Below are 72,089 nucleotides of genomic sequence, written 5' to 3'. Positions count from 1 at the left end.
TTTCGTAGAAGCTCTTGTATTTCGTCATATAATTCCTTAGTATTATTTCTTAGTGTGGTTAACGCGCAGAGCCTATAGCATTTGTTTAGCTGTCTAACCTGATCATACGTTCTATCTAGTATTTCTATTTTTTCTAACAGCTTTTGCATATTTATGCAGCTTCATCCGTAAAAATTGCATGTGTACGGTACCTTTTTAAATACATTTGTTGTTGTTGCTGCTCACGGTGCTACGTTGTTCCCGGTGCTCGGTGAACTGCTGTCCCTTGGCCCAGGGATCTCTTCTTTCACCTGTCTGTCCGACAGTGAGCAACCGTCCATTCTTGCCTTATTCTTCTCGTCTTCCGCGTTGGGAACGGCTGTTCCAAACCATACCGCTGGTCACAGTGTTTTTACACGTTGAGGTAGGTTCTCATACGCGCATAATTGTTTTTCATAATCGCGGTCAATAGCTGCATTGGTGAACTTACGGTACTTTCCCACAGCCTTTACCTATTTTTGTGGGTCAAATAGCATATCACCTTTTTCGTATATCATTCATTCACTGTTATCGATTCAATGTTTACGTTGCTACTTTGGTAGCGTAAGCACTTTTAAAGCGTGTTTTTGCGCTTGGTTACGAAGGTGTTTGTAACAAGTTTTCGCTATTTTAACAATGCACAGGGTGATTAGCAGCCCTAAAATAATGTTTAGTTTTAAATCCTGAGTCAGATGATATTCTGTATGAATATTCTGAGTTTGAACTATTGTGAGATCATGGTCTCCTTTTATATTTGTTTCAGGTTTTGCAGCCTTGCCTCCCATTTTGAAAATGATTGGTTTTCACTCGTAGTTCACTATTGTTGGTAATTAATCACTTTCCAAGTCATTTCAGAAGCACTTGCGATTTTTATAAAACGTTTCCACTTTGCACTTTTTGTCCGTGTTTGAAGTTTCATTCCTCACTTTTTTTTGCACATCCGAAGATTACAGTCCTGTCACGGTCGCCATGTACTATTCGGAACAGTTTGCAATTGTTAGAGCAGCGGTGCAGAAGGATTAAACATCACTCGCGAGGTCAATTCGTCAAAAACAAAGCATTAGTTTCGGATGATCACTGGGAGCCATCAGGGCTCCAGGTAACGAGTGGACACAATGAATTAATTTAACATATTTGTGTTGTTTGTGCAAATTACGATAAGACTTAAACGGCTCCACTGATCCGTGTCACTGTGCGTACTGTGTGTAACTGAGCAGTGCTCGGTCTCATCTTACATCTTTATTTATACGATTCATTTCCTTTTAGTTAGATTTGGTTTTACTTTACTTTCTATTTTGTGTCAATTATGCTGAATGTCAAGTTTTGAGTTTACATATGGTTGTGCTTATTATGTAAGGTCAGTTCTGGGTTCTGACGCTTACGCGGTGTTTTGTTTCCTACGCTTACGGTTCTGTTTGTACACACGAGGTACGGTGTCTCCTATTTCATTATTTATTAACTGTTGGTTGCTATTATGCAATGCTGTGTATTTACGCTTTACCCACTTGAAGCGTTTTGTGCTGGGTAAGGTTTTTTTCGCACCTCCGGGGTTGTGTGTCGCTTGTGTGTTTTAAGTGTTTTTGGATAAGGGTTTTTCTGCTGACTTACAATTCCTGACGTAAGGTTATTTATGTGGTTTGGGTTGTGTTGGTATCTTGAGTGGTTGGAATTTGGTCTTTTTGTGTGTTGTGTTGTGTTGACAATTTTGTGTTTATTAAGTGTAATAAGAAATGTGTGTGAACTGATTGAAAACAGTATAGCATGTGCATGTGCATGCTACACCATCTTTGGCGGCCTCACTTAGTGTAAGTGCAATCAAACCGACATCCTACATCAACAAAACACCACTTAACAACCTGCAAACACCACTACTAAGAGGATCGGGATCACCGCTTGCTTCAGATACACTGGATAGCATTCCACACACTAATACGCGTATGTGGCTTTTCTTTACACGTTTCGCCCCATCAGTTACCACTGAGCAAATTTCTCATATGGTGCAGGTACGTTTAGCGCTTGACAAGCGGGATGTGTTTGTTCACCGCCTGACGAAATTCGGCGCTAACACAAGTACACTCTCATTCATCTCATTCAAAGTGGGCATACCGGCCACTTTGCGCAGTAAGGCTCTATCACCTGAGACATGGCCCTCCGCTCTAACATACCGAGAGTTTCGTGACTACCGGAACAACAACAATAACAATCCCAATACACGCGCCGTCACCGATACTAACTCGATACATCAACTCACACACGATCACCCTGCCACTCTCGCTGCAGACAGCTATCACAATCCACTCTCACGGTCCGGAATAAGCGCTCCGATATCAAACACCACTACAGATATGCACTCGCAGCCTAGTCCGATTTCTTCTCCTGCTATGACCACTACAGATGCAGGTTTGTTTACAACTGAACCACAGCAGGATCTCAACGAGCGAATGCTTGTCACCACTACACCTATCAGATCTCCTCCTGAATGCTTAGCCGCTCCTAAAAAAAGACCGCGACGAGTTAACACTAAACGGACTGATGATTCTGCGGAAGCCGGTCCGTCAGATGAATAGCAATTGAATATCAACAACACAACAACAACATACCTACCAATGTATTACCAAAATGTTCGAGGCTTGCGTAAAAAACTGAATGATCTTAGACTAGTACTTTCAGAAACTGAATACAAAATCGTAATATTGTAGCATATCTGCTATACAGAACTTATTATAATACGCGCTATCAGCTATAGACACATTATAACACACTTTAGAAAGCCAAACCACACCATTGTTACACATTCATTATAACACATTCAGCAAATCAGATCATACCATAGCACCGCAACCGGAAGAGTTCAGGCCGTCCATTCAAACAAATAACAGACGTGACACACTTATCAAAAACAACCGAAACGGGCAACATAAGCAATTCAAGCGTTACTGCAGCAAAGTGGACAAACAGAGAACGCATAGCAACTTATTGCTAAAAGCGCAGTGTAGGCAAAGATCGACGAACGCACCCGTTCTTTAGCTAGAACAGTTTATACTTTCCAGAACCTTCGTAAAAACATAGACACCTCACTCCAATATAATGTATAAATTGCACCTCATATCAATAACCTTTAATTAGGACAAAAACACATTCCAAAACCAAATGTACGAAACTTATTGAGTATAAATAAAACCAAATCCGACCGTGGCAAGTCAGATTCGTTCGGACTGCCAAGATAGGACGTTACGTTTCCTAATACTTCGCCTTCCAACTTATTTCAAGAGTTTAGTTATGTCCCCCTACCCAAGGTAAAGCTTCTAAACTCCAACGTTTCTAGTAAGGGAAACCTCCTAAAGGTTTCTATGATCGCCTGGACGATCAAGTGTTGAAAAGTCCGCTTCGAACAAAGTCTTATTCCACTTCGGCTCATGTCAGTAAAAACTGACCTATCGCGACGGTTACTTGAGGTACAGTTGTACGCTCATCATATGGCGACCGTAGCTATCGCCTAACCCATTACATGGCGACCGTGACCATAATCTGCAATCGACGGGCAGATTTGTTAACAAAGTGAATTCAAGCAAAATGTGATACGTACAACGGTAACGTACAGCGTAAGTGTCGTATGACGAATCAAAAGTATTGTGACCATAACCGGCATTCGACGGAAAGTGCAAAAAGTGTCAAATGTGCTAATTTATATGGAACATTCTACAACGCAGCTGGCACAAGTGACTCATATATATATAAAAAAACAATAACGATAATTGAACGGCCAGAAACAAGTAGAGTGTGGTGTATAAAATGACAATTCATCGAAAATATAAGTGATGAACCGTTTGAAAAAAATAATGTATACGGTGAACAACAACTATGCGTTATTATGCAAAAAAGGTTAGTGACAACCTACCCCAACGTGCAGAAATGCAACAAGTTATAAATAAACACTTAAGTGATCGGTTTGCAAAGTAGAGCAGACTTGAAGTGAGACGGAACGCATAAAGTCCAACGTAAGCGGAAATAACAAATAACGATGTCACCATCATACAGACACAGTGCAGTTACCATTAGCGATACGTATGTAAAAATGATGTTCATCTAAAAGCAGTGGCGGATTTAGGGTATCGGGGGCCCTAAGCGGTAAAAGAAGTTGAGGCCCCCTGTTGGTGTCGAGCGAGGGTGAGGGAGGGTATTACACTTGGCTTTGTTTTAAACTCAGCGTGATGGTTTGCTGCCGGGGGGTTTTTCCCTGAACTACTCGGATAGGTTATTAATTTATTTATTAATCAATAATTTAATTTATTAATTTATTATTACTAATTATTTAACACCTAATCCCTGACTTATTCCCCTAACATCTGCCTTAATCTGGTGTCGCCAAAATTGCAAATTAGTAAAATATTCTCTTTAAATGTTGGTCTTTGAATTAAATCAAAGTGATAGGACCGTGTATTGAATTGCCTTGACATAGCTAGTAACGGCTCATTGTATCCATATAAGGTATGTCTGCTCTCACCAACAAGCAAGTTATGAGAGCGAAGAGGTCTCGATGGTACGTAGATGTTGCTATTCTAGAATAAAAAAAGGTCTAATTCGTTTTTAGACGAATACTTTAGCAACAAATACACTGTTTTACCTTAAAACGGTGTTTGAGCTTCTATAGGCCAAGCAGAAGGCAACGTGAGCGATAATTTGGTATGGTTCTAAGTCCTCCGAATTGGTCACCTTTTAAGGCAAGTCTTGTAAACTTCCGTTTTATTGCCTCTATTGTGTTAATCATCGTAGTAAAATTCGGAAACCAAAGAATTGAGCAATATTCCATGCACGAGCACACCAGTAAACAACGACTTAAGACATAAGACATCATTACATTCACGGAATTGTCTAGCATCTTGTATGCCTTGTTAACAGTGTTGTCAACGTGTAAATGGAAATTTAAACTAGAGTACAGTGTAAACTAGATCACAAACTTTTTGATGACGATCTAACACACTGCCTAACAACGAATAATTATACTTGATGTCTTTTTCAAGTCTAGGAAACGATATAATAAAAAAATATCAAGCGATAGCTCTAGATCATTTTTAAACACCAAGTATGAGTCTCTTCGTCCATGAGGCCCCTATTGGGCACAGAAGTTTTCGATGAGGCTACTGTACACATTTTTGCATATGCTGGAATTACCATTCACGGGGCCCCTAAATTGACGGGGCCCCCCGCGGCCGCTCAGTCCGCGTACCGTTAAATCCGCCACTGTCTAAAAGGTGATAGAGTGAACGGCGAGACTACGGCCCACGAGATGTAACCAGGGTGATTGAATGGAACAACCGTTCCCAACGTGGAAGACGAAAAGACGAGACGAGCTCACTGCCCAATATGGATTGGCAGACACGAATGGACAAAGGGTCCCAATCCCGACAAGACATCGAACGACGACTGATGACATCATAGAAATTCATATCAAACACCAAGCACGGATTAAAACACCAAGCACCGGTAACGAGCGTAGCATCATCATGAGCAGCAACAACAAAAATACATGCTATGTATTTAAAAAAAGGTACCGTAAATTTAAAATTTTACTGATGAGACTGCATAAATGTGCAAAAATAGCAACAAAAAAAACAGGTCAGGAATTTACTTTAATTATCTATAGACTATAACAATACTAACAATAACGAAACTGAATGATGCAAAAACTATTAGAAAATATATTAAAAAAATCAGATATAATTTATGATCAGGCGAAACAGCTGAACAACTACAGGCTCTGTGCATTAACAACATTAAGGGCAAATACTTAGGAAATTTACGACATTATCAGAGAACCAATTTGAAATGGCTCAAATTATGGAATTGATTAAAATCACCACTTCTCTCATATCAAAATATGACGGTAATGAGAAAGATTTGAAAGAGGTGGTGTCAAATTTAAACGTACTAAAGAAAATAGTAAATCCAGAAAATAAAGAAACAATAATAGAACTGGTATTAGGACGTCTTACAGGAAAAGCGCGAAGTGTCGTAGGGAAAACCCCAACCTCAATTGAAGAAATAGTTAGCAAATTACAAAACAGGTGCAGCATAAAGGTAACACCAGAGATCATAGTATTGAAAATGGATAGTACTAAACAGACGGGAACCATAGAAGATTTTGGAAGCGTTATTGAAAAACTAACCCAACAACTAGAAGAAGCATACATTGCAGAAGAGATAGCACCAGAAGTAGCCAGAAAAAAAGCAACTAAATCAGGAATCAGTGCATTGAGTTATGGACTCAAAGATTTTGAGACCAAAATTATAATGAGATCGAGTAAATTCGAAACCTTGCATGAAGCAATAGAGCGAGCAGTAGAGTTGGAGCTAGAAGACAGAATGAAAAAGGGAAAGAATGATCATATAAAGATCCTATATTCAAACGCTACCAGGAACAATAGAGGGTATGGAAACAACTACCAGGGAAGTAACAATTTCAACGAATTCCCAAATAATAACAGATTTCATACACAAAACCCACCCAGGTTCCCACCCGTTAAATATGGACAGAACAACAATAGAAGCAACAATAGGCATTTTCAACATAAAGATACCCTAATTAATTATCAAATTTACCCAAATTTTAATCAATCAATAACAACTCAAACGCCATCCGACAACTACAGTTATAGAAATAATAACAATTACAGTTTCTATAAACGCCACTCTCAGTTAAACAATTGTAGCAGTAACAATCAAGTTAACCAAGGATATAATAATCGCGAATACAACTATAACAACAGTAGTCAAAACAATTCCAAAAAAATCAAATGCTTTTATATAAAAACAGAACAAACCAATCATACACAGTTGAATAATAATATTAAACAACATAAAAGTCGTACTTACAATCTAAAATACGAAAACTATATAAATACGAATCAAATGAACGATCAAACTCATAAAGATTATAAAAATATTAAAAGCAAAACGAACTATAGTAACAGAAAATTTGAAGATAAATTAAAAAGAAGAAATGCATTAAATAATGAAACAATTAATGGTATGATAGGGTCAAGAGACTCTGAAAGAATATTTAAGGAGAATAATTACTTAACAAAAGAATGTGAAAATGATACTAACCATGATTATAAACATGAAAACAAACAACATATGCAAATGATTACAACAAGTAATGACAACGAGAAAAATATTGTTCAAGAACAAGTAACAGATAGTTTATCACTGCTAGATAAAACGGAAATAAATAATGAGATTCCTTGTAACGAAAATCATGCAACCGAGCTAAAACATATTATGAGAAGAAAACGTAGCATCAAATCAAAGAAGAAGTATATAAAAGAACTAAACAATGAATTATATTGCCAGGATAAAACGGCTAGAAAAATGAATTATTCCACATTATGTGATGTAAATGTGAAAGAACCAAGAAGAACTATTACTTACCAAAAATATCTAAAAGAGCTCCTGGTAAAATTTCATAATGTTATCTACAGGCTAAAAGTAATAACATCTATAAAATCAGAAAACTCTATAAACGAGCTAAAAAAACTATTTATAGAAAAATCAAAATATTTCATAAGAAAATTAAATATTCTCAATCCATTACCTCTAGATATTAGATCTATTTACATAAAATATTACCCACCTTAAGAAATAAGAAATGATTTTATAAGTAAATCAAAAAAAAAATATAGCAACAACTCAGTTAAATTAAATGAAAAAGAATAACTTCAAACAATTTCATTATTTTCGTTATTCTCCTAAAGGGAGGAGGTGTAGCATATCTGCTATACATAACTTATTATAATACACACTATCAGCTATAGACACATTATAACACACTTTAGAAAGCCAAACCACACCATTGTTACACATTCATTATAACACATTCAGCAAATCAGATCATACCATAGCACCGCAACCGGAAGAGTTCAGGCCGTCCATTCAAACAAATAACAGACGTGACACACTTATCAAAAACAACCGAAACGGGCAACATAAGCAATTCAAGCGTTACTGCAGCAAAGTGGACAAACAGAGAACGCATAGCAACTTATTGCTAAAAGCGCAGTGTAGGCAAAGATCGACGAACGCACCCGTTCTTTAGCTAGAACAGTTTATACTTTCCAGAACCTTCGTAAAAACATAGACACCTCACTCCAATATAATGTATAAATTGCACCTCATATCAATAACCTTTAATTAGGACAAAAACACATTCCAAAACCAAATGTACGAAACTTATTGAGTTTAAATAAAACCAAATCCGACCGTGGCAAGTCAGATTCGTTCGGACTGCCAAGATAGGACGTTACGCTTCCTAATACTTCGCCTTCCAACTTATTTCAAGAGTTTAGTTATGTCCCCCTACCCAAGGTAAGGCTTCTAAACTCCAACGTTTCCAGTAAGGGAAACCTCCTAAAGGTTTCTATGATCGTCTGGACGATCAAGTGTTGAAAAGTCCGCTTCGAACAAAGTCTTATTCCACTTCGGCTCATGTCAGTAAAAACTGACCTATCGCGACGGTTACTTGAGGTACAGTTGTACGCTCATCATATGGCGACCGTAGCTATCGCCTAACCCATTACAATATTAACTGAAACCTGGTTGAACAATAACATAAACAATGAGTTATTCAACGACGATCGCTATTCTATTTACCGATGCGATAGAACCACCACTAACAGCACTTTCTCCATCGGTGGTGGTGTTCTAATTGAGCCGGTCTCATGGTACAGTCGTCAACTCGTACGACTTAACAACATGCCCATCATGGGTTCAAGCCCCAAATAGACCGTGACGCCATATGTAGGACTGACTATCCTGCTATGGGGGGAAATCAATAAGTCACTGAAAGCCAACCCCACAAGTGTGTTGGCAGGCCTTTGACCGGTATCGGTTGTTGAGCCAAAGAAGAGAAGGTGGTGTTCTAATAGCCTGCTCTCGCTCTCTCTCATCTTGCGAAATTACACCGACGGATCGAACTATGGAACAGTTGTGGGTCAAAATTCGATTGGGCAATATTTTTGTTTATATCGGTGCCATGTATATTCCACCGTACAACGCATATAACGACATAATTGTTAACAAACATCTGGAAAGTATACGCGAAATTTCATCACGCATGAGAGATAACGATCTTCTGCTTGTCGCTGGAGATTCTAACAAATGGGACATTACGTGGTCCAAACTCAATCCAGCCGATGTCGAGGATGTACCATTGCTCTCCACTTTCATGCACTATAAACCGTCATCTAAGTCTCGAAATAATCATATTTTCATCGATGGTATGGCAGCAAACGGCCTTTATGAGTTAAGCAACGTTAGAAACTCCATGGACCGACATCTCGACCTAATTTTTGCTAACTCCAACGCCGCTGAGATCTGTTCTGCCGTGTCTAAATCCGAACCGGCCCTGCTCAAGCTCGATAATTATCATCCTGCACTCGAATGGTCAATACGTCACTATGATCATCATGCGTCTAGCTCCCATCCAAGCAACACATATCAGCAACGATTAAATTACTCAAAGGCTAATATCGTCGAACTGTAGGAAAGAATATTTCTATTCGGTTCTACTTTTAACTGCTCCAACTTTCCATCTGTTGACGACGCTGTTCATGCTTTCACGATTTACATGAAAGATGCTCTACAATCCTGTACGCCAATTATGCACCAGAAACGCTCTCCAGCATGGAGTAATAACAGGCTTATCATCCTCAAACGAGCCAAAAACAAAGCCATTAGACGACACCGTTTTTTGAGAAATAATATCACTAGGGAAAATCGTAACAACGCTATACATGCATACCGTCAGTATAACCGATCAAGATATAAGCAATATATATCTTCAATCGAAAGGTACCTTCTCCGATATCCCCGAAAATTTTGGCGCTTCATCGACAGCAGACGACGCTCAAACGTAGTTCCAAGCACAATCAAATATAATGATTCCGTGGGCACGTCACCCGAAGATATTTGCAACATTTTTGCTGAACGATTTTCCGATGCCTTCTCCACCCCAATTGTAGATCAAACGGTGATCTCAAGGGCCACATCTTACACACCTCTAAACATGATTGATTACACCATTCCTACGTTTGATATACGCACAGTAGAAAAGTGCCTCAAAAGCCTTAAACCATCTACAGCTCCTGGTCCCGATGGCATTCCGAGTTTCATCATCAGTAAATGCTATCAATCCCTAGCACCTATATTAACAAACATATACAACACGTCATTCAGTTCCGGTATTTTCCCACGCTTATGGAAGACCTCGTGGATGGTACCAATATTTAAAAAAGGGGATCGCTCATGTGCTTCAAACTATCGCGGTATCACATCACTATGTGCGGTGTCAAAAGCTTTTGAGCTTCTGCTTTACAGCCCTATGCTCTCCGCTACATCGAATTATATTATGGATAACCAACACGGGTTCGTACCCAAACGTTCAACATTAACGAACCTCACTGAATTCGTTAGTTTCTGCAAACGTAATCTCGACTCCGGAGGTCAAGTGGATGCTATTTACACTGATCTCAAAGCTGCTTTCGACCTCATCTCACACGACATTTTAATCGCCAAATTGCACAAATTAGGGTTTTCGGAACAAATAGTTAAGTGGTTGCATTCCTACCTCACAGAACGCTCATACAAGATCAAGGTAAACGATCATACATCTAGAGATGTGCTTGGCACCTCAGGGGTGCCTCAAGGCAGCAATTTGGGCCCGCTGCTCTTCATTCTTTATATAAACGATGTAGGGCAATTGCTAGCTAAACACCGTTTTCTTCTGTTTGCCGATGACGTTAAGCTGTTCGCTACTATCAACGATACCAATGACTGCATCAATCTTCAACATGCCATCAACCTGTTTAGCATATGGTGCCGTGATAATGCAATGGTGCTATGTATCGAAAAATGTCGTGTTTTGTCTTTTTACCGTTCTCGGTCTTGCACACGATTTAACTACCAGATCGATAACATATCCGTTGAACGCACCGATACATTCCGCGACCTTGGGATCATTCTCGACACACGTTTAACATTTAACGATCACCTAGAGAATATAGTGTCTAGAGGGAACCAATATTTGATTTCAACATGCCACAGAATGTTTTTAAAGATAGACTCAGGACACAACTTACGTAATATTTTTTTTTTTTTTTCAAAATACATTTTCTATTCTTGTGCACCTCTTCTCCCTGATCCCTGACCTCCTCCTACACCTGATCGATTTATGTACCTTACATAGTCTATAAGCACTAATTTAAGTACATTCATGTAGGATCTTCAAGATCCCGATGGATTAATACATAAACATATAAACATATAAACATATAAACATATATATATATATATATATATATATATATATATATATATATATATATATATATATATATATATATATATATATATATATATATATATATATGTATAATTACAAGTTGAAATTTAAGGACTGTATTTATCGAGCACCAGATATCAAAAGAGGACCTTTCTAGAGTTGCAAGGTCGCACGTAACCTTCTAACGTCTTGTTAACCATCTTAGATGCTGACGTCTGTTGATCCCGTATCGTTGTGACACAGGTTTGACGTGCATAACGTAATTCCTCCGGGGCAAAAAAGACGAACGCCCTCGTTCGTCACTTCACTTCCTCACTTCCTCCTTCAAAGAGAGGTTACTTAGATCTCACATGAGGAGAGCCGCGTCTGCTATGAAGTAGGTTACTTTTGGGTAATCGATTAAAGTCCGCACCTATCTAATTGTAATATCCGCAGACCCTACTACTTAACCTATAACCTTAATATCTACCCTATTAACGCCCTTCGTATGAAATTCACTAAATTTTATCTTTTCTACCTAAGTTTGCGATTTGAGCTAAATGGAAATAGTTTGTTTAGCTCGCTTTAGTTTATTTTTATTTCTCTTCACACCCTTTCCTATCGTTATAGTTCGTTCATTTTCCTGCATGCAACTTGTTTCTTGGAATCTAGAGTCTAGTTTTTTTCGTATCCCTTTTTTTACGAGAATTTCTTCGCCAATTTCGATTTTCGGGGGACTTTCCTTTGTATCATTATACTTTTGCATTTTTATTTTGCTATTGTTTAGGCTATCTATTACTTTATCGTAAATTTTACTAGATTGTTCTTGGATAGTTCTCGGATTGGTATTGTCGGATTTGTTGAAGATTATTTCGTTAGGTGTAAATTTTGTGGCGGAGTGGATAATGTTATTGTAAAGTGATACTGTTATTTTCATGATTTCTTGTGTAGTGAGCTGGGGGAACTTGTGTTTGTTGGTATTAAATATTTCCATCACTGTACTGTGAGTCTTTTCCACTTGTCCATTTGATTCTGAACTCGATGCAAATTCAAGTTCAAGTTCGATACCTAAGTTATCCAAAAACCCTCGTAGTTGCAGGCTCCTAAAGGAACATTCATGATCACACACAATTTTTTTAGGGATTTCGAATGTAGAGATGTAATGAGTGAGACCTGGTTGGATGTCGATTGTATTCCTAGAATCTATTTTCACCAGTTGAAGGTGTTTAGAGAACGAACAAACAGGTGATAAGAAATAATGCTTATCCATTCCGAAGATATCCATATGAACGCGTTCGAACGGCTTTTGTGTAATAGGTCTTGGAGAAATTTTGATGTTGTAAGGCTTCCTATCGTATTTATGTTTGGTGCAAATTTTACATGCGTTTATAAATTTCCGTATTTTAGTGTTCATATTTGGGAAGTAATATGCTCTTTTGAGTTGGTTTCCTATTTCTTGTATTCCTCTATGTGCACGTTCGTGTTCTTGTTGGATGAGTGTATATTGCTTTTCATCTATCGTTACGTCTTCAACTATAGTGGGCGTAATTACGAAATGGGAGGGTGTACCGAACGAACATGTCCTACATGCATTTTGTATAGTTTGAAATAGGGTTTCTTTAGCATGGATTGCGCTCTGTTTTCCGTTGTGATACTCTTCTAGAAATGCCAAGATTTCGGCAGTACTAAAGGATTCTTTAGCAATAATAGTTCTACTATGATTGTGAAAAGGGGTTTCTCTAATAATTTCTTCGTTTTGCGCTTCTCGGAAAATAATTTGGTTTCTATAGTAATTTATGGGACGTTCTGTGAAGTGTACGAAAAAGTCTTGCGAACTTTCAGCTGAATAAACTGTGCTGGTATCGGATGCATTATTTACTACTGAGTCTTCATTTGAACAGATCTCGTTGTTATTATCTTCTATTTTTCTGCTTAGAGCATCGGCAACAACATTAGTTTTTCCTGTTCTATATTGCGAAATCTTTTATAAATTTTCTATAGTACCCTAATAATCCTAAGTATTGTTTTATTTGTTTTTCGTTGATCGACAAAGTCCAATTTAATATTTCCTTTATTTTGTCAGGATTTGGTTTAATGCCATCTTTCGTTACGATGTGACCAAGGAACTCACATTCGCGTTTTAGAAACTCGCATTTATTAATTTGAACTTTTAAATTTGCCTTTTCTAATCGTTCAAGTACCTCGTTAATGTCCGGACTCGGTACTGAATGCAGTTTTTCCCTGGATTCGGAATCCATCTCAATTTGGTGGAAATCGCTCTTCAAGTCCAATGTGGAAAAGTATTCGGCTCTATCCAAATTTTCTAAAATATCCTCGATTTGCGGGATAGGGTACCTATCTTCGACAGTGACTTCGTTAAGTTTCCTGTAGTCGATAACTATTCGAAAACTTTCTTTTCCAGATGCGTCTTTCTTTTTTGGGACTACCCACATGGGGGCATTCCATGGGGATTTTGAATGAATAACTATACCATGTTGCAACATTTCTTCGATTTGATCTTTTACTATTTTTTTGTGCGCAATCGGGTATCTGTATGTTTTTGTGTATATAGGCCTGTCACATTTCGTGTTTATTTTATGTTTCACTTCTGTTGCAGCGGATAGCTTTTCGCTGTCCCTAGGAATTATTCTTGCATATTTCATTATAGTGCTTATTAGCATTTCTGTTTCTTGTATGCTCAAATGATCAATTCTAAGTAGATCTTTAATAGATGAAATAGTTTCGATTTTTGATGCATTTAAGATGTTAAACTCTGTTGGTTTCTGGATGTTTCAGTGCCAATAAGGCCATCGAAAAATTTATGAAAATTGGCTTCATAAAGTTCAATTTGTGGCAAGTGTGGACCTAACAGTTTTGATTTGCCTTTCGACATCACTCTTATATTGCCATACATGTTTTTTATACAAGTATTATCGCATTGCTGGATTTGTTGCAATATTCAAGGTCGCAAAAGGTTTTTATTAGCCCCTGAATCTATTAGTATATTTAGAATATTGTTTCGACAATTATCCTTAATTCTCAAAAAGGGTAGAAAATTGTGTTTATTTTTTTCTAATCCGGAAACTTCGGCTCCGAAGTGAAACAAAAATTTTCGCTATTTTCGGTATCGAGCACTTCTTGATTATTGATTGAGTTATTAAGTGTTAATTTGCTTCTAGTAGTGGAAGCACCCATGGGTTCGGACGTTTCTGCTTGGTGGTATTTACTATTCCTCGTTTGGCTACCTGTGTATGAGTGTTCGTTGTGTCGCTGATCGAATCTTTTTGTGTAGCTGTTTGGTTTTTGGCTTGTATCACGATTTGTAGTGTAGTCTTTTTTTGTTTGCAGTTTGCACACAAATCTGTAGACATCCTCAACGTCTTTTAGGCTTGCGGCTTGTACGTGGCCGTAATAATCTTGGCTAAGCCCTGCTATGAAAGCGGCCAAAGCATCTTCCATGATGAAGCAATTTATAGTTTCCCAATTATTTTGGTAAAATGGGTTTTGCTTTGCAATATTTTTTATTTTATACACTATTTCTTTGTGAATATTGAAATATTTGTGGATTGACATCGTTGTAGTTAGTTTCAACTGCCACAATTGGCATTTATACGTTGACTTTCCTGCCTATCACCGAAAGCACTCAACAAAATTTCCTTTATTGCTTCAAATTTATGAGGGTTACCTTCTTGGCACAAAACGTCGTTGGCCTTTCCTATTAATTTGCTGCTAACGGACACTTCATAGAGATTAAATATTTCGCCGGTTACTATTGGTCGAAAAATGTTCAAAGTGGTTTCAACTTTCGATATCCATCCTAAACGTTGTTTCTTATTACCATCGTAGGATGGTAGCTCTTTGATTGGGTCGGGAATGAAAAAAAAATCATTTGCTCGATTGGTGTGTGACGTGTCAACAGAAGACAATGGGCCTTTTGTGTCTTCCACGTGGTTTTGGCTTAGCACTTTTTCAATCGCATTTTGACGATCAGAAAGATTTTGCAAAGTAGTTTGCATTGAAACCAGCTGCTGAACAATCTCTTCCATTGTATTGTCTTGCAGCGTCAAGGAGGTTAATGACAATTCTTTCGTCAAATCTGTTTCAATGTGTGAAAGCTCGTGGTTTGACTCCGATGATAATGAATTTACATCTGTATCTGAATCCGAATTGGTAGCTCTAGCTTGCCACATGGACCACGCACACACGCACAATAAGGTCAATTTCACTTGTTTCTCTTATTTTTTATTATTGAAATATGGTTTGCAGTAAGTGAGGTTACTTACGTACGTCGTGCAGGGAAGCGTATGCCAGGATACGCGTTGTACTGAAACAGGCGAGGCAGGGGGAACCACAACTCACACGACGGAAATACCTAAATGCCGTGGATGCCGGAGGCGGGTTCCTTTCGTGACTTTTATTAACTTTTTGTGACTTTTATCACCAAACCATGTAACCACTTCGCTGGACTGTTCCGAACGGCTGCGCCAATTACAAGTTGAAATTTAAGGACTTTATTTATCGAGCCCCAGATATCAAAAGAGGACCTTTCTAGAGTTGCCTTCTAACGTCTTGTTAATCGCCTTAGATGCTGACGTCTGTTGATCCCGTATCGTTGTGACACGTTTAGACGTCAGGCTTGACGTGCATAACGTAATTATATATATACTTATAATACTTAAGTTTATAATTAAAATAATAATTCTAATAATAATCAAATAATGATGATCGATACAATGTGTAGGGTTAGCCCACGTTCATGTTACACACGGTGGTAAGGGTTAAGTTTATCATCAGTAAATCGGTTCATATTAGCGGTTTCCACCGTTTCTGAACGGAGATCACACTTGATGGTGTGAGTAATGTCAAGCGACGCGGTAAAATGGCGAAAACGTGAATCAACGTGTTAACTGAACAAAGGTTTTTGATTACACTAAAGTCGCGTTGTTAATCTACTTGCATATTGTTTAATTACGGCTTGTCAATTAAACTACGGAGATAACATTTAAAAAGTTGCAATTATGCCAAGAAACTTGCGGGATTCCGGTTGGTTGGTGGAGGATGACGACGAGCATAGCGTGTGTTCGTCCAAACCAGGAATAGAGGAAGCTTCAGCATTTCCCTCGCTTTCATTTACTTCGCTACAATTTGGGGAATGTAAAGCCTTAGACGGAGAGTAGGAAATTGACAAAATTTCCTTCAAAAGATGGCGTGAGATCCACGAATCAATAGTATGGCATAAGCAGGAATAAAGGAAGAGTCGACGAAGGCAAACATATTTAAAATGAAAACGGGCTCAAAATTGCTTGACATCTTGGACAACACATCTAATAAAGGCGTGCCTGATGCACTTACCCAGCCATATTCCAATGCAATTTATCGCCTTGAGGAGTATTTTGGTTCAAGGGATTATTTGCTATACCAGCAGCAGAAACTTCGATCGTTGCCGCAGAATAAGGGCGAATCTGACCTAAAATATGTGCGTCGTGTGCCAACTATTGCCAAACTATGCGATTATGTTCATGACAACCTGTCGAGACTGTAGCAAATGTTTTACAGAACCATGCCCGAAACCGTAAAGTCCGCGAAATAGCCCGAAAAGCTGCCCGTAAAGGAAACTCTTTAAAAGAGTTATTGGACCGTGTGCGTACGGTCGAAATTGAACAAGAAGCAGAGGAAAATTTTAGCAAGAAGTATCCTGCGCAGTGCTGCAAAATGTCATGAGTATCACGAGATTTTCACCAACGAAAACAATGAACATATCCGTGGTAGCTTGATGCTCATTGTTGATAGTCAATAAAAGTGCGTCATGACATGCTGAACATGACATGTGAATTCTTGAGTCCAACGCGATACTCTGACTGACAAGCTTAGCATAATGCCCGCATAAGCATAATAATGACTATTGCTGGCTGTAGACAGTGCTACCAAATATCACTGTTTCAGTCACCAACGCTCATGACTGAAACGAAGCTCAAGTCGACTCACGTACACAAGTGCGATGATCAGACGCAAGATGAACATAGTCGTTGTGACGTGTGACCAGATTGGTGACATTGGAGCAACCACCTCTTGGTCGGTCCATTGACATGACTTTGTTTGTCGGTGATCAATTTCGAAATGTCACTGGTGCTATCACCAGCACTCGTGATTGAAATGAAATTCATTTCGGTTCAAGTACACATGTGCGATGATCAGAGGTAACACGCACATGGTCGTTGTGACGTCTGATCTGGTTGGTGATATTTTGGTAACCAACTCCTGGTCAATCAGTTTGTGGTGATTTTTTGATATTTTATTATCGCGATAGACTTAGAACATACGTGGCGCGGGCGAGTGGTGTTTTATTAACCATGTGCATATGATTAGAAGCAGTAATCGGTTCTGCTAGCTGGTTAAATGATCCCGCATCCTACATATATTGCCAGACTCAGTTTGCTGATCCAAACGTTTATGTATGAACTCTGGTAAGCAGTGCACATGCAAGGATTACCGCTTCATAATGTATTTATTAATTACTCTAGAAAAACACTTTATACCCACAAACAACCGGCACCGGAATTTGAGGCGATTTGGAAGAAGGGAAGGAAGAGTCAGTACGATTTTTAGCGGACATTACCTAAGTTTCTTGTCCGGATGACCAATTTTACGCTGTTCGATGGTAAGGGGAATCCTATGTTAATGGTGATCTCCAGAGGCGGATACACGGGCTGTTGTTGGTGGCAGTGGATAGACGCTAGGTGTCAGCATGCCGTGCCCGTTATAAAATCCGTACCCGTGCGCGGTGTCAATTGCGTCAAAGGTGGATTATGAAAGGTGCTGCAATTTGGTGGCTTTGTCTAGAGTTAGTGCTTTCGGATATGAAAATAATAAAACCAGGATATAAAACAAAAACTATCTACCTTTTCATCCATCTACAAAACATCTTTTTATATTTGCACTATGGAGAAACTAACAAATTACACGCCTCGTATGCTAAGAATATCACCGATTCGATTAAAATTATTACACTAACAACACAGTGAATGAGGAGGTGCCGCTGAAGTGAGTTCACATCCGAGGAGCTCTGCTTGATCGTTTTCCAGCCGAAATCGAACGCCGACGCAAGTACTGGAAAACTGCCTACTTTATCTTTTTGAGTCGACCGGATTCTTAGGCCGGTTCCTTGGCCAGACACTTTACTTCGTTTTGCCAAAATTCTCGATCGGACCGACCATGTAAAAGGCAATCTCTGTCAGTTGGTCGAGTTTGCCGTTCATGAGCATGGTGTAAACCTTGATAATGTTCTCTTTGTTCACCAGCTTGCCGGCATTGCCCGTGAACACTTCTGTGACCTGAAACGCCTGCATTTCGAAACGCTGGAAACGGCGCATCATGCGCACAGCACATCATATTATGCGCGCATTACAACACAGCGCTTAAAGTACGCGAAAGTTTTACGTGGACGTGGAAAAAATGGAGACCAAACCCCAAGTGCTCAAAGAGCGGACAGGGCTCAAAAACTCAAAGCGCATAGCACGTTAAGAGCACAAAAAGCGCACCGTTCTCGTAGACCAAACTGAGCGAAAAGTGCTAGCACAATGCAATATGTGCAACACTACGAACAGCTCATTCATTGCCAGGATGGGAATTATTTCCTGGAGCGTCCTGTAGTTCTACAGTAAATGTTATAATGCTCAGTGTCGGTAATGTTTTGGGTCCATTATACGCGATATCGAATCCAGTGGATTCACAGCCAAGTAGATGCTTATTTCGATGATAGCATGCAACAGCATGGTGACATCAAAGCGAGCAAATGTGGTAGTCAAAACTGGATCGGTCAGAGAATCAGCCGGCACGTCAAATGGCCTGCACCGTCGTAATCGTGGCAATGCACTCCTGTATACATCCAGCGTTGGTTAGTATCCGACAGCGAGCGGGTATCCTATGAAACCGGCAACACTCGGAGAAACAGCTACATCACACGGTAGAAGCTGTTGAGACGCAATCGAACTAAGCTGGAAAAACTTCGCTCAAGCTTATTACATTATAAACCGTTCCTAAAATAGCAAATAATAATGTTTATCAATCAATCGAGTGAAAGAAAGAAGCAAAACTTACCATGAATTAAGTATGAGTGCTAAGTATGACACCAGCATCCAACGCTGGTGCATGGTTCCAAAATATGAAGCCGTTACTTCGATCCCATTCTACGTGTGCTTCGACATGCTGATATGTTAAATGGTATGAAACACGAACCGTTTGCAATTTTATCGATTTATTATTTATTTTATTTATTTAATTCGAATAACAAACCAAATCATTTTCCGCTTGCTATGCCTCTTGAAATGTAAATATTACAGGGTTTCACACTTTATCTCAAGACCGCGGGACCCCTTCCCGAATCTGTTTTAGCCAATGCCAAGAATACGGTATAATGCTTAAAAACGTTGATGATACCTGAATTCATCGGATGTAATCTGCGAATCTGCGGCACATTTCTCGAACACACTCTTCCGCGCCGAGGACATGCGGTCGAATATTTTTTTACACGTATAACCTTTGTGTACATCAGTGTATTAGAAACACCCAATTATCCTTTTCGCGTTTTTACCAAAAAAATGACAATTTAATAAATTAAGTGAATGCATATTTGTTTAATTTAAATATTTACAAGTGTTAAGAACGTAGTTTCAACTGTTTAAATAATCTTTTTTGGTAAAAACACGAAAAAAATAATTAGCTGTTTTCAGCACACTGATGTACACAAAGGTTATACGAGTAAAAAAATATTCTATGCTATGCCAGCAAGCTGGTGAACAAAGAGAACATTATCAAGGTTTACACCATGCTCATGAACGGCAAACTCGACCAACTGACAGAGATTGCCTTTTACATGGTCGGTCCGATCGAGAATTTTGGCAAAACGAAGTAAAGTGTCTGGCCAAGGAACCGGCCTAAGAATCCGGTCGACTCAAAAAGATAAAGTAGGCAGTTATCCAGTACTTGCGTCGGCGTTCGATTTCGGCTGGAAAACGATCAAGCAGAGCTCCTCGGATGTGAACTCACTTCAGCGGCACCTCCTCATTCACTGTGTTGTTAGTGTAATAATTTTAATCGAATCGGTGATATTCTTAGCATACGAGGCGTGTAATTTGTTAGTTTCTCCATAGTGCAAATATAAAAAGATGTTTTGTAGATGGATGAAAAGGTAGATAGTTTTTGTTTTATATCCTGGTTTTATTATTTTCATATCCGAAAGCACTAACTCTAGACAAAGCCACCAAATTCCAGCACCTTTCATAATCCACCTTTGGCGCAATTGACACCGCGCACGGGTACGGATTTTCTAACGGGCATGGCATGCTGACACCTAGCGTCTATCCACTGCCACCAACAACAGCCCGTGTATCCGCCTCTGGAGATCACCATTAACATAGGATTCCCCTTACCATCGAACAGCGTAAAATTGGTCATCCGGACAAGAAACTTAGGTAATGTCCGCTAAAAGTCGTACTGAATCTTCCTTCCCTTCTTCCAAATCGCCTCAAATTCCGGTGCCGGTTGTTTGTGGGTATAAAGTGTTTTTCTAGAGTAATTAATAAATACATTATGAAGCGGTAATCCTTGCATGTGCACTGCTTACCAGAGTTCATACATAAACGTTTGGATCAGCAAACTGAGTCTGGCAATATATGTAGGATGCGGGATCATTTAACCAGCTAGCAGAACCGATTACTGCTTCTAATCATATGCACATGGTTAATAAAACACCACTCGCCCGCGCCACGTATGTTCTAAGTCTATCGCGATAATAAAATATCAAAAAATCACCACAAACTGATTGACCAGGAGTTGGTTACCAAAATATCACCAACCAGATCAGACGTCACAACGACCATATGCGTGTTACCTCTGATCATCGCACATGTGTACGTGAACCGAAATGAATTTCATTTCAATCACGAGTGCTGGTGATAGCACCAGTGACATTTCGAAATTGATCACCGACAAACAAAGTCACGTCAATGGACCGACCAAGAGGTGGTTGCTCCAATGTCACCAATCTGGTCACACGTCACAACGACTATGTTCATCTTGCGTCTGATCATCGCACTTGTGTACGTGAGTCGACTTGAGCTTCGTTTCAGTCATGAGCGTTGGTGACTGAAACAGTGATATTTGGTAGCATTGTCTACAGCCAGCAATAGTCATTATTATGCTTATGCGGGCATTATGCTAAGCTTGTCAGTCAGAGTATCGCGTTGGACTCAAGAATTCACATGTCGTGTTCAGCATGCCATGACGCACTTTTATTGACTATCAACAATAAGCATCAAGCTACCACGGATATGCTCATTGTTTTCGTTGGTGAAAATCTCGTGATACTCATGACATTTTGCAGCACTGGTTGGAACCAATAATTCATTTTCATCAATGTACCCTGCAATACAATTCACTTTGTCTCTATACCAATTGTTAGCACGTTTTTTGTGTTGACTGTGTTGACTGCGTGAAAAATGTAAACAACACATCTGCTGTCACTTAGCGACCGAGATATGTAGATAAACCAAGTTACAAAAGGTGCCGCTAGGTGGCGTAAAGGTTGTTATCAACTGAAAGAGGCAAACATATACATTGCGAAAGAGATGAAAAAACAAGATCCAGCCTCCGGTCATACACCCCATAAAGGTCGAGCATAAGGGCATAGACAGGAAACGGCGCGAAACTATTACCAGTAGCAAAAGCGAGTGTGACCGGACAAGTTAAAAATATAGAATTTGCATCAAACGTTAAAGATCATTTTCTTATTTCAAACACCCGGAAAGAAATTGTTACAGAAGTAACAAAGTTTTTAACTTACACACTTGTATTTTCGCATAACTTATTAATTTACGGCATAAAAATGCAGAGTGAAGAAAATCGCTTCGATTGTGGTGCCTGCGATAAGGCGAAAACCGTGGACGATATGGTGTTGTGTGACGGTTGCGCGAAGTGGTACCAATACGGGTGTGCTGGCGTCACCGCAAACGTAGCGAAAAGAAAGTGGTTCTGTGTTCGGTGTGTGAAGAAAGTGCCTGTGATCGGGAAAAGCGAGGCCAAACCGACGCTACGTGAGGAAATTAGTGCAAAGGACAACAAGCCCGCTGAAAGCTGCCAGAATGTAGAGAAGCAGGGAGCAGCTGATAGCGAGGGTGGCAGTTCGGAGCGTACCGTAGTGCAGGATAAGCCAAGTCCACTCCAAACGGCTAAATCTAAAGCACCAAGCACAAGACGGGGCGGCTCAGCGTCTTCTCAACTATCTGTGCGAAACGCCTTAGAGCGCCTGGCCAAGAAACAGGAACTTGAGAAGAAAATGGCCGAGAAGGAGTTCGAGCTAAAGATGGCCAAAATGGAGCTCGAGCAGGAGGATCTCAAGATGCAACTCGAGGAGCAGCTCGACATCGAAGGCTCGGAATGTTCCATCATAAGTGGCAAAAGTGTAAGAGCAAAAATTTGGGTAAGGGATCAAAATCAGGCCTTGGCTAAACCTGCTCAAGTGCAGACTCATCCGCAAACTGAAGCGTCACCAGTAACGAAAAGACGAATGGCTGAAAATAATCTGGAAAACGCGATGGTGGAAAGAAACGGCTTGACCCCCAGCCAAATAACTGCGAGGAACCACTACCCAAAACAGCTGCCAAAATTTAGTGGTTCTCCTAAAGAATGGGCCGTGTTCATAAGCTGCTACAACGAGTCCAATGAAGCCTGCGAATTCTCTAATAGAGAAAATTTGTTGCGCTTAGAAGAGTGCCTTCATGGTGCAGCTAGAGAGGCAGTGCAATCAAAACTCACGACGCCAAACGCAGTCCCAGACATCATCAAAGTGTTGAAACGACTCTATGGACGTCCTGCCCTAATCGTACAAGAGTTAATCGACAAGGCACGACAAACCGAAGCACCCAAACCAGAAAACTAGAGTCGCTGATTAAATACGGGTTAGCAGTGCAACAATTCTGCGACCACCTAGTAGCAGCAGACTTAGAAGACCACCTACAGAACCCAGCAATACTAGGAGAACTAGTAGAGAAACTCCCAGCATCAAGGAGACTGGAGTGGTCGAGATATAAATGTGGTTTTCCACATATCAGTTTGCAACAATTTGGTGAGTTCATCGAACACACCATCACACTGATACTCTTGAAAAGGGAACCTTAACACAACCACGACGTTACCCCTGGCAAGAGCAAAAATGTCCTGCGTGTGGTGATACAGGTCATCGAGTGAGGAACTGTCAAGAGTTCCGACAAATGAATGTGCAGAACCGTTTGGATGTAGTAGATCGGCATGGATTATGCAAGCTGTGCCTTAACCAACATGGCCTACGACGTTGCTTATCGCGATTCCGATGCGAGATAAACGGGTGCGAAGCTCGCCATAACGCATTGCTGCATTTGCCGACAGCGACACGTTGTGCAGAGGTACTAGCCCATAACGGTACGACAAAGGCTGGTGTGCTGTTCCGAATCGTACCAGTCGTAGTGCACTATGGACCGAAGAGTGTAGAGACTCTGGCTTTCCTGGATGAAGGTTCATCCTTGACCTTGATGGAAACCAGCCTGGCCAACACCCTTGGCGTAAGCGGAAGACCAGAGCCCTTGGAACTAAGCTGGACAGCCGATGTGACGAGAAAGGAAAATGCATCACAACGAGTAGACGTGCAGATTTCGGCGCGAGGCGACGATAGACGTTACGAGCTTTCCGGCGCTCGTACGGTCGAAAAGCTAAGTCTGCCGAAGCAAGAACTAAACCGCAAAATCCTAATAAATAACTTTTCTCACTTTCAGAAATTGCCGATCCCGTCGTTTCTGAAAGCTGAGCCAAAGTTATTAATCGGGCTGCAACATATGGAGCTGCTTACACCACTGGAGACCCGGACGGGGCAGGCAGGCGAGCCGGTCGCTGTGAGGAGCCCTCTTGGATGGGCTGTGTACGGACCGTACAACAACACGACGAGCGGCGTCTTGATGCAGCATATTGGTCCGGTGCAACCCGGCAATGCGGTGCAACGCGACACTGAAGACAGCGACGGAGAGCTGAACATGCTGCTCCGTGATTATTTCACGTTAGAAGAGGAGATTCGTCCGGCTCCAAATCAACATTAGCAACATGCCCAGATCTGGCTGATACACTCCAAAACAACTACAAAAGAAGCCGGAAACTATCTAGCGAAATGTGGGACAGATGGTTGAAGGAATATTTTCCTAACCTCAATCTTAGGAAAAAGTGGCGAGATGACAACATACCAATCAGGGTCGGAAACTTGGTATTTATAACGGAAGGAAGTCGAAAGGATTGGGTGAGAGCAATTGTAGAAGAAACAATAGCTGGGCGAGACGGACGAGTGAGACAAGCAGTAGTAAGGACAGCGTCTGGAAAGCTATTGAAACGAGCAGTGGTAAAACTCGCCTCTATAGAAACAGAAATATTAGCACCGGAATTATGAACATTTATATTAGCACTGCACTGAGTCAACCCCTACAGCATATATTGTCCATACACAATTTAACGCTTAGAAGAAGCATCAAATAGAAACGTGCCAGTATTTTAAGTAAATCCTGCGCAACTTAGGATTGACGGGGTGGGGTATGTTAGCACGTTTTTTGTGTTGACTGTGTTGACTGCGATCTTCACCATGCGGCAGATCTTGGAGAAGATGGCTGAATACAAAAACGACACATACCATCTCTTCATAGACTTCAAAGCCGCATACGATAGCATAGCCAGGGTAAAACTGTACGACGCTATGAGCTCATTTGGAATCCCGGCCAAACTGATAAGGCTAGTTAGAATGACTATGACCAACGTCACATGCCAGGTGAGGGTGGATGGAAAACTCTCAGGACCTTTTGCTACCACCAAAGGTCTGCGCCAGGAGGACGGGCTTGCCTGTCTCCTATTCAACTTGGCGCTAGAGAGGGCCATCCGCGACTCGAGGGTGGAGACTACGGGAACCATCTTCTATAAGTCAACCCAGATCCTGGCATACGCTGATGATATAGACATCATTGGTCTGCGGCTCTCCTATGTAGCAGAAGCCTACCAAGGGATTGAGCAGGCGGCAGAGAGCCTCGGATTGCAGATAAACGAGGCAAAGACCAAACTGATGGTGGCAACATCAGCGGACCTACCAATAAATAATCCGAATCTACGTAGGTGTGACGTACAGATAGGTGAACGCACTTTTGAAGTCGTCCCACAATTCACCTATCTTGGGTCAAAGGTCAGCAACGACAACAGCATGGAAGCTGAGTTGCGCGCAAGGATGCTGGCTGCCAACCGGTCATTCTACAGCCTGAAAAAGCAGTTTACCTCAAAGAACCTGTCGCGACGGACGAAGCTGGGACTATATAGTACCTATATAGTACCAGTACTCACATACGCCTCTGAGACATGGACACTGTCCAAATCTGACGAAACCCTCTTAGCCGCGTTCGAGAGGAAGATGCTCAGAAGGATACTTGGCCCCGTATGTGTGGAAGGACAATGGAGGAGCCGCTATAATGACGAGCTATACGAGATGTACGGCGACCTCACTGTCGTACAGCGTATAAAGCTCGCCAGGCTCCGGTGGGCTGGCCATGTTATACGCATGGAAACGGACGACCCAGCCCGTAAAGTCTTTTTAGGCCGTCCACAAGGACAGAGGAGGCGTGGTAGGCCCAAATTGAGGTGGCAAGATGGCGTGGAGGCGTCCGCCATTAAGGCCGGGATAACGGACTGGCAGACGAAGGCGCGAGACCGTGAGCGGTTTCGGACACTCCTGAGGCAGGCCAAGACCGCAAAGCGGTTGTAGTGCCGGATAAGTAAGTAAGTAAGTGTTGACTGCGTGAAAAATGTGAACAACACATCTGCTGTCACCTAGCGACCGAGATATGTAGATAAACCAAGTTACAAAAGGTGCCGCTAGGTGGCGTAAAGGTTGTTATCAACTGAAAGAGGCAAACATATACATTGCGAAAGAGATGAAAAAACAAGATCCAGCCTCCGGTCATACACCCCATAAAGGTCGAGCATAAGGGCATAGACAGGAAACGGCGCGAAACTATTACCAGTAGCAAAAGCGAGTGTGACCGGACAAGTTAAAAATATAGAATTTGCATCAAACGTTAAAGATCATTTTCTTATTTCAAACACCCGGAAAGAAATTGTTACAGAAGTAACACCAATTGTCTCGTCTGTTCGATATTTTTTTATCATTACTCCTTCTGGAGTGATAGAATAGCCAACTGAACTAAGAAATTTCATTCCGATCAACATTGGCGAATCAATGGCTTCAGATGGAACGACATAGAATTGAATATCAAAAATCTCTTCGTCGATTGTTGCAGATATCGTCGTTTTACCACGTACTGAGCTTACGCCGCCACCGTATCCTCGTACCTTCAAGTTCGATTCATGCATCTGAATGATTACTTTTGAATTCATCAAAAAGATCGCTACCTGTGTCCACAACTACTTTAATTTTCCGTCCAAACAATTCCACTGATACGCTGAGTTTTTCATTAACAGCCGCTTTCACTACATTGATTCGTGCGTCATTGTCTTTCTTGTTCGTCTTTTGTGTTTTGGGACACTCTTTCGAAAGATGTCCAAAATCGTTGCATCTAAAGCACTCCGGACCATCGTTTTTCTTCGGACACTCTGAAGCAACATACGTGGTACCGCCGCAATCGAAACATTTACGTTTCAATTCACCTTTACACTTCCCTTCAAAACGTTGCCTTTCTTTCTTAACGTCAGCATTGTCATCGTGTCGATTATTTTTAGCTACCTTGGTATTCTTTGTTGCCTTCTCAAAAATGCTTAACTTCTCTTTCAACCTTTGTAACGTATTGGCTTCATATAATAGCGATAAAATTCGTCGTCAGTAACGCCATCCACAATATACTCACATAAACTAGGTTCATCAAACTCAATAGGCAAAGCAATGCGCTGCATTTCATACACGTAATCACGCATCGTCTCCGTTGGCTTCTTTTTCCGATTAGCTAATGCCCGATGCACGTCGGTTGCTCGAACAAAAGGAGCGAACTCTTTGATTAGCGCTTTTTTCACAACACTATAACTGATAGCATCACGTAAGGAAAACACAAAACGTCTCGCCGTACCTGTCAGTTTTTTTTTCTACACATAATCAGCATTTGCTCATTATTCCATCGTGCCGACCTAGAAATCATTTCAAGTTGTTTTAGCCATAATCGTACGTCATCACCTTCATCAGCACCAAAAGTGTCGATGCTTTCTTCCATGTCGCGGAAAGAATAAACCATCGATGCTCCATGAAATTTCCGTTCCTTCCTTGCCGCTGGGGTCGAAGTTCTGATCGCCGTTTGAAACAATAATGCATTGTCATCATCGTCATCATCGTTGTTTTTATCGCCGTCATCATTGGTGTAATCATCGTTGCCGCCGTCGTCGTTGTCACCAACACCATCATCATCGTATCGTTCGTCGTCGTCGTTGCGTGAACATTTTGCACGCGCGCCGCCATCTTCTCGATCATCGTTGTCATCGTTGTGTGTGTGTAAGTCGTCGTTCTCACTCACACCGTCGTCGTTTTGCAGCACGGCGTTCTACTCTCTAGCGTTCACGGCTTCACGAATTTCACGATTCTGATGATCACCGTCGTTCTCGTCATTTGTGGCCATCGTCGTATGCTCAATAATCCTTTTGGCCATCTCCTGCTTACCGCCAGACGTCGCCAAGCCAAGCTGCTGGCACTTGCGTGCGAGGCCGATCTTCGTAAGGTTTTCGCACAGCTCTTCGATTGTCGTCATTATTCACCCTTTGTTTTTCGTCGTTTCACTTTATCACCGTACTTAGCACATTCCCGGACGAGCCCCCATGTAATAAATAAGGAAACGAGCGGTGTAGATGATTAAGGAAATTCGTGTATTCAACTTGCTTCTGTTCACAGTGACGCTCGCGGTAAGATTGTGGCGCTCATCGCCTGCTGTCATGCCCTCGCTACCTAGCTGTCATTTTGACGTTTTCGGGGGGTAGCCCTCTCATCTTACATTTATATTTTTGAACGATTTTTAAATGCGTAAGTTAGCACATAAAACCTGTTTTTCAAAGTGTCTTTATAGTTATGGTACTATAAATAAACAAATAATATAAATAAAAATATACGAAGATGTAGAATAGTATTTTGCATAACTCATACATTCACTGTTTTTATCTATCTCTTATGGATTTTCCGCAAATCGCGAAAAACGATTGTACATATAGTTGTGGTAGGCGCTGTATAAATTTATTACACTGCTGAAAACCTTAGTAGAAAAATATCGCAAAACATGTTCACCATGTAAATAACGTATATAATTCTTTAAAATAAAATCAATCAGTTTTTTATACTGTAATGTGTTTGATGACTGTTACGGTTGCCATGTGGTATGTTTTGGGATAGTCACGGTATATTCGATTTTGGGACGGTTGCTATGTAGTAACTTTGAACTCGCGTTGGTCAGGGTGGCCTTCGTCATCGTTTGCCGAATTAAGTAGAACTGAGGTGGATACTGTTTCGAAGCGGACGTTCGACACTTGATCGTCCAGGCGATCATAGAAACCTTTAGGAGGTTTCCCTTACTGGAAACGTTGGAGTTTAGAGGCCTTACCTTGGGCAGGGGGACATATCTAAACTCTTTAAATGAGAACTCGATAGATGTAGGATGGGCATAGTCCTATCCTGACAGTCCGAACGAATCTGACCTGCCATGATCGGAGTTGGTTTTATTTATACTCAAAAGAAGTTAAGGGTTTCTCACATTTGGTTCCGGGTTGTATGTTGGAAAGTTATTGTTTTCACTCAGCTATTTACGTTTGTCTTTTGTTGACAAGAATGATGGTTCTTGTCACTAAGTTCCTGTTTTGGGTTTAATGCTTATACTGTTCCTGCTTTGGGTTATAATGCATAAACTGTTCCTGCTTATGTTGTACGTTTCGGTTGGTTCTGTTAAGTGTGTCACAATTGTTTTTATATGAACGGTGTGGCCTGAGCTCTTCCGGGTGTGTATGGTATGATCTGATTTGCTGAGTGTTTTATAATGGATGTGTTACAATGGTGTGATTTGGCTTTCCAAAGTGTGTTACTATGTGTCTATGGCTGATAGTGTGTATTACAATATGTTCTGTATAGCAGATATGCTACAATACATTTTTATAAAGTAAATCCAATCCTGTCGTCACTCCTAAATTTGAAATAAGTTAAAATCAAATTTCAAGAAAGTGAGTGAAGCTGCCTTATAATTGATAACAAATCATCCAATAAAGATGCAACGAATGAAATCCAATACCAACGGCAAAAAAAAATCAAAATACAAAACTCAACCATCCTTGAATCGTAGATATAAACTTCTTTTAATGCTTGACAGTTGTATCTCATGATTCTCATTCTCTCATTAGCGTCGAACGGATTTCGTCGTTCGAAGCCGGTACTCGCCCCGTGTATCTCAATGATGTACTAGTAGCTTAGTCTAGCTTGTTGTATAACGTAAAAAACATCGTGAATTCAGAAAAAAATCACTGAATTATTGAATTATCTTCAATAAATAAATGAAAACTGTTCCATTTAGCAGGGACGCTCCTCAGTTATACGTAATTGATCCACAAACGAGGCTATAACTGGAATTTCGCCCGTCATTCCATAAGCTTTTAGCGGTCGGTCTGAGCCTCCTTTTAAATTAAATATAATTCCCTCTGTAATACTAGAAAATCCACGGGCATTCCCGCAACACAGCCTCGAATGATTACTTTGTTTGAGCTTTCGTCAAAAAGTGAAGCGTAGAATTGTTGGCTAACGATTGCCATTATTTCTGCCTGTAAATAAAATGTGTGAGTAAGTGTATGGAATTTATCAAGCGACATTCATTTTCCTAACTACTTTTTTTATTTCACAGTCGCAATTTGTTTTGTTGAAGTAGATTAATTAGTGCTATTTAAATTTTGAAATTGTGGATTATATTTCAGCGTTAATAAGATTGTTTAATAAAGAGATCGTGCTATCATTTGATAATTATTGAGTAAATTGGAAACATACCTTAAAAATTTTATCATAGTTTATGGATAATACGAAATGAATGATACGATATTTTTCTTTTTTTATAAGTCTTCCTAAAATTACTGTAAGTAATGAAATGGTTGACTATGCATTATCTAGGTAAAATCAATCCTACAACCCTGGTCCTGATGGAATCCCAGCTTCAGTATTGGTTCATTGTAGGGATACACTTGTCCCTTTCCTAGCAAGGATATTTAAATTATCGCTAGCATCGGAAATATTTCCCACCCTATGGAAATCATGCTGGTTTTTGCGGTACACAAAAAAAGAACAAAGCATGTTATTACAAATTATCGTGGCATAATAAAGAGTTTTGACGTTTGACATTTAACGTAAAAGTCGCATTCGCGTTTCGCTCCGTATATTTTCTTGAAAATCGCGCTGTTTATCACACTATTTTCCGGTTTCTATATAATCACAGTATTTTAGAACACCGTTCCATTGCCGTTCAATAGTGCGTTTATCTCTGCTGACAATAAAATTTGCGTAAATTTCGTTTTTCGGATCGCATCGGAGTTCGCGCGTCCTAACCGCCATCGCTCTTGTTGCTGCAATGAAAACCTGCACCGCTCCCGTAGAATGGCCCGTATTTGCATCGCCTGCACTATGGAAATTGTGGAGGCATCTATCAGCTGCTGCCTGTGCGACTCTCCATTTCACCAGCGCTGCACTTCGGTTCCTGCTGATCTGTTCCTGCGCATTGCGGAATATAAAGAATTGCACTGGTGCTGTATTGGCTGCAACAAAGTATTTATGAATCCGCGCACCAAGTTCGTAAAAGACGCAGCCATGCAATCTGGCTTCCAGGCGGCAATAACAACAGTCGCCGAAAGCATCAAGACCGTTATGGAGCCATTGACTAATGAAATTAAAACTGGGTTTGCACGGATGAGCCAGCTCGATCTAAAAACTCCACGAAGTAGCCACCCCCCCCCCCCCCCCCCCCCGCTAAAATTCGTCGCATAAATCGGTCAAAACGTTTGTTCTCGGAAGTCGCTACTGACAACCGTACGTTGTTTACATTTGGCGCCAGACCCATCAACACCCAAAACAATAACAACCAGAACCAATATAATAAGCCGATCGATGATATGTATCGCAAAAATCGAGCTACACCCATGATAACAGGCACAAATAAAGATACAACTACATTTCCGATCAAAATAGTCCCCGCTCAGTCTACGGTGCAAAAGTGCGCATTGTATATTTCCCGGCTCGATCCAGATACATCCAGTGACCAAATAGTGCAAATGGTCAAACATTCTTTGTCCATTGAGGATGTCACTGCATATTGCCTTATACGACAAGGCACAAACACAGCAACACTCTCATTTCTATCCTTTAAGGTGTTAGTGCCTCTTACTCAACATGAAAGGGCTCTTTCCCCCGATACTTGGCCGCTTGGTCTATCGGTGCGTGAATTTGTCGACTACCGAGCTCAACAACCAGGTGCAAATTTTCGTCTACCGCCAATGAGACTTTCAACACCTACAACCCTATCTACAGCGCAGGATATTCGATCACCACAGCTGTTGGATCACACAATACTTTCAGCACACACTCCACGCACTTCACCCACACCGCAAACCCACTAATTATCAACACCGATAAACAATTCACACACATCACGCACACTCGCACGCTCGCTAATCAGCTGTACACCGCATATGAGCCAAATAACGCCGAAACAACTTTTGTTGATAATTTACGCACTCACCTGATGATTGTTCCTCCAACAACAAACAACTTTACCACCACTGAAGCAGTCTGTAGTAACGGCATCTCGTGCAGGCTACTTAACGATCGTGAACCCAACACTACGCAACATCAGCAGCACTATTGCTACAGTACAGATCCTACACTAACACAAACGCACGACGGTCATGTCATTCCTGCAGGGGTTGCCTCCTTAAATAATACTGACAATTTGTTATTTTTATATCAAAATGTAAGAGGACTGCTCTGTAATGGGATGGGATCCGAAGCCCTCCGAGGGATAACATAGGCTCTCCCATCCAACTCCTATTCCGACACGTCCTCGTCGTGCAGAGTGGTAACATGTGCCTTCATATATCCTAGCTTGGGTACACGGGCTAGATCCAACCCCTTGGGCGGATGGTGGCATATGGCGAACCAGGAGGAGGGTGGGTATCCCGTGAAACTGAGTGCCTGAACGTCGGGGGGGCAATCCGACGCTAAATAAAACGGCCACGTGGGCGCAGGGCCAGTCACCCAGTCCCATGGAACAACTGACTACAGAAAGCATGAGAAGGATACGAAACGGACTTAACGATACCGACCCAACGCAATGCCCCCGGACAACGATTAAAATGGGCTCATGGAACGTACGCACTCTTAGCAAAGCCGGAGCCTTGAAACAACTTGATGACGCCCTAGCCACATTGAGCATGGACCTCGTAGCTCTACAAGAGATTCGGTGGCTAGGGAACGGTGTGCACAACAGGCGTGGTAAGCAATGCTACGATATTTACTACAGCTGCCACGACCGCCACTACGTGCTCGGAACGGGTTTCGCCGTAGGTCCCCGGCTGAAATCCGTAATCATAGATTTCAAGGCTATAAACGATAGGCTATGCACCCTGCGCATGCGAGGCAAATTTTTTAATATAAGCCTCATAAACGTTCACGCCCCTACCGAAGATAAAGAGGAAGAGGAGAAGGACCTTTTTTACGGCCGCCTCGCTAGAACTATAGATGCGTGCTTCAGGCATGACCTCAAAATCATCCTGGGGGACTTCAACGCAAAAGTCGGTAGGGAGCCAATGTACCACCAATACACTGGCTGTCACAGTCTGCATGAGCACAGTAACGATAATGGTAGTAGATTGGTCCAGTTCGCCGCAGCGAACAATCTGGTTGTAGGAAGTACCAAATTTGCGCGGAGGGACATCCACAAAATGACGTGGGCGCACCCGGATGGCGAATCCTTCAACCAGATCGACCACGTGTTAATAAGCCGCCGACGACAGTCGAGCCTGTTAAACGTCAGAACTTATCGAAAAGCCAATATCGATTCCGATCACTACTTGGTTGGCTTAGTGATACGTTGTAGAATCGCCCGCCCCCGCACCAATGGGGGCGGAGAAAACACGCAGCCTCGGCTCAACACGGACTCTCTAAGGGACATTACTGTCCAACAGGAATTCAAAGCCGCTTTAGACGAGTCTCTACTACCAGAAAACAGATATGAAACTACGAGCGAGAGGTGGAACGCTCTAAAAACAAAAATAATAAACTGTGCAAGAAATATACTCCCACCACGTCGTGGCAACACCAAATCTGGCTGGTTCGACGATGAATGCAGACAAGTGACCGAACGTAAGAATACTGCATACCGAGCAATGCAGCAACGGCATAGAACGCGGGCATGCGCAGAGGAATATTCACGGCTCAGACGCGAAGAGAAAAGAGTTCACCGCTCCAAGAAGCACGCTTTGGAAAAGCAAAACATGCGGGAACTCGAGCAAACCAGAGAGGCGTACGGACCGACACGAAAGTTTTACCAAGCGATAGCAGGTCACCGAAACAACGTTGTACCTAAGGTTACCTGCTGTCGCAACAAGGATGGAGATCTGGTTAGTAACCAGCCAGAGGTCCTCTCGCGGTGGGCTCAGTACTTTGATGAATTACTCAACGACCAGCTAAACGAACAGCTAGAAGCGCCACTAGCAGAATGTGTCATGCTAATGCCACCTAGCATAGAAGAAACACGAAAGGCTATCCGTCGGCTGAAAAATAACAAGGCACCCGGAACTGACAGAATTTCAGCTGAACTGGTCAAGAATGGAGATGCACGACTAGGAAACGAGATTCATCAAATTGTTACTGAGGTGTGGGATAGCGAATCGATGCCTTGTGATTGGAATCTCGGCATCATCTACCCCGTATACAAGAAGGGAGGTAGGTTGGACTGCAACAACTATAGGGGTATTACGGTGTTGAATACCGCCTATAAAATATTCTCCCTGATCCTTCAGGATCGCCTTGTCCCGCACGTCGAAGAGATAGTTGGAAGCTATCAAAGAGGATTCCAAAACGGAAAATCAACCACTGATCAGATCTTCACCATACGGCAGATCTTGGAGAAGATGGCTGAATACAGACACGACACATACCATCTCTTCATAGTCTTCAAAGCCGCATACAATAGCATAGCCAGGGTAAAACTGTACGACGCTATGAGCTCTTTTGGAATCCCGGCCAAACTGATAAGGCTAGTTAGAATGACTATGACCAACGTCACATGCCAGGTGATGGAAAACTCTCAGGACCTTTTGCTACCACCAAAGGTCTGCGCCAGGGGGACGGGCTTGCCTGTCTCCTATTCAACTTGGCGCTAGAGAGGGCCATCCGCGACTCGAGGGTGGAGACTACGGGAACCATCTTCTATAAGTCAACCCAGATCCTGGCATACGCTGATGATATAGACATCATTGGTTTGCGGCTCTCCTATGTAGCAGAAGCCTACCAAGGGATCGAGCAGGCGGCAGAGATCCTAGGAATGCAGATAAACGAGGCAAAGAATAAACTGATGGTGGCAACATCAGCGGGCCTACCAATAAATAATCAGAATCTACGTAGGCGTGATGTACAGATAGGTAAACGTACTTTTGAAGTCGTCCCAGAATTCACCTATCTTAGGTCAAAGGTCAGCAACGACAATAGCATGGAAGCTGAGTTGCGCGCAAGGATGCTGGCTGCCAACCGGTCATTCTACAGCCTGAAAAAGCAGTTCACCTCAAAGAACCTGTCGCGACGGACGAAGCTGGGACTATATAGTACCTATATAGTACCAGTACTCACATACGCCTCTGAGACATGGACACTGTCCAAATCTGACGAAACCCTCTTAGCCGCGTTCGAGAGGAAGATGCTCAGAAGGATAATTGGACCCGTATGTGTGGAAGGACAATGGAGGAGCCGCTATAATGACGAGCTATACGAGATGTACGGCGACCTCACTGTCGTACAGCGTATCAAGCTCGCCAGGCTCCGGTGGCCATGTTGTACGCATGGAAACGGACGACCCAGCCCGTAAAGTCTTTTTAGGCCGTCCACAAGGACAGAGGAGGCGTGTTAGGCCCAAATTGAGGTGGCAAGATGGCGTGGAGGCATCCGCCATTAAGGCCGGGATAACGGACTGGAAGACGAAGGCGCGAGACCGTGAGCAACCACACGATTTTGTGCAACAGCACAATTTTGTGGTACCGCACAATTTTGTGCGCGCACTATTCTGTGCTAGAGCACAATTTTGTGCGCGCACTATTTTGTGTTATGACGCAATTTTGTGCGCAAGAAATTTTGCGGTAGAGCACAATTTTGTGGTAGAGCACCATTTTGTGATAGACCACAATATAGTGGCAGAGCACAATTTTGTGGCAGAGCACAGTTTTGACCTAGAGCACAATTTTGTGTGCGCACAGTTTTGCGCAACTGTAGTAAGTGTGTTACCACATTGAATGTGCGGTTCTATATTCTCGTGCTACGTCGGTTTGGTTCTGCCGACAGTTTTTGTGATATCCTTTTTTAATTGAGCTTAATTGTTGGGCTACGTACGAAAAATGTGCTGCATATTAACAGAATACTACGCACAGTTTTCTTATAACCCGTTATTGTTTTCTTCTGATGTTTAAAATTGTTAAAATATTATGATTTTGAATATAAAATACAAAATTTTATTCACTTTGGCCAAATGAAATCAGTTCCATCGAATCGATGACATTAAAGATCTTGTTACTGCTGTTATTGTAAGTTTTAATCTTTTTCTTCTTCTATTTGGCGTAACGTCATATGCGGTCTTGCCGGCTCATAGAGGCTTTCGAGAGTTTATCCATTATCACGCAGCCGTATAGTCAGTCCATGCTACGGGGAGACGGTTGTAGGCTTGAACCCATGACGGGCATGTTATTGAGTCGTTCGAGTTTACGACTGTACCACGGGACCACCCCTCTTATTAGTTTTAATCTTATATAATATCACTAGCTGGCCCGACATACTGAGTTACTCAGAAAAAAAACTAAAATATTCCATTATTACTTTTTTACTTGGGATATTTGTATCGTGCCCGTCGTCGATAGGGGATCTCAGGATCCGATCATCGAGTGTACACCGCCAGCCACCTTACACTAAGTGTCAAAGTGCTGCATACAACACAACAACAATCCTGCTCTTTGTATGGGAATTAGAAAATCATGATTAAATTAATTTTAGTGTAATATTTGAACGATTTTTATGTCTTAAAACCTATTCTCATACCACCATAAGGTGTGCGCAAAGTTTCGTTGAAAATGATCTAGCCGTTTCGGAGGTTGCTCGCCACAAACACCGTGACACTAGATTTTTTTATACATAGAAGAAGATTACAGGGTTTACCTAGCCAATCGGGCATCGTAAAGGCGTTATTAGCCGCCGTAAAAACTTATGTGGTGTTGCACAAAATCGTGCGGTTCCACAAAATTGTGTGATTGCACAAAAAAGGTACCACAATTTTGTTTAGTGAGCAAGTGTGCTCGCACATATTGATGTGCTATGCGTGCGTGGTAGCACTGTGCTACTTGACCCATCACTAGATTTGGCTCGTCTTATAGTGTGTCTCGTCGCGTAAATAAAAAGTGGAAATAAAGGTTCACATCGTATTACACTTTAAGCTCTTCGTGTAAAATGCTGATGGATATCCAATCCTCTGATCATTCTCATTCCCAGGTATTGTAGTAAGTAACCGATAAGCAATTTAAAATGAAAATCATATTCTGTTAAAAAAAACTTTGATTGATTGCCATCCGTTGTAGAATATCACGCATAAGAAAGTGTTAAGATATCGGCCTGATTTTTTCAGAAGTCAAGAGTACTCTCAAAAAATAAGTGAAGAAAGTGGTATTCTGAGTGGTATATATGGTTTCAAAATTTTACAGAAAGCCTCTAAGTGAGAAAATTGGCGAAAATATATAGGAAAATATGAGTCCGACTTTGAGAAGCCGCCAGCAAACAAAAACTAAAACACATGCTACATGCCATCTTCGAGGATCTTCTTATCTTCTTCTTTGGCAAAACAACCGATGTCGGTCAAGGCCTGCCTGTACCCACTAGTGAAGTGAGCTTGGCTTTCAGTGACTTATTGTTACCATAGCAGGTTAGTCAGTCCTACGTATGGGGGCACGGTCTATTCGGGACTTGAACCCATGACGGTTTGAAAAGTCCAGCTGTCAAATCGGCATAGTCAGACGTGTTTACGTATAGCTCCTTGATTTATTTTCCGTATTTCGGTTATTTTAACAAACAATCAGTTTTCTCTAAGTAAAGAAGTTGTGTAGTGAGCTTGCCCACAACGTATTATACATACTGTTATTTAGTGAACTACTACTAATACGATATGAACTATATTAGTATAAGTTAGAATAGTAATGTGAGTGCAGACTGTTTTTGGCTATTGTTAGAATTAGTATAAAAGGGGCTCAATCCTCATCTCGAGATTCATTCCCCGACAGTACGTCGAAGAAACACATTTAAACACAACACAGTTTTGGCGACGAGGATATAAGGTAAACTTGTGAAACCTCTCTCTAATCAGTCGTGCGTTTTGATCAACGTCGGATCAAATCGTTATCAGTCGGTCAGTCAGTCGATCTCGTGTCTGAGATTAGTGCGGTGTAGTGTTGTGTTAGTGTGCAGAGGCAACTTAGGATGCCCGACGGGGAAGAGCCAAAGCCGTCAACGTCAGGCTTAGGGCATATAAAAATGGCAATGTCAATGTTTGGCCACATGGAACCGTTCGTCGTTGGTGAAAATTTCGACGAATATGAAAATCGCCTGAAGCAGTTCTTCATCGTAAACGACGTAGAAGAAGGTAAAAAAGTGCCAATGCTGGTTACAATGGCGGGTCCATCATTATATTCCATGGCATCACGAATATGTTCGCCAGATGATCCGTGTTCTAAATCGTATAAGGACCTGATCAAACTGTTGAAACAGCACTTAGCCCCAAAAGTTAACGTGGTGGCAGAGCGATACAAGTATCGCAAATGCGAACAAGCGATAGGTCAAACAATAACAGAGTTTATTATCGAACTAAAAGCGTCCTCACAATCTTGTGATTTTGGAACGTTTTTGCAACAAGCGCTACGCGATCAATTCGTAGCAGGGGTGCATAACTCCGGGTTGCGCACTAAACTCCTTACCGAAGAAGGTCTCACCTTCGAAAAAGCGTGTGAGATTGGCAGAAGCTGGGAAGCGGCGGAGCACGAGTGTAAAGAGATGCAGGGAGCATCAAAACTGGCAACGCTAAAGCCACGCACAGCTTGGAAGCCGTCAGAGAAAATGCCAGCTAAACAGAATAGAAAAGGGACAACGCATGCGGGATCTAAGCCTTCATCGGAACGCGACAAAAACTGTTTTCGATGTGGTAGGGCTCACAACCCAGAATCTTGTCCTGCCAAACAATGGACGTGTTACGCATGCGGAAAGGTTGGTCATGTGTCATCGTTGTGTCGGTCAAAAAACAAAAAAAATCGAGTGGCTGAGCTCGTGGACGCTACGGAGCAGATGAACCTGAACCAGTTGAAAGATGCTGACGATACATCGAAACCAACAACGTGCCAGAACGTGAAGTTCACCGGTACGATTTGCAGTGCCAGCGGTGCGAGTTCAACGCGCACAGATATACCAGCGACAATGGAGCTGCAAATTGAAGGTGTGATGGTGTGTTTCGAGGTAGACACCGGCGCGTGCGAATCGGTGATATCGAGAGAGACGTACGAGGAGAAACTCTCTCACGTGCAGTTGCGGAAGACGACAAAGGTGTTTCAAACGGTGTCAGGGCAAACTATTCGTCCGAAAGGAGAGCTACTAGTACAAGTGAGGAACAGGTATGGCAATTTCGTTTGGCTAAATATTTTTGTTCTAGAACCAGAAAAAAATAAGGTGCTTACACCACTCCTCGGTCGCTCAAGTTTAGATATAATCATGCCAGAATGGAGAAAACTGGTAAGTCTCAATTTTTCGTCTATTGATGCTATTCAACACAATTTTAAGTCTGAAATTCAACACAAATACCCATACGTAATTACGGGGGATGCCAGTCAGGCAATTGAAGGGTTTACAGCGGATATAATCCTTACATCAAGATGCTACAGTACAGCAAGATGCTGTACCCATATTTCATAAACCATACACTGTACCGTTCAAATTTCGTGAAAAAGTAGAAAAGAAAATAGATAGCATGGTGGAAAGCGGAATCTTAGTCCCAGTACGTACGTCCACATGGGCTAGTCCTATAGTAATAACACCAAAAAAAGATGGAACAATTCGAATTTGTTTAGATGGGAAAGCTACATTGAATCGATTTATTTCCACGGAACATTATCCGTTGCCGGCTATTGATGACATACTAGCCAATTTGTCGAATTTTATTTATTTTTGCAAAATCGATTTAACCGGGGCTTACCTACAGGTACGTTTGTCCAACTCAGCGCAAGAGTTATGTACCGTAAATACCCATCGAGGATTGTTCAAATACACAAGAATGCCTTTTGGTATAAGTTCAGCGCCGTCTGTATTTCAATCTATAATAGATCAAATACTACTCGGGACAAAAGCTATTCCTTATTTAGATGATATTCTAATTGGTGGAAGTACCATAAGTGAATGCAAAGAAAATTTATTCCAGGTGTTGTTTAAATTAAATAAATATAAAGTTCAAATTAATTGGGCTAAATCGCGATTTTTCCAAACAGAAATCGAACACCTCGGGTTCATGCTAACAAGCGAGGGAATACGTCCATGTAAAGGTAAAGTGGAAGCAATCTGTCTTGCTCCAGCACCTAAAGATATTGGTCAGTTACAGTCATTTTTAGGTCTGTTAAACTACTACCACAGATTTTTGCCGAATTTGTCATCGGAGTTACATCCGTTATATAATTTGCTAAAGAGAGATAGCAAATTCACATGGTCCAACGAGTGCGAGACAGCGTTTAAAAAATGTAAGGAGCTCTTGGTTTCTAACGATGTGTTGGAACCCTACGATCTAAAAAAGCCACTTATACTAACAACGGATGCCAGTCCGTATGGGGTAGGTGCCGTGTTATCGCACATAGTGGATCAAGTAGAGAAGCCTGTGTACTTTGCCTCATCAACACTAACAAGCGCGCAAATTAACTACGGGCAAATACATAAAGAAGCTTTAGCGGTTGTGTTCGGCGTAAAAAAAAATTCATAAGTATTTGTATGGTACGAGTTTTACTCTCGTTACGGACAGTTCTTCGCTGAGGCAAATTTTTAACCCACACAAGGGATCGTCCGCTGTCGCAATTTCTAGATTGCACAGATGGGCAGTAATTTTGTCGAATTATTCCTACAACGTGGTACATAGGCCAGGTAAAGGTATTAGTCATGCCGATGCATTATCTCGTCTACCATTGCCAATCAAAAATCGTATTGAGCACATATCGGTTGCAGATAATAACCTGCAACAATTTATTGGTGTGGAAGAAATAGAGGAAGAGCAGCACAAGGATGCTGTTATCAGTAACATTATTAATTGGACTATAAATGGTTGGCCAAAAGAAGTAGTAGAAGAAATGAAACCGTATTAAAAAATGGTACAGAATTTTGAGGTCGAAAATAATTGTCTCTATTTTGAAGATCGGGTAGTAGTGCCAAAGTCACTACAAAGTCGAGTGTTACAAAAATTGCATGAAAATCATGATGGGGTTATAAGAATGAAAATGATCGGTCGATCATATTTTTGGTAGAAAGGTTTTGACAAAGATGTACTAAATACACTTAAATCTTGCCCTATTTGTCAAAAAACTCAAAGGGTACCAAAAGAGACAGTTACATCAAGTTGGCCTTCAGCTACACATGCCTTTGAACGCATTCATTTGGATTTATTCTATTTTGACCGAAATACTTTTTTGATAGTAGTGGATGCTTATTCAATATTTATAGATGTTAAATCATTACGTAAAACGTGTACCGAGAGTGTATTGGAGCGTTTAGATGAAATCTATACGTATTTTGGGTTCCCAAATGAAGTGTGTTCGGACAATGGTCCACCCTTCAACTCCTCAGGTTTTATAGAAGCCTGTAAGGCAAATAATATAAAGGTGTTGAAATCTCCTCCTTATCACCCCCAGTCAAATGGATTAGCGGAGAGGGGAGTTCAGACAATTAAAAAAATGTTGAAGAAGTATCTGATTGACGAGCGATTGAAACAAATACCACTTCAGAAAAAATTAACAAAATACTATTCAATTATCGCAATACTCCATCTACATCTACTGGTAAAACTCCTTCTTCATTATTATTCAGTTATGTGCCACGCACATTATTAAATACGAGCAACCCGGTTAAGCTATCTATACAAAATGATAAAAGATGCGTAACTATACTTCCCAAAACGAATTGCATACCTAAACAAGTAAGTCCCACGCATACATACAGCCACGGAGATAAGGTATTCTATAGAAACCATATGGAAGAATATGTTAGATGGATACCAGCGGTGGTATTAGAGAAAATAAGCCCAAACACTTATTTGATTAATTTACAGGGCAATGTGAGAATGGTTCATACAAATCAGATTCGGTTTTCTGAGCTTGCAGACCAATACCATCCAACCCTTCCGTTAATAGAAAGTAATTCAGTTCCGCCGGTCTCATGGTACAGTCGTCAACTCGTACGACTTAACAACATGCCCGTCATGGGTTCAAGCCCCAAATAGACCGTGCCGCCATACGTAGGACTGACTATCCTACTATGGGGGGAAATCAATAAGTCACTGAAAGCCAACCCCACAAGTGGGTTGGCAGGCCTCTTTGAACCTCTAGCAAAAGAAATTCGTACTGGTCTATCGCAGCTTAATGAATCGCAGAAGAGAACACCACTGAGCAGTCACCCTCCTGCCAAATTGCGCAGAGTTTTACCAGCCAAGAGATTATTCTCCGAGTTGGTCAGTGCTACAAACACTTACCCTGTTTTCTCGCTTGTCGACAAAAGAACAACAAACATAAAAAATAACAATATCAACAACAACATAGCCGTACCGTCACTTGCTGAGCACAACAATATTAACATCACAAATAACATCACTTCTAGCCTATTCTAGAAGTGGCTCGGAATCTATTTATGGCACGGATAACGATTCTCCAAACCTTCCAACCGTTCAAAACCGCTTTGTACCCAAAATGTGGCTTCATTTAGCTAACATTGCTCCTGGCACTTCCTGTGAACAAATCGTGGAATCTGTGAAACGAAGGCTGGCCACAACCGACGTCATTGCATTTAGCTTGATGGGCAAAAATTTCGACACCGATGTCGTTTAAGGTTCGCATCCCGGCTCATCTTCGTGAATCTGCGTTATCGTCTTCGGTTTGGCCTTCTAATCTACGTGTACGTGAATTTATACTACGTGATAACCGTCCAGCCTCATCCTATCCTTTGGCTTGTCTCACACCGATGAATGCACATGAAACCCCACTTCAAAGCATCAATGCAGTGCCAATTGATAATATTCCGAAACCGGCAGAGCAAACCATCAATGAAAAGCCAAATAGTTCATCACCTAGTAATGTACAACCAATAGAGCACGATATGGAGCATTCACCTATCCCAGCTGATCGTACGGCTCAAAACAATGACGTTCATCACGAACACAGCTCATGAAGCTTACGCACACAAGAAGCATCAGCCAGTCGCTATTCGCACACTAACACTTCACATGTAATGACCACGCACGCACTAACACAGCAACTCACTTGAGAATGTTTTCAGTTCGCGATATTAAAAACATTTCACATGCCAAACCGACTGACACTGCTTTGAAACCATGTGATATACATTTTCACTACCAAAATGTTAGAGGACTACGTACCAAACTCACAGAATTCGGATTGAACACATTTGACGCTAAATATCAGATAATAATACTCACCGAAACCTGGCTTGACAATTCAATTCTATCATCGCTACTGTTTGACCCGGGCTATTCGGTGTATAGATGTGATCGTAGCTTGTCTAATAGTATGCATACTCGTGGTGGTGGCGCACTGATCGCATGCTCATCCTTATTGAACACCCGTGAACTCACTCTACCTCGTAACTCACTTGAGCAAGTGTGGGTTACCGTTCGCCTATCATCTTGCACGATATTCATCGGGATTGTTTACATTCCTCCTAATCGAGCTAACGACACAGATACTCTTACATCTGTGATTGAAAGTGTAAGTGCAATAGTAAACCATGCAAAAACTAATGATCTTATATTTTTGTTTGGAGATTTTAATTTTTCGGCAGTATCGTAGTCACTATCACAACACACATTTGGTCACTCATCATCGTTCGCGCACTATGTGGCAAATTCATCATCTTCGGTCAGATCCCGGTTTTTGGATGAAATTAACGCTAGCGATCTTTATCAAATAAGCTGTATCAAAAACTCGCTTAATTGGCAGCTCGACTTAGTATTCGCAAATTTGATTGCCGCAACTTACTGCATCGATTTGCACCCCTGCCCAACACCACTAGTCTCTCCGGACCTGTATCATCCAGCCGTAGATTTAACGGTTCGAATTCCAAGCACAATGCCTAATCCTACACTGACTCAGGCAAGTAGACCTAGGATGAATTTTTATAAAACCAATTTTACTCGGCTTGATGAGCTCATAACCAATTTTAATAGCCAGTTCAGAATTAGCCAGTTTAATTCTGTTGATGAAGCTTTATCGATATTTATACGCTTTCTTTTATCCTCGTTTGATTCGTGTGTACCAATTATCACACCAAAGAGCGGCCCTGCTTGGTCTGACCGCCACCTAAAAAAACACAAAAGAGCTAAGGAAGCTGCATTAAAAAAAAACGAAGTACCGATCACCTGTTAACAAAAGCATATTAAATGAAACAACTCGCTTGTACCGTAGTTACAATAAAATACGCTACGGTGGCTACTTGTCTCGGTTGGAGAAGAATTTCATCAAAAGGCCCAAAGCTCTCTGGAGTTTTCGTAAGAAACACAATAATACAAATGTGACACCTAAATCGATTTACCACAAAGACCTACCTGGTTCAACTGCTTCAGATATTTGTGATATATTTGCGTGTAGATTCGAGGAGGCATACACAATCTCAACTGCTGACGACAATGTTATCACCAACGCTTTAATTAATACTCCTAATGATGTCATCGACCTTAATTTAACTAATATATCGCAATAATCTGTTCTAAATGTGCTCAAAGCAGTCAAGCCCAAAGCTAGTCCTGGCCCAGATGGTATTCCTTCTATCATTCTCAGCCGAAGCTGTGAGTCCATTGCGCCGATCTTAACCAATTTTTTTAATTTTTCACTGCAACAAGGAGAATTCCCCTCTATTTGGAAGAGTTCATGGATTGTCCCCATATTTAAAAAAGGTGACAAGGAAGATGCAGCCAACTATAGAGGCATAACATCGCTCAGTGCTGGGGTCAAAGTTTTTGAGAAAGTGATCCAAACAAGTTTACTCACGGCTTCATATCACTATATTAGCCCTCAACAACACGGTTTCGTTCCAAAGCGGTCGACGATTACTAACCTTGTTGACTTGTCATCACAATGTCTCCGTAACATGGATAGCAGGATGCAAACAGATGCAGTTTATATGGATTTAAAGGCTGCTTTGATAGCATCGATCACAACATCCTTTTAGCCAAGATGAATTAGTTGGGACTTGGGCGAAACTTAATATGCTGGTTAGAATCGTACCTTGTCAATCGATCGTATGCTGTATCTTTCCAACGGTGCCATTCAAGGTCTTTCATTGCATCATCTGGTGTGCCACAAGGTAGCAACCTGGGTCCACTACTGTTCGTACTGTTCATCAACGACCTATCGTATGTAGTACCAGCAGCGAATCATTTAATGTATGCAGATGACATTAAAATCTTCATGACGATAAAAAATGACACAGACCACTCCGAGCTACAACAATACCTTCTCGATTTTCACCAATGGTGGAATCGAAACCGCCTGAGCCTCTGCATTGAAAAATGCCGAGTCATTTCATTCACACGAGCACGAGAAATTAAGAACACCAGCTACACAGTCAACGGTTTACCAATAGAACGCACTAATGCTATGAAGGATCTCGGAGTCATACTTGATTCAAAGCTGTCATTTGACCAGCAAACGGAGGAGGTAATTACCCGAGGTAATCAATTGCTTGGCATGTTGTTTCGGATAACAAGAGATTTCAAAGACCCAGTCTGCATCAAAGCGTTATACTGTGGTATTATCCGCCCGGTACTCGAATACGCCTGTGTCGTCTGGAAGCCCTCAACCCAAAGACTTCCTGAGAGAATGGAATCGATACAGCGTCGCTTATCCCGATACGCAACACGCTTGTTACCTTGGCCACCTGGCAGTCAGTTACCACCTTATGAAACGCGACTTCTGCTCCTTGGACTGCAACCGCTCCACATCCGACGCCGTACCGCACAACAACTGTTTGTGGCTGGTTTACTGCAAAGTAACATCGACTGTTCATCTCTGCTCCAGTAGTAAAACTTTTACGCGCCTGCTGTTCAGCTTCGCTCTCGTCCGTTACTTGCCCTGAACCGTAGTCGAACTGGATATGGATCTAGAGACCCCCTCAACTCCATGATTAGGGTGTTTAACGAAGTTCGTCATTTGTTTGATTTTGGAACCTCAGTGCAATCCTTTAAAAACTGCCTTAGAAGCGAATTATTAAGACGATCTTACTACTTATTTTAATCTAATATTAGACTTAAGAACATTCACACGGATCCATTGTTATCCATTGAACGAGTAATAAACAAATTAAATAAGGTTAGATAAAAAAGAAGGATTAGCAGAAAAGTATTTCTTTTATTGGTTTCGTATTTCTTAGCTTGAACCTTGAAAGCTAGATACCTATTATATCCCTAAAATTACGTGGTTTGATTCTTTATAAAAAACAGATAAATTTATGTTTGCTAAATAAGAATATATCAGCTTCATCGAGTAATAAAACATCTCAAATAACTCAAACAGGGATAAAACATCCTTTTTTGTTTGCTGTTACAAATGGGTTTAAATATTATTTAGTTTTCTACTGTTATATCAACTGGGGTGGAGCAGTAGATATGGCTATCCGACTGAAATGTTTTTTTTTTTTTTATATGAAGTTTTCAACTACATATCCCACTGCTCGACTTTTTGACCACGTCGCTATGGCGGCAAACACATTTCCACTCCATTGTCAAATCGATCGGTTAGCGAAGATTGAGAAAACGCAATTGGATAACTTTGGTATTTTGCTAACTAAATTATCCACTCCGTTATCGACTTTCGTTCCCGATCAGGCCCATTGTTCTTTGCAAGCCATTTGTCCTGTGGCTTGCAATTACCTTATAATGAGTAGTCTCAGATTACTTAAAGCTTAAAAATTATCTGTTCATTTAATTATATATTGTCTGTTACAAATGTGGTTTAGAGTTCTTTATAAAGATTAGTAATATGAATGAATTTTAAAAGTTTACGCAGGCAATCGCTGTCTGATGAGAGGATCGAGTAGATGCTGTGGTCCAAAAGTTGAAACTGCATAGTGGTGGGCTGGTTTTTTGCAATAAAAAGGTGTGGGTGAGTCGGATTTGTCCAATACGAAGTCGTGATGGAATTCTCTGGTCTTGGTGTGGTCTTTCTATGGTGGTGTTGAGATCTTGATGGTTCTCACGAAAGAGCGACCACTGCGAACCCAATAACCATTCCAACTATTGGCGATGACGGCTTTGCTAAGGCAAATGAAATCACAGCGTAGAAGTGTTATGGCAGCAGGTCGGGTTTTTGAATTCGGCCGGGCGGGGTGAATTCGATGTACTGCAGAATTGTTGAATGTTCGAGTCATGGGTGGTTCCAGATTCAAGTGCTTGAAGGACACTTGCACTGTAGGTGAATATCACGTTGGGTTTGTGTCTGCGTAGGCTTTCATCAATGTAGTTATGGTGTACCTTCATCTTTAGGCATAGTAATTGAAAATTTAGTGAATGCTGGAGAATTTTCTGTAGCAATAGGTATAATCGATGATGTGGATGAAATGTTTCGGCATAAGTGATGTGTTTTATGGCGTTTATAGCTGCTTCCATCCAAAAATCTGTCACCACAATTTTCACATGTAAACGGACGCTCTCCAGTGTGTATACGCCTATGAACAGTCAATTGGCCACCCTGACTAAATCTTTTATCGCAAAATTCGCAAACATATTTTTTTTCCCCTGAAAAATAATAAGAAACAAACTTAATAAATTTATTACATACTCAACATCATATAAGCTTATATTTTAAACCACATATCCAAAATTCAAACAAAATATTTTGACACATTCAAAACTAAACTAAGCCAAGTATTCCTTACGGTTTTGAATCATATGATGGATTAGTTAACGGGAAGAGGAATGTTTCAAACCGCTAGTGCAATCGTGCGAGCATTATGTGGAGGTTTGCAATCTTTCAATGAAGTGTTGCAACTGAATAGAGGAATTTTGGAAGTGAAGCTCTATTATTCCATTATACAATTTCAAATCATAGAAACCGTGTATCAATGTTCATTCATGTGATTATCTGATCTTTGCATACCACCTTTGTTTGATGCCTAATTAGTTTAATTCTTCTTCTTTTGGCTCAACAACTGTTGTCGGTTAAGGCCTGCCTGTACCACTTGTGGAGTTGGCTTTCAGTGACTTTTGGATTACCCCGCATAGCAGGATAGTCAGTCCTACGTACGGTCTATCTGGAGCTTGAACCCATGACGAGCATGTTGATAAGTCGTACGAGTTGACGACTCTATCATGAGACCGGCTCAGGCGAATTTGCTTAATAAACTTTGGCATTTGTTTAACCATAGTGTCTATGACCAAACAAATACTTATTTTGATCTGCTTGTCGAATTAGCATGACATTTTTATCATAGCTGCATCTTCTTGTTGGTTCACTGAAAACATTTTTTTTCTGGAATTTTGAAAATTGTCTAACAGTATTTCTACGACCGCCTATTTAAAAAAATTTACACATCAGCCATTTAAAAAGATTCTGATAATCGGACCCACAGCACGGTTTGCAATCACCATCATCAGAACCGTTTTTCATCCAGCCATCTTCCTGGTCCTCCATAAATATGTCTATCGTTCCAGAAATGTTTCTTTGGCTTAAGATATTGTATTATCATCAAATTGATTATTCTATTCCACATAACATCTTCTTCTTCTTTTTGGTGTAACGTCTTACGCGGATATACTGACCTATAAAGGCTTTCGGGACTTAATTCATTACCACACAGCCGGATAGTCAATCCTTACTACGGAGAGACTGTCCATGGGATCCTTTCCGTTTTAAGTTCGTAGGCTGAAATTTCAGCCTGCCAGCTGTTTGCATTGTATAGCAGTATTCGAGCAGCTATCTATGTGAGTATAATATACAGGTGAGCTTATCCCAAGGTGTATACATTTAGAAGGCTGATTTTTATCGATTCTGTTTCTCAATGAAGATTTTAAGAGTTTGAGTATTCGTCAAGCCTCAAGAAAACTTGTTTGAACAAAAGTTTTCACCCATCCTGTCAAAAAGTGATGTTCAAATTTGGTTATAATGGTATTTTGAGGCTAGCTTTGTGGCTAGAATAATCTAGACTGAAAATTGCAGGCTAGTTTTTTGTGTGGTTTTGTATGGAGTGTTTACATGATTTCAGCCTGTCAAACTGTCAAACTCCATACAAAAAACTAACTAGAATCGTGAAGGGCCCCCATTCTAGGTTTAAGCCCATGACGGGCATGTTATTGAATCGTACAAGTAGACGACTGATCAACTCTGACGAAAAAACGGCAGACTGCATCATCTCCATCTCCAATTTATCTCTATTGAAAAAATCTAGTAAAGGCTGATCAGCGTTACTTTCCAGCGGTAGCTTGGATGTGTTTTGCTTAGTTTACTTCCATACAATGGCAACTACAACGACTATTGAAAAAGGAACGCCGACTTCGTTTTTAGTGTTTTGAAAGGTAAGGAGAAGAATGATACAAATTACAATCATAATTTAATAATTGAACGTTTTTCCGAGGTCTTCTACGACGTGTCAGTAAAATGTTGCAATGAGTGGTCGAAAGAACTGTACAGCAAGCCTCAAAGTTAGAAGAGAGGTGGCTTACTTTAGGTGGCCCCCACTATAAATCCGGATGTATGAAAACGTAGCGACATGCATACATACATGCATACAAAAAGTAACTGAAACAAATAACCTTTTTTTAGGAGTAACGGGTCATGCCGGCCTATACATGCTTCCGATAGTTAGTACCACTTAGCCGGATAGTCAATCCTTGCTTACCCAAGTAGCAGAGCCGAAGTTGTTCAGAGATTTTTCTGTGTGCCAAAGCGAGATGCCCTGTCTTCTCTCTCTAGATTTTGGACAGCAAACCGCCGCGCATGTAGAGGTGTGTGCGTGTGACAAAAAACGATGGATGAAAAACGCGAGGAGCGGGGTCTGAAGTCTTTCGTTGGTCACACACACACATGCATCTACCAGCAGATTGCGCTACACCGTGTCTACCCATCTTTCTCGATCTACCATGATTTTTTCTGCTATCGCACTCATCCGGGTGTTAGGCATCCTCAGCCTGTCCAGAACTTTCGTTGTGGAAGGATGTGCGGGAGTGATGTACAATTTCTTGTGTCCCCTACTTTCCTTGTTTACGTTTTGCGCAGTGTTGCTTCTTTTTCCTTTGTGGAATGATTTATCCTAGCTAACTTGTTGAGGTAAGTTTCTTGATCTCATATGTGCTTCAATGTACTAATGCAACTAATGCTTATCATCTTCTAAGTTACAGGTGCATGCGCCATTCATCAACGCCTACTTGTTGGCATCATCAACAATCTTCAAAGTGGGGGACGGAAAGAAATTGTTTTCCAGTTTTAAAATATTAAGGTAAGTGTTGCTCTCATCATATACGCAAAACTATCCAAAGTAATACGTACTACATACATTAATTATTGGTTAAATTTTATTGACAGCGTTCAGCACAACTCAGCCACAAAGCAACGCACTGGATTACGCTAAGAACCTGTCGAAACGCGCGCAGCCCCCGGGAGCGGTAGGAGAAAGGAACAACGAGAGGAGGAAAAACTAAAGCCAGCGCGCAGCTCTGATGGTACCCAGGACGCGGTAAGAAGAGAAAAGATCGAGAGGAGGAAGAACGGTAAATTTGGAAGGGGGAGACCGTTCTGCCGTCTACACAGTGTGAGTATGCCAAAGCACGTGTTGGAACGGAGAGAAAAAGTATGGAATAAACCGCATGCGAATGTGTGCATACACCAAATGTAAACATGTGTGCCTCATCATTTCTATAAGCAATCCGAAAAGGGGGTGGAGCAAACACATTTGTATGCGTGAGGTGCAGAAGAAATCAGAGCGTTATAGTATGTGTGAACGCGATCGTTCGGGCGGATGGTGTCTATGTGTGCGTGAAACCACATTTCCACTTCTTCTGCAAGTGGGTGCGTAAGTGGGTACATATGTGTACGAGACGATCCCATACAAAACTTCAGCTTTTTGCGGACTGGAAAGGCAATGGTCCATGGGATGGGCATGTTGTTAAGACGTCCGAGTTGACGATAGTACCGCGGGACCCCTCCATGCAACAAGAAATAAAAATAGGAAAACTGAACTGAATGGTTCTATTAGTGAGTCAGACCTGAATTCAGGTCCCGACAAATAAAAGGGAGCAATATCTGGGATCTGGTTCCGGATCTATTCCATCACTCATAAAGAATCTTAATCGGTTCAAGGATCAGTAATGGGGTTCAGTTTCAGTACCGGAAGGTATATGTTGCAGGATCTGCATGAGATCAGGATCAGTTCCAGGACCGTTATGAGTTCTGTGTAAGTTCTGGTGTGGGTTCGGGACCGATTCCAAGGCCGGTACGGATTTTGGAGCCGTTATACCGATACATAAACAATTTCAGTACCGGTAGGGTAAATGTAACAATAGTGGTGCAATTTGAGGGAGTACAGATGTGCTTCAGTAGATTTAAATTATCAAGAAGGTGAATTTATGAATATTTTAATACATGGCAATTGAAATATGTATTACCTTTGCAATCACAACCTTTTTTACCATCAAACACAACAAATTTACGAAAATAGCATATTTTTGTGACGGCTTTGTTGTACCTATAATGGTGGTATGGTACCTATAGTCGTCGTATTGTGTTACTATAGTGGTGATAAACAACGACGCCTCAAAGACTGTGTATAATATATATGAAACTTAGTTTTGATGCTGTCTTCGTATACATAGCAAGAATCCTATCCACAATATTGATTTCTTACATAATTAGACCGTAAAAATGTATAAATTTGAGTGATAAAAATATTGACTTAAAAACAGTACTAAGACTGCCGTCTACCCAAACCAGAAACAGTGTGCTTGATTCGAAGTCAAATTTTCACTCAGTTAGATATTCGAATTTTGGCCTTTTTTGGTAAATTACTTACAGGAAACTCATTTCTGTTGCTTATTTTTGTAAAAAACAATACGGAGGGTTAACAATAAACCAGAAAATGTCTAAAATTCCCTGTTTTTACTAATTTTATTGAATATTACGTCTGTAAGGTTTGGAGATGTAACACAGAATGAACATTTATTAACACATAACCAAAGGCTACTGCAATTCGATGGTTACTATTCTAACAAATTTCATATCAATGGCCTCTATAGAAACATACCTATTTTGCGTAACTACTAGTAAATTTGGCCCGGTTACTGGGTTGTGCTTTGTTGATGCTATTCCCATACCGGTTCTGAAATATATCTTGACTTGATAGGATAAACGTAGGTATAGTGGTGGTAGTACACCGCTGGACATAAAAATAAGAAAAAATTGTGTTTTTTTGTTTTTGGCTCAATGCATGCGCTAGATGTGTCATCGGCAAGAGTGCGAGGCGTACTGAAGTTGCAATCGCCGATTTTTGCCTTTTATACTCCCATTTTTGATGCGCTACTAACATGAGTTACGAGTGCCGATGACGTGTCGCGGCAGTATAAAAGGAGAGCCAAATCGTTTTGCACTTCATTCTTCCTTCAGTGGCCAAGGTTGCTGTTAAAAAAATTCCACAAAATCATCATGGGTCGCGGTAAGCACTGCACACCAGAGGAGCGGAAACACATTCAAATGAAGACAATCTGAAAGGCGTTCGGCCGTTCGCGGACGTTTGTGGACAACGCCATTCGTAGCGAGGCTACGGGTAAGTCGACCGGTCGTCCGCGAAAAACTACGGCTAGCGTTGACGCGCAGATTGTTGAAAAGGTCAGGGCGGACCCTCGCATCAAGCAGGAGATTGGATTGCAAGTTTCGTCGAAGACGGTGTCTCGCCGTTTACGAAAGGCTGGGTTCTGTGCCCGGAGACCACGGAAGGTTCGGAAGCTGCAGCCGCACCACGTAGAAGCGCGCATTCGGTTTGCCGAAGAACATCTCACTAAATCCATCACTTGGTGGATGAAAATATTTTTTTCGGATGAGTCCAGAATCAATCTGGATGGTTCGGACGGCATAAAATACGTCTGGCGCCTTCCCAATCAGGCGTATCATCCGAAAAACACAATAAAAACCCTAAGTCACGGAGGCGGCCACGTAATGGTGTGGGGTTGCTTCTCCTGGCACGGCCCGGGTCCTTTGGTCCGTATCATCGGGACACTGGACTCGGAAGGGTACAGAAAAATACTTAGTCGTAAGATGTTGCCATACGCTCGACAAAAATTTGGCAACGAAGAGCATAACATCTTTCAGCATGATAACGACTCAAAGCACACATCACGAACAGTTAGATGTTATTTGGCAAACCAGGATGTGCAAGTTCTACCGTGGCCTGCATTGAGTCCTGACCTCAATCCGATTGAAAATCTGTGGTCAATTCTTAAGGACAAGCTCAAGAACCAGCATGCATCCTCAGCCGATGAGCTATGGAAACGCTGCGAGGAATTGTGAAAACGCATACCTCCAGAAAGATGCCAGAATATCATCACAGATATGACTACTCGCTGCAAGGCAGTGAAAGACAATAATGGTCAACACATTGACCGTTAGAATGTGTTTTCGCTCGGTGGAACACCGCAACACCACCACCCAACCACCACTTAATCAGCTCTTTTCAGGGCTACCAAAAAAATATGAAAAGAACTATCTCTTTCGGTCAGAAAAAAAAGTTTCTTTTTTTATGTCCACAGGTGTACCAATAGTGATGGTATGGTTCTAAAATGCGCTCCGTACGATAATTTAAGAGAAATTAAGCTATAAATGTCATTATAAAATGTTCTCTGCTCTTTCAAAAAGGCCATAAAAGTTAAATTGGGCCATTTCATGATAGTGACACAAAAACCCCATATTTTGTGAAATGTGTTAACATTCTCCCAAAATCCTTAGGATTTCATAACGAAACTCATATTTTTGTAAACGCTTTAAATGACAACATAACAACGCAATTATTACTGTTTTATACAGCTTTCATGAAATGTTATTGATTTACTAAAATTCATTGTTATTTGACCATATTTTAGCATTTTTATGTGTTTTTTTACCAAAGTACCATTAAACACAAAACATCTCCCTATAGTGGTCATAGTTCTAACATTAGTAAAAACAGGACATGTTAGGTTTTTATTTCCGGGATATTATTACCATTTCGTATTTTTGTCACAAATATAAGCAACAGAAATGAGTTTCCTGAAAGTAATTTACCTAAAAAAGGCTCAATGCCACCATTGAGTGAAAAATCGACTTCGAATCAAGCACACACTTCCTGGATTGGGTAGACTACAGTCGTCATACAGTTTTTAAGTCAATATTTTCATCACTCAAATGTATACATTTTTTACGATCTAATTATGTAAAAAATCAATATTATGGATGTGATTTTTACTATTCATATGAAAACAGCATCAAAACTAAGTTCCATATATATTATACTCAGTTTTTGAGGTATCTTTGTTTACCTACACTATAGTAACACACACTACGACGACTATAGGAACCATACCACCATTATAGGTACAACAAAGTCGTCACAAAAATATGCTTTTTTCGTAAATTTGTTGTGTTCGATGGTAAAAAAGGTTGTGATTGCAAAGATAATACATATTTCAATTGCTATGTATTAAAATATTCATAAATTCACCTTCTTGATAATTTAAATCTACTGAAGCACATCTGTATTCCCTCAAATTGCACCACTATTAATACATTTACCCTACCGTTACTAAAATTGTATATATACCGGAAACCAGGCTCCTACACCAGAACTTATGCTGAACCCGTAACGGTCCTGGAACTGATCCTGACCCAATGTAAATCCTGCAACATTTTTCCAGTACTGAAACTGAACCCCATATCAGTCATGGAACAGATCTATCTGAATAGTAACCTGAATTTGACTCACTAATAGAACCATCCAGTCCAGTTTTAATATTTTTATTTCTTGTTGCATCTAGGAGTTCAGAACTACACCAGAACTTACGCTGAACCCGTAACGGTCCTGGAACTGATCCTGACCCAATGTAAATCCTGCAACATTTTTCCAGTACTGAAACTGAACCCCATATCAGTCATGGAACAGATCTATCTGAATAGTAACCTGAATTGGACTCACTAATAGAACCATCCAGTCCAGTTTTAATATTTTTATTTCTTGTTGCAACTAGGAGTTCCACGGTACTATCGACAACTCGGACGTCTTAACAACATGCCCATCCCATGGACCGTCGTCCTAAGCAAGAACTGACTATCCGACTAAGAGGTACTTAGTATCGACAGCCTGTATAGGTCAGGATAACCTGTTACTCCTAAAAGAAGATTATTTGTTTCAATTGCTTTCTGTATGAATGTTTTCGCTACGTTTTCATACATCCGGATTGACAGCGACAGTCACCTATCTTCTGACTTTGACTTTGGGAAAACGTTCAATTATTATGTTTTGACTATAATTTGTATCATTCTTCTCCATACCTTTCAAAACACTAAAAAATAAGTCGGCGTTGCGTTTTCTATAGTCGATGTGGTCGCCATTGTATGGATTTAAACTAAGCAAAACACCTCCAAGCTACCGCTGGAAAGTAACGCTGATTAGCCCTTACTTGAATTTTATAATAGAGACTAGTTAAGGCCCGGTAAAATCTACCGGATATCCTCAAATTTCGATTTGTTTTCAAACTCTACATGTTCAGTAGCAGCAACCATAACTAAAACACCTATTTTTTCTAATGCAGTACACCATAAATGTGTTAACCTTGTAACTTCCTGTTCTCATTGCACAACGCACATACCGTTAAATATCGATGAACTATACCGGTGTAAAAAATTGGGCTAATATCTTAAAGAACCATAAAAACCAAGCCACTACATTTTGAACTATTTGTTTGAACTGGTGTTCAAAAATGAGATAATTTAATACCCTCATAAAATAAAATCAATACCAATCAATATTATTTACTATAACTTCAATGTAAAAACAATGATAATCATGATTGGCGAGCTTTGAGGCCATTTTGATAAAACAGAAGGTACTGGAGGAATGCAGCAGGTCCGATTTGATACGTTCCATGCCTTTGCTGACACAAATGTATGATTTTTTAAATTATTTTTTTAAATATCGGCGTGATTTTTTGGAAGAATACTAAGCAGTAACCTCAGCAACTTGTTCATTACATAACGTGTTGATGTGCAATGGCCGCTAGTACATATACAACATGTTCAGATCCAATTCCAATTGCACTTAAACACATACAATTTCGAAATGCTCACTTCTGATTCAATCCATCTTCTGTTTTTTGTACCCATAAATGTAAGATTGAACTACACAAATATGATATGGTGGTCCGAATTCCATTTCTACTCTTTTTTCGACTTATGTTTCATATGTTAGGTATGAATAATTAGAATATTCTAATATAGAGTATAGAATAATTTCAATGTAAATTTTCCCGGTTTTTTATTTCAAGAAGATCATTTCCAAAAACGCCTTAAAAATGATTTTATTGTCCTGAAACAGATTTAGAAGTATTAAATGGAATTGGAATTTGTGTACGAGACAATTGTTATTGTTGCGCCAAATATGAGATTTCAACGGTAATCATATCCCCTCGTCTAATTTGTCCAACTATGTAGTTCTAATATTCCGATCTATACTGTTATAGAAAAGGATGGTTCAACACTGTTATAGCCTTCCCAGATCAATGAACCAAATTCGCGTTTATATGCAAAATATTTTATTTGCTCTTGCCGCCCCACATCTTTCAGATTTTGCTTCTAATTTGACGTATCCTTCATCATAGCGTGGTTGTTCTTAACCAACACCATCAATAGAACGGTCACCTGATCTCTCTTGATAGATACCGTCAGAATCCTTTTCTGCCCTCTTGGGCATATTTCCATTGTTGATCATTCTGCAGTCGATGCTGATCCGGCTTAATGCAGTGCGCAAAGTTGCCTCACCATACGTGCCGTGTGTTGCAGCCATGTCGCGCAACGAACCATCGCTCTCTTCATTGATTTGTTTCGCAAAGACATCCTGAAATAAGTAGTTCTTCCCTCCCACGAGTAAATCGTTGCATTTTCAACATTAACTTTCACGCCATCAATACTCCAGCCGCTTTCTCGCTCGGAATTTCAGCAAGATTTTTTAGCATATGGCCGTTTAGGGTCTCTCGCCTACATCTGCTTCTTATTGTCATTCGTTTTCCTTGTCCCGACTCGGCCAATAATGCGAGGAAGTAGATTTGAAGGAGTGTACATGTTCGACGTCCTGGAGATAGCATTCCGTTTTACAGGATATTCTGCACCACACTTATCTGCCGATGACGACGGTGTGTGTAGTACTCGAGGTGCTTAAGCACCAACAATGAGTATTGTTGACCTTATGAATGATTAAATTTATTGTAATATCAACCATTTCACAAAAAAACTATTTTGCATAGTGCTATTTCCTATTTGCAACAGGTGTTTTTTTTAAATATTGTCTTGCATATCTTGATTCATAATGGGAAGGTGTATGAGGTGGGACATATCATCATCAGTTGGCTAATTTGCATCTTGAATCATTTAAAGAATTGTTCATTATATCCAATACTATGTGATTTCTAATCGGTTTGTGCAAACAAAAAATCTAAGTAACCATTGCCCTCATCACCCGCGGGCTAGCAATGGTATATGGAGCAATTCTTTTCGCAGCAACGCGCGTTGCTCTGCTCTCACAACTCTCTCTCGCTGAATGTTTACTCTCACGTCATTGTGGCGATTTTCGATTTTATATACAGCGAGATAATGACACTATGGCAAAAAAAAACTCATCAAAATGCTAAAATATGGTCAAAAGGCTATGAATTTTAGTAAATCAATAACATTTCATCAAGGCATTCTTAAAACAATAAAAATTGTGTTTTATGTTGTCATTTAAAGCATTAACAAAAATATGAGTTTCGTTATGAAATCCTAAAGATTTAGGAAAATGGTAACACATTTCACAAAATATGGGGATTTTCTGTCACTATACAGTCTGTTTCCGAGTTACGCGGTTTCTGCGTTCCCGACGAATCCGCGTAACTCGAATATCCGCGTAAGTCGAATTTCACGTTTTTTGACTGAATTACTATAGATTACTCGGTGTTTTGATTTAATTTAGTACTTTTATAGGCTTTATCATTTATTTGGTATGATTCGTGCAGAAAATTTTAATATTTTTGGCTTTTAAGCGGTTTCCATTTGTTAACGAAAATGCAATTCATACCGAATTCGAAGCAAATTGTACTGATTTGACATTTAATCTGTCAAATTTATAAACCCGCGTATCTCCGAATCCGCGTAAGTCGAGAACCGTGTAACTCGGGAACAGACTGTAATGAAATGGCCCAATTTTCGGTATTTGTCCCAGGATTCGGGATTTGTCCCAGAAGCGATATGAATTATAAATCATTTTCTTTTAATCACTTGGAATTAAAACCACACGGAATTTGCGTTGTCTGTTAAGAAATCCGTCGCACGCATTCTTAGGTTATTATATACCCCAGAAACTATCTTGCATAATCCTGTAACCGGGCCAAATTAACTAGTTTGAAACAAATTGGGTTTGTAAGGAGTTGGATTAGTATATCACCTGTTTACGACGTTATAGTAGATTCTCGTTCCCCGTTGCTTCCCATCGCGTCTCGTCACTTGCGAATCGATAATAACATGCGATCAAATGCACAGCATTCGACAGACCAAATGACGGACTATTCGGCTGCGTAGTACAAAAAAAATAACTAGATCTTTTTAAGACCCGCATTCGCAAATAATGGAACATTTTATTTTTCGTTATGTAACAACAGTTAAACTCCCCCTCTCCCCTAACAGAGTTACATATATGTTAAGGCGCAGACCTTTTTATGATTTTGTATGACTTCGGCTGTTTTAGACCGCAAGTGTGGATGCAGACAAAGACAAACAACAATTAGGTACCACGCATCTGGTTAATCAGTCCTTTGCTACAGGAGGCAGTCCATACTAGGTTAGAAACCACGACGGGTATGTTGTTAAGTCGTGCGAGTTGATGACTCAATAACTTACACATCATGGGTTCAAACCTAGAATAGACCGTCCTATCGAAACAAGGACTTACTATCCGACTGTGTGAAACTGAATAAATCTCGAAAGCCTTTATAGGCAGACATACCACATAGGAAGTTACGCCAAATAGAAGAGGAAGAATTGAATAAAGTGATAGTTTTAGTACTATATGTTCATAATATAAAAACGTTGAAGAATGAGAATGCATTAGGTGAACATTTTTAAAACTTAGAAGAACGAGAACGCATTAAGCAAAACTCTTTGTTACGCATTTTTAATAAATAAAATGTGTAGCATCCATGCTATCGCGTACCCGCTTAAACCATGAATGCTAACAGTCGGGTAAAACACTGCACATGCGTCCCGTGCTTTACTGCACATGCGGTTCCGTGTTTTACCATGGTGGTCGTACCACCCAAGTTGGACAAGGGAGCCCAAACAAGGGAGACCTTCAAAGTAGGTCATAAATAAGGAAGGGCAATTAGCATAAGAAACGCATTAGACCTTAAGCAAAATATTGAAAAGTGTAACAGCCCACCAGGAAGGCGACCCTCTTGACAAACATTCGTTCGTCAAAGCGCGTCAAGTTGTGAAAGGGAAAGTTACGAGCGTAAACATCTGGTGGACAAATGTGCGCTAACTTTCTTAAGATGGGAGTATAAATTAAGCTACCAGAACGGACAGAAGGTCAGTTCTGATCGGACATAGGATAGTACATCTTGTCCCTTCAACTCGTTTATGAGCAGTATTGTCCCCCTACCCAAGGTAAGGCTTTTCTGTCTCCAACAAACGCACCGTGTATCAGCTGGCCGATCAGCAAAACTCCAATCCGAAAGGTTTACGTATGCTAGGTGGCATAACGTCAAAAGTTCCCACGGTTTGGCATAACTGGAAGTCCGCTTCTCACTTGACGCATCGCATAGATAGCATTTGTTAGGCAAGGTCAAGTTCGATTAGTTTACCGCTCCAAATCACGAAGTGCTAACTCAGCGCTGCCCCCAGGCATATGACGCGAACCCGTACTGAACCAACAACATTTTTTCCATCACCACAAATGAATATTTTGATAAAATAACGTTGTAGAATTTTTTGTGGAAAATTTCATTAAAAATTCATCAAAATTAATATTAAATTACTACAAACTCAAAAATAGCACAAAAAATTATTTATAAGTGAGCAATCAACGATATAACCTATCGTAAAATACAAACTAAATAGGAAACTGATTATTTGAAATATTTTGACTACATAATATTCGTTAGCTGACAACATCTCGCAACTTTATGCCGAGTTTCTGTTTAAAATAATGTTTAGGACGAAAATTATATGTTCATAAAAAAATTTGTATTCCTATTCAAAGTGTTTGGCTCACTCGTGTAGGCGATGTTAAAAATAAGTAATACATTTTTTAATGAGCTAAATATAAAAAGAAAAACAGATTTTAAAAATCCAGAACATAATTTTTAGTTAAACAACAAGAAGATGCAGCTTCGAGAATAATTTCAAGCAAAAACAACGAGCAGATCAAAAGATATTAGGTTTTGAATCCACAAAACCACAATCTCCCTTGCAAAATGTATGATCGTACTCGTATAGGCCGTCGTAGATGTAAAGGGTACAAATCAAAGAAAAATATTTTAAAAAATACTAATATTTTAAAAATATTTCTTCGATGAAGTAATGTAAAACATATTTCTCCAGGTAATCTATGAATTTCAAGGCTGTACGTCTTTTCTATGAAAAGACGATCGTTGACACTAGGATTAACCTTCGTTTCTATAACCAAAAATGCATTCTTATCTTTATGATCACCTACCCGTGCGTGTAAGTAATACGAGAATTTGTATTTTCATATTGGTGTAAAAATGTCTAATTTAACTTATTTTATGTAGATGAAATAACAATACCCCTTTTTATGTTATAAATTTATGATGTATGGCCTTTGGTTACGTAAATATAATGTACAGCAAATACTTCAAGTGACACTAATAGACCGCCGTGTCGGCCCGGATATCGGGGCAATCACTTCAATCTATACAATTTTACAAGAATATTTGGAGTTAGAAAACTGATGGAATAAATTCTATAAATATAAGTACACGCATTGATATACATATCATTAAAAAATTAATGACTAAACCGAAAGGTAATAGAAGATGGTATGGTATGGTATGGTAAGAGGTAAAAGTTGATTTTAGTGCAACAGAGATATTCAGCATGAGCATCTATGCGTTTCCGTATTAGCGTGTTAGAATGAAATTAACACCTAAAGGCCACTTTACTTGCGTGAAAGTGAACGTGAAATTTTGTATTTTAGTTATATTTCATTGAATATTAATCGGAATATTAATCATCGCGCACCATAACAAAGGAAATTGAATTCCCCAACTATTGAGACTATAACACAAGCTCAAATAATGAATTAAATGCGTTAATTCGTAGTAGTAGAATTTGGAGCATGTCTGCCATAGTAGCAAGAGTGCCAACAAGCTTTTTTCCATAAAAACTTTAGTTAAATTATCAATTGTGTATACAGTTGGTTGCTTTCCAATGACTAGGTATACTGAGCCGAATTTCATATGGATCAATCGATTTTTCCCACTGTTTTGAATTGATTTATGTTGAGTTTCAAAATTGAGCAGAATATTATAGTTTTTTAATCAAACCAAATAAGCTCTCAAAAAATCATGCGAACAATCAATCGAGAAAACATTTACACCACCTGAGGTAGCTGAGAAAACGTGAAATTTTTTGTGGGGTTCTTCTCCTTCTTTGGCACCAACAACCGCTGTCGGTCAAGGCCTGCCTGTACCCACTAGTGAAGTGAGCTTGGATTTCAGTGACTTATTGATACCATCGCAGGATAGTCAGTCCTGCGTATAGGGGCACGGTCTATTCGGGGCTTGAACCCCTGACGGGCATGTTGTTACGTCGTACGAGTTGACGACTGTACAACGAGACCGGCCCTTTTTGTGGGGTTAATTGAAAAAAAACTTTATTTTTGTCACTGAAAAATTCAATTCAAAAATTCAAAAAAGTTATAACTTTTGGGGCAAAAGAGCCACCTCTATTTGGGGCAAGTATGCCACCATCTTTCATAGGCGCGAGCTGTCCAAAATGTACACATTGTTGTAGCGTGCAGCGGTATAGTGCACTATTAAGAGCGGATTCCACCCCGGAAAAACATACCAGCAACAAACCATTTTCCGATACAGTTTGTGATGAAAAAGGGTTCATTGGTGACTCAAGACATGTAGGAATACATACACTAGTAACATGTTGTTAGCCACAAACGTAACAATTTCCAATTATGTAAGAAATACGTTTATTTTAACACTTAGACCGCCGGCCTGACGTCACAGTTTTTGAGTGAGCACGTAGCGCATGGCAAGAGAGCGATGAGAGCGACAGTTTACCGGGCCATTGTTATCACTCTTTTGTTTCATTGCGATAAGCGGCGTAGCACATGTCGTTCTCGTTCTCTCTTTCCTACCTCATTCGTTCTCAAGAGAATCACTGAGCATCAGATGCAAAGCTGAACGATGAGCAAAACCGTCATGCGAATTTATATGACACGGCGCTTAAAGTGTTAACCAGGTGGCCGTATTGCCCCATACGAGTGGCACACTTGCTTCAATAACAGTTTTGTTTGCACTTTTTTCAAGCGAAACTCATTTATGAGTGAGGAAAAAGATGTAAAATGATTATGAGATTTAAATCGGCTTTGGACAAACACGCTTCAGTGAGTATAACATGAAATGCTTAAGGTGGCACACTTGCCCCAAATTCCGCTACGTGTTATATTGTTAAAGCCCCGCTGGGCAGACAGAAGAACTCGACGGAAGTGCGACGGAAGAACTCGACGGAAGTGCGACGGAAGAACTCATGGCCTTTCGCACATTTTCTCATGCCTTCTTTTTCCCTCCTACGGCAAGTTTGTCAAGCAGCTTGTCGAGCCCCGCTGCGCAAAATCGAGCAACTTCCTGCGCAGGAAATGGGACAAAATCTGCAAAAATCTGAATTTCAGCAAACCCTGCCTAGGCCTGCGCAGGTTTGGCGCCCTCTGTTGGCGAAATGGACGAACTATTTTAGGCGGCGGAGCAAAAAAAAACGGTCAAAAAATTCAAAAATATTGGCGCCCATTTATTCGTCCTCTTCTTCTCCCTCCTTCACCCCCGTCCTCTTCTTCTCCCTGCCTTGCCTTACTTGAGCTTCAGCCCGTGCCTTCCGCCGCCAGTTGCCTGTAGTGATGGGTAATCCGGAGCGGAGTCATGGATCAACTCCGATTCCGGTGCGCAAAATATGACTCCGGCTCCGAATCAAAACTGGATTCGACTCCGGATCAGCCCGGATCAGTCCGGATCACTCCGGATTACTCCGGATCACTCCGGATTACTCCGGATCACTCCGGATTACTCCGGATCACTCCGGATCATCACTCCGGATCCGGATCACTCCGGATCACTCCGGATCAGTCCGATCAGTTTTCGTACATATTCGATGTACGACTTGAAAGTCAATGAACTCATCGGATGATAATGGACAGTCATTCCGGATCCGGAGCGATCCGGAGTAATCCGGAGTAATCCGGAGTAATCCGGAGTGATCCGGAGTAATCCGGAGTAATCCGGAGTAATCCGGAGTGATCCAGAGATTACTCCGGATCCGGATTACTCCGGATTACTCCGGATCACTCCGGATCCGGAATGACTGTCCATTATCATTTAGACAATTCTTGATGAGTTCATTGACTTTCAAGTCGTACTTCGAATATGTACGAAAACTGATCCGGAGTGATCCGGAGTGATCCGGAGTGATCCGGAGTGATCCGGAGTGATCCGGAGTAATCCGGAGTGATCCGGAGTAATCCGGAGTGATCCGGAGTAATCCGGAGTGATCCGGAGTAATCCGGAGTGATCCGGAGTAATCCGGACTGATCCGGACTCGGAGTCGATGAGTCCGAGGGTTTTCCCGTACGCACCCCCCCCCCCCCCCCCCCCTAAACAGTCCGGAGTAACTCCGAGTCCCACTCCTAGGGGTGCCGGAGTCGGATTGATCAGTGATTGATGTGGGGTGTTGTGGTGTATGCGTTGATTCATATATGTGCATTGCGGTTGTGTATTGTAATTGGTGGGTGTTAGCATTTATTAATTTGTGTGTGACCTTGAGACGATGCGGGAGAAGCTGCTTTGGGATTTAAAGTGTTATCGGTGTATTGATGGTTTATTTTATTTCTTGCAATTTTATTTGGAAATCGGTCGTGTGAGTGCTTGCGTTCGTGGGTGTGAGCTCACATGCGCGCGTACATGCATGCGTGTGTGCGTGTGTGCGTGTGTGCGCGTGTGTGTGCGTCTGCGTGTAGAAAACCCAAAAATGTTGATTCTGATGCGTACATTTTCATCCACTGTGGCTTTCAAATTCTATCCATGTTTAGACAAAGCCTCATAGTCTCTATAAAAATAAACCTATAAATTCTATAAAAAATAAACGTCTGGTGCACTAACACATCCAAACCTTCGACAGCACGCTCAGGCGAGGGGTAGGAGACGGAGCAAGGGACGGGTAGCTAGACAAGCTGCTTGACAAATTTGCCGTAGGAGGGAATGAGAAGGCATGAGAAAATGCGCGAAAGGCAATGAGTTTTTCCGTCGCTTTGTCCAGCGGGATAGTGAAATCGCATATACCGCGTATATAGGGGAATATCTGTATTCATTAGTGATGGGAAACTACATGGAGCCAATTCTGGAACCAATTCCGGAGTCGATTTCTATTCCAGAATCGATTCCGGAATCGGAATCAACTCCGGAATAGAAATCGACTTCTGAATTGGTTCCAGAATTGGCTCCATAATTGGAAATCGGCTCTCGAATCGGAATTAGCTCCTAAATTAGAATCGGCTTCTAAACGGAGTCTGTTTCGGCATCGCCATTACAGGGTTTTCCATTCCAATTAACAACTGTCCACAGTCAACTAGCAATCCTCGATTTGAAAAACACGATTGTCTACCACTTACAAACAAGTCAAGCCGTTTTTGGTACTCTGTCCATTTCAATTTCACAATTGTCGTCTTCGAAAACACACGTCAGATGCGGCACGGGTTGTTTTGGTTTTGGCTGGAACGTGTATCACTTGTGTATAAGAATTGAACCATGCTGTAAACGGGTCTTGATTGAATATGAGAATATGAAAAAGTTGAGCAATATGGACATGCTAAGCAGTTTTATCATTTGGTTTTAGTTATTATTGGAGCGTTACAGTTTTTAAGTTATTTTGGGACGTTGTAATTTTTTTTCATTTGCTACCAGTAAAAGCACTGATTAATGTACAAATTTTTGCATTGTATTAAAAATTAAAATATAGATAAAACTGCCTAACATGTCCATGTTGCTCAGCTTTCCCAACTTCAAGTGATACACGTTCCAGCCAAAACCAAAACAACTCGTGCCGCATCTGACGTGTGTTTTCGAAGACGACAACTGTGAAATTGAAATGGACAGTGTACCAAAAACGGCTTGACTTGTTTGTAAGTGGTAGACAATCGTGTTTTTCAAATCGAGGATTGCTAGTTGACTGTGGACAGTTGTTAATTGGAATGGAAAACCCTGTAAAATAGGCATTTGGGTCCAATCATACTACCTTTTGATAACCGCAAAAAATAAAAAAAAACACTTGTAAAAGATCCATTCTCATGGCGATTCCCGGACTGATTTTGCTTCTAAAACTACTTTTTTTAATTCAAGAACCAATTCACATTCGGGAGCTAATTCTAATTGTGGAGTCAATTATGATTCCGTTATCGGGGCAAATTGCGATTCCCAGGTCAATTCCGATTTCGGAGCCGATTCTGATAGCGGAATCGATTCCGCAGGCGACTCGGAAATCGACTCCAGAGTCATCTTTGAAATCGGCTCCGGAATCAACTTCGGAATCGTTTCCAGCATCGGAATCGGCTCCGAAATTGATTCCGAAAACGGAATCGGAATCGGGTAGGTCCGTTTCCGAGCTCCCACCACTAGTATTCATGCTCAGCACATTTATGGGAACTTACCTGTATGAGTCGTAAGATGCTTTGCAAGATTCGAACTAGATGTAAATTGTCGATTGCATATCTTGCAATTATATGTTTTGTACTTCTTACCAGTGGGACCAGCTTCTGGTGGGATTGCTATAGCATGAGCGTTTGGTATGTAGAGTTTACTTTGGGGATTAAAGTGGGATGTGTAGTGTCGACGCATTTCCTTCTTATCAACAAATCCTTTCTGGCATAGCTGGCATGAGAATGGACGTTCACCTGTATGTATGCGACGATGTATCGTCAGCGATCCTTTTTGTGTAAATGTTTTTCCACACAAATCACACATATATGGTACAGGTTGGTCGGCATGCAATTTAATATGGCGAATGAGATTTTTGTGATGTTTAAAAATACGATTGCACACCTTACATGTAATGATACCATGTATGGTATGACGAAACTCATGTTCAACCAACGATTCTGCTTCCCGAAAGATCAAATCACAATAACGACACTTTGTATCCATTATGTTCGATTCGTGAGAATTCTTTACGTGTTCCAGTGCAATAGAAAGATTATCGAAAGTTTGCGCACAGAGCACACAGTAGCATGGTTGACTAGCTTCTGCACCAAGACAGTTTAGTTTATGTTCGCGCAATACCTGTTGCTCCCGGAAGGATTTTCCACACACCTCACAAATAAACGGTTTACCTCCATTGTGTGTAAGATGGTGATCAATAAATTTGCCTGTTTCTTTTAATGGGTTTCCACAAACATTACAACCATTCACACTATTCTCTTTTTGATTTCGTTTTTCATACATTATCAGTGTGGTTGATTTTTTGCGCACTTCACCACAATATTTACATTCTAATTTATTTTCCTGCTCATGTATGGCCTGATGACGCCGGAGTGTACTAAGCAATGTGTAAGATCGATCACAGATCGAACATATAAATCGTTTGTGCCCTTCTATTACCCTAGCATTGTGTATTTCAGATTGTGTTTCAGCTTCTTGATGTTCGTCTTGCTGGTTCCCTTGAGGATGTGCCTGTGCTTCATGGCGCTGACAGTCCGCTAGCGCCACAAAACGCTTCTCGCAGTAAACGCATTTGATAGCTAAGCCTTCAGCATGTTGACGAAGATGGTCTTGAAGCACTCTTATTGAGCTAATCATTTTGTCATCACACTTACCGCACTGAAACGGCAGCGAATCGGAATGCAATACGAGATGATTATTAAGGTCTTGGTGCGATTTTCCAACGAAGTCGTTACATATGTAACAAATCATTTTACGATTTTCACCTTCTTTAATTTTTTGTACGTGATGTTTTTTTTCGTGTTTATCTAGATCATTTTTTTTCAAAAATGTTGTAGCACAGTACCGACACACAAACCGTCCACCCTTATCGGTATCGATGTCGTATTTTTGCACATGTAAATTACGCATATGTTTGCTTACAGCTTGTCCACTAGAAAAGCGGGCGGGACAATAAAGACAGCGTCGATTTAACGCTGGATCATGCTGCTGATGATGCATATTTAATCGATGCAAATTAGTAATCGTTTCCGAAACACATATATTACAGTTGAATGGAATGTCTTTCGCATGCTCATTTTGGAGATGTTGACGCAAATCCATGCGAAACTGGAATCTTTTTCTACAAATATAACACTGCGTTATATTTTTCTTTTTCATATCTGTCTCTTCATTTTCGTTAGTATTTCTACGTTTTAAACATGCCATCTTCGACATTTTGTTCATTTCCAAGCATTCCTTCCGTAGTCTGCTGACATTTTTCCGTTTAAAACTTTGTTGAAACAGTTTCTTTAAGTCTGTCAAATTGCACTCTTCGCTAATATCAGTTTCAAATTTACATTTTTGATGATCATTTGTACTATCATATTCGGTTCGGGCCGGGTAGGGTTTACATTCTACATACTCCGATTGATCTTCACTTCGATCTTGTCTATCATATTCCATAGACCAATATTTTTTTACCCGTTCTGAGTTGCCTTGAAAAGCGCACGTTATCAGAGAGCCTGTGTTATCGCCTAGTATTCCTGAAGTATTATATTTATTTTTAGCACGCAATTCGACTTTCCTTACGTTTTGTTCTACTCTTTCCGTAGATTCCTCTTTTGTTCCATTTGTATGGTTCAAGCTGTCACTGTGTTCCGCACCACCATTATTGCAGTTATGAGCATTCCCAGAATCAACTTTGATTTCCACATTTTCGTTCACAAATACTGCTGAAAGACATTCTGAGCTACTTCCAGAATCCATAGGCTTGTTGTCAAAATCCTGTAAATTATCATCTTTCTTAACAATATAGATCTCTTCTACATCGTTGTTCGATGGGATGATATGTCTGAAATGATATTTTAAAGATATATTGATTTATTATAAGATTATTTGGAAAACGTAAATTCAAACAGTATAATGTATTATTAGCTACCGAAGCAACATTTTTTTCTGTTTACAGTAAGGTGCATGAATAATAACGCGATCGGAACAAGTTGACACTTTACGACTCAACCAAGGTGGATTAAAAAATGTCAGGTGGTGGAAAAGAATATTCGGGGCAAGGTGGAATGCAAGGTGGAATATAGAGGAGGTGTCTTCTTAGCGTTTGGCATGTTGCCATTTTGAGATTCAGTTGGACAACAGCCGTCGATATTTGTTTACAGGCAGCAGCTACATTATAACGTGTAAAATTTCGATTTATGGAGTGTGGATGCAAAATACGAATTTTTAATGCTAAAAAAATGTATATTAAATGAAAACAATTCATATATCATATCTAAATACAAGCAACATTCGTCGCATTTGACCACTGCCGTCGATCCTGGTTTTGTGCTTTTTTTCTAAAGCCTCGATGCCAAATTGTTCTACATGACGACACCTCCTTTCTAACCACTTTGGTGGAATGTAAAATGAGGTGTAGTTATAGCGCTTTTGGCGATCCCCCCCCCCCCCCCCCCCCTGGACACCGATTTTGACAGATGGTTTTCCGCTTGTATATTTATTGAAGGATTGTTTACGTTTTGCATGGTCAATATTTTGTGGAGATCAATTTGGGTGAATATTTTAGTTTATTAGAACACGGCTCGTGATTTAAAATAGAAATTTTCCTTCGAGAACTTGAAGCGTTCGCCAAACGCGGAAAACTAACTGTCAGTTTTATTCGTCAATTCTTCTTCCACCTAGCTGTCAAAACGGGCTAATAACCAAAGTGGGATTATTATACAGGTGGGCTTATCCCGAACAATTTGACAGCCGTGCTGTAGAAAAATGAAAACGAAAATGACAGGAGGGGATTCAGTCATTTGTTGATGTATGCGTGTGAATTTCAATAACTGTTTTGGTTTATGTGTCGTACTGTCATTCGTTCGTCCAATATGGCCTTCCCGCCATAACTATCAGCCCACCTAGTCCCTATACCCACTTTGCTTATAACTTGACCTGACCGTATTAATACACGATGCGCAATCTCAGATTGTGCATATATTCGTTTTATCAAAATATATGTCATTTCGCGTAGCCAACCCTGAGCTATAAACGTCTTTTCCATACAATTTCAGATTGCGCCAAGATTGCGCATAAATTTTGAAGATTATATGTCCGAGATATATAATTTTTTTTTGACATATAAATATATCAAACCGACCCGTTTGACAGATAAATATATGCGCAATCTGAGATTGCGCATCGTCTATTGCTACGGTGATATCTTGACATCCTTGATTCGGCGGCAAGGTGGATTTAAAAATATCAGGTGGAGAACTCTAGTGCATTTTGACAATTCGTCACTTGACGTATCCGTATTAACCTTTAAGGCGGCGCTCTGGGACCAATCGAACGAAACAAACAAACACGACTCTGTTCGATAGGTGCTCTGTCAGCTGTTCGATGTCTTACAGACCTGTCATGATGCACTGCAATACGCCTATCTTTATATCTCGAAAATGAAGCATTTTCATAGTTAAAATGAATATCCATCTGCAGGGGGAAGATTCAACAAATAATTTACTAGTTATTCACATCAATAATAACATAAAAATCATTCAAATTTAATATTGAAAAATGTAAACAAACGTCCATGCGAAACACATACAGTGCATACACATGCATTATGTACACGCAATAGTTTAATACGTTTCAAACCTGTATATTTGATGTTAAAATTGATTCTGAAGCATTGCAAATATTATTGATAGATATTTAAAATATTTTGCAGGCGAATTTTAAGAAGAAAACGAGACAAAATACGAAAACAAACTTGAAATTGTCCCGAATTGAATTCTATCTACTGTAGCTGAGAAGCGTTTGACAGCAAAGGTATTCAAAGCACAGGTGGGTATCGAACATCAAAGACAGAATCAACTGACATGTTCGACTCGATGTTTGTCTTGTTTGTTTGTTTGTGTCTGACAGTGCACCTCCATATGATTATATAGGTTTGTTCGTGTCGGATGTCGTGTTCGATTGCTGCTAGAGCGCCGCCTAAGTTGGAAACCGGATACCCGGGATTTTTTTTCAACTTCGAACTGCTATAACTTTTGATTCATTGCTTTTCTTGACCTGAAATTTTCCTTTAAGTTGGCAACCGGATAGCCGGGTATTTTTTTCAACTTCGAACTGCAATAACTTTTGATTCATTGATTTTCTTGACCTGAAATTTTCCTTTAAGTTGGCAACCGGATAGCCGGGTATTTTTTTCAACCTCGAACTGCAATAACTTTTGATTCATTGCTTTTATTGACCTGAAATTTTCCGTAGCCTCCCAACTTTTAATTTATGATTTTTTGGTGCATAAGTTGTAATTTTTAACAGCCTGTAAGTATTTTATTTTGATTTTTTTTTAACTTTACCACGTAAGTTGGCAACCAGCATACCCGGGTATTTTATACATTTTGTATGGAGAATGACGTTTCTCTTCTTCCTCTTTTCGTATTGTGCTTATTTTTTAATCAAATTCAGGCGATTCCAAATTTCAATTTGACCGTTATTTTTATAATAAAATGCAAAAAATTAATGAATAAATGAAATAGAAGAGAATATATGGTCGGCATTACTTGCTTACAGCATTAAAATATAGAAAGCATTGTTTACCTATGAAAATCGTTAATTTTTTGCATCAAAACGTGTGGAATACCCGGGTATGCCGGTTGCCAACTTACGTGTGTAAATCATATATTTATCGGTCAAACGGATCGGTTTGATATATTTATCTGTCAAAAACTAATTATATATTTCGGACATATAATCTTGAAAATTTATGCGCAATCTTGGCGCAATCTGGAATTGTATGGAAATGACGTTTATAGCTCAGGGTTGGCTACGCGAATTGACGTATATTTTGATAAAACGAATATATGCGCAATCTGAGATTGCGCATCGTGGCACAGTAATCGCTGTTGCGGGCGTGCGTGCGTTTTCTGAAAATGTATGGAATTTGACACCCGCAGCGTGTGACAGTTTGCAACCGCATGCGTCAGAATCAAACAATTTTGATTTTTCCACACGCATGCCCGCGCGCCCGTAGTAGCGATTACCGCTACCTTAATACGATAAGGTGCCCAAGATTCAAACTTTGTTTACATTTATTTAAAAAAAATCATCAAAAAAATCAAAAATCAAAATCATAAAATCATCAAACAATTTGTAACAATATCTCTTTTTTTATAAAATCAATAGACACACAAAAATGCACATAATAACAAAGAAATCTGTTCAATTAGCTTAGCTTTGTGCGCGGAAACCAATGGATAACGGTTTTAAAATGACGTAAAGTTGTCAACTATGGCGTCCTCAACAAGGCCCTTATCCACCACCTGATATGTTTAATCCACCTTGGCCTGAATACGGTGAAGCGTTTGACAGCCAAGGTGCTCACAGTACAAGTGGGTATCGAACATCACTGACAGAATCAAAGTGTATGAAGACCAGGTGGTCTCGTCCCATTCAAATTGACAACTAATTTCGGAATGAAAAAACCCAAGCGAAATTTTTCGGGGATAATGAACACAAACTCATGC

The 72,089-nt window shown here is 40.6% G+C and overlaps 1 protein-coding gene across 1 annotated transcript; it reads right to left on the bottom strand.

Moving 5' to 3' along the window:
• Positions 1-46,577: 46,577 nt before the first annotated feature.
• LOC121589983 (zinc finger protein 14-like) lies at positions 46,578-68,617 on the bottom strand. Its single transcript, XM_041909288.1, has 3 exons — positions 68,507-68,617; positions 66,081-68,419; positions 46,578-47,670 (listed from the first exon to the last, which is right to left on the bottom strand). Exons 1-3 carry the CDS (start codon positions 68,515-68,517, stop codon positions 47,396-47,398), a joined length of 2,625 nt encoding a protein of 874 aa, XP_041765222.1. The 5' UTR covers positions 68,518-68,617; the 3' UTR covers positions 46,578-47,395.
• Between the last annotated feature and the right edge of the window lie 3,472 nt (positions 68,618-72,089).

Source organism: Anopheles merus, chromosome 2R, assembly GCF_017562075.2.
Source record: "Anopheles merus strain MAF chromosome 2R, AmerM5.1, whole genome shotgun sequence".
Lineage (NCBI taxonomy): Eukaryota > Metazoa > Arthropoda > Insecta > Diptera > Culicidae > Anopheles > Anopheles merus.
Note: the sequence above shows the minus strand (reverse complement) of the source record. Positions and strands in the feature narration are given on the sequence as shown.

Excerpts from the sequence above, each read along its gene's own strand:
- LOC121589983 (XM_041909288.1), bottom strand. Across the intron at positions 47,671-66,080 it reads GCATCTTACGACTCATACAG|GGGAAAAAAAATATGTTTGC; the intron begins GTAAGTTCCCAT and ends ATTATTTTTCAG.